The sequence below is a fragment of the Phyllostomus discolor genome, chromosome 6 (genome assembly GCF_004126475.2).
Source record: "Phyllostomus discolor isolate MPI-MPIP mPhyDis1 chromosome 6, mPhyDis1.pri.v3, whole genome shotgun sequence".
Taxonomy (NCBI): Eukaryota; Metazoa; Chordata; class Mammalia; order Chiroptera; family Phyllostomidae; genus Phyllostomus; species Phyllostomus discolor.
The window spans coordinates 105,373,130-105,445,218 of record NC_040908.2 but is presented as its reverse complement, the minus strand read 5'-3'; the positions used below and the strand labels follow the sequence as shown (position 1 = coordinate 105,445,218).

General features: G+C 36.6%; 1 pseudogene; it reads right to left on the bottom strand.

Moving 5' to 3' along the window:
• Positions 1-50,434: 50,434 nt before the first annotated feature.
• Positions 50,435-50,530, bottom strand: LOC114501051 (annotated as a pseudogene).
• Between the last annotated feature and the right edge of the window lie 21,559 nt (positions 50,531-72,089).

The following is a 72,089-nucleotide window of genomic DNA, read 5'->3' as shown; positions in this document are numbered from 1 at the left end:
CAATAATTTGTGGGTGGAGAGACTATCCCATTTTATTTTCATGTAGAGTGTTGCCTTAAAAATCTAAATCAATATCTATGTTAATTACAATGAGTTTGGGGGATAGGAGTGAGGGTCATCAATGACCTTTAGTATCTAGAGACCCGGAGACCAGAAAACCACAATTACTCCCCACTTCATAAAATATTTTCTCAGTGAAGTTCAAACCTTCATTCTTTGCACTCTAGGAAGAAATGTCATTAGCAATAGGTTCCTTTAGATTTATAATTCTCCAGGCTTAAGAATTTGAAAAGGGAGAGTTAAAGAAGAAATTGCCCAGATCAATTATTTGCCAATAGCTTTTCTCACCTCCTCACACACAGAGTACCCTGAGCTACCTGATTTCACTATTGGGGACACTTGCACAAGAGGCCTGATTCAGCAGGTGTAGAGGCAGGCATTGTTTATTTTAAGGAAAACAGCAAGAGGGGAAAGTTGGTAGGAAGAAGTAAAAACAGAATTCCAACATTTTTCCTCCCTAGTCTAACTAGACTGCTCCCTGGTCCACCACCTCTCCCCACCACAGACACCCACCAGTTTGCAGTACCATCTCCTCACAAATCTTGCTGTTGTTGTCTTCATTTTGTTTCATTTTCTGTCTAGTTCTGTCTTAGCATCTTCATTGTAACTGGAATCAGATGATCTGAGTTGAAATTTTAATGCTTACCCTGACTCTTAGGTGGAGACTATTAGGGCCTGGCAACTGAAGAGGATAGCAGCTGCAGCCATGACGATGGTAGTGGAAATAGAGAGAAGTGAGTGTGATGCATTTTGGAAAATATTTTATTAATCCAGACAAGGTAACAATAATAACTACTAACCCAAACATTGTAATGTATTAATGAATGGCAAGTTAGAGTATTTTTTCAATAGAAGGCGCCTATGAAGAAAGGATATTTGAGCTGAGGCCTCCTTGTTGAGAAGATATCACCCACACAGTAAACATGGAGAAAGCAAATTCCAACAAAAGAGAATAGCAAATGCAAATAACCTGGAGGTAGGAGGAACCTGATGGTATCATTGACTAGGATGGTCATTATGAAATTATAGAAAATACAAATTCAGAATATGCTTGGGAAATACCACTGACATGACTTACTGGTGGATTTAAATTGACAAAAAAGGAAAAAGGAAGAGTAATGGACAACTCTAGATTTTTGTTCTAAAGAATATTTATTTCCCTGATTTTTTATATTTATTTAATTATTTACTATTTACTATTTACTTCCTTGCCTGTTTTTCTTTCAGTCTTATTGAGGTATAATTGACAAACAGCATTGTATGTTTAATGTGTACAACATAATGACTTGACTTACATATATTGTGAAACAATTATCATAAGTTTAGTTAACATCCATCACCTCATAAGCTACAGAGAGAGAAAGAGAAAGCAGACAGAGAGAGAGAACAAAATTGTCTTTTCCTTATGGTGAGAACTTTTAGGATTTACTCTCTTAGCAACTTTCAAGTATATAATAAAGAAGCACTGCTATCTATAGTAATCATGTTGTACATTACATCCCCAGGACTTATAATTGAAAATTTGTACATTTTGACTACAAACATACATACACACATACTATTTGGCTATATACTTTATTCATTCATCTGTCAATGTTCCCATCTCTTGGCCACTATAAATAATACTACAGTTAATATGAGGATGCAAATATCTCTTTGACCTAGTGGATTTCATTTCCTTCTGATATATAGTACACAAGACTGGAGTTTCTGGATCACATAGTAGTTTTATTTTTAATTATTTTGAGGAAACTTCATACTGTTTTCCATAATGGCTGTACTAATTTACAGTCCCACCAACAGTGCATAAAGATTCCCTTTTCACCACATCTTGGCCAACACCTGTTTTCTGGGGTTTTTTTTTGTTTTTGTTTTTGTTTTTATGACAACCATTCTAGGAGGTATGAAGTGATAGCTCATTGTGGTTTTGGTCTGCATTTCCCCAAAGACTGGTGATGTTGAGGGCCTTTACATGCACCTGTTAGCCATTAGTATGTCTTATTTGAAAAAAAATGTCCATGTAGGTCCTTTGCCCATTTTTAAATTGGATTATTGGGGTTTTTTGCTATTGAGTTGTATGAATTCTTTATGTATTTTGGATAGCAACCCCTTATGAGATATATTATTTGCTGTTTTTTTTTCCATTCCATAGGTTGCCTTTTCATTTTGTTGATGGTTTCCTTTGCTGTTGCAAAGACTTTGAATCTGACTTAGTCCCACTTGTTTATTAATTATTTCACTGCTTGTGCTTTAGGTGTCATCTAAAAAAATTATTGTGAAGACCCACATCAAGGAGCATTTTGCTTCTGCTTTCTTCTGGGAGTTTTATTTTTTCAGGTCTTACATCTAAGTTTTTAATCTGTTTCAAGTTAAATTTTCTGAGTGATATAAATAGTGATGTAGTTTTATTCTTCTACATGTGAATATTCAATTTTCCTAACATCATTTATTAAAGACACTGTGTTTTCTGCCTTGGGTGTTCTTGTCTCCCTTGGAAAACATTTCCTTATTATTTATTTATTTACTTGTTTACTTACTTACTTACTTACTTTTTTTGAAAAGAACAAAAGCTCTTTAAGAACAAGGCCCTTGATTTGATTTTCACTATTATACCCTCAGCATCAATGTATTTGAAACAAAGAAAGAGCTTAATCATATTTCTCCAATGAAAGAATTCGTAATGAATGAATGATCTAATCAACCCCTAGATGTCTTCCCAGAAAACACAAATCAAACTAGCCCTGCCTTCATAACACACTTTCTTTTTAATTACCTAACATCACATTTGCTAAATTATGCTGATACTATCTGTTGCTGTAAATATATATCTTAGTAGACTGTAACATAGTGTCAAGTCTTAGTCACCCTTATCTCCATAGTACCTATTCATTCATTAATTATTTAATAAATACTTCTTGGGTGCCTATCATGTGCCCAACAATTCTCATGGCAAAAAAAAAATGCAACCATGAAGAAACCTAATTGCCAAAATGCAATTTACAAGTATTTTCCAAAGGTTAAAACAACACTACTAAGTAGGAAATTACAAAAACCACAATAAGAATCTGTGTTTTACCTCATTAATGTAATTTAGGAAACACTAAATATAAGATTTGTCAAACTTCTTAAACCCTAAAGAACTGGGCAGTAAGTAATTGGCCAAAGCTATGGCAGTCATCAACTGACCAGACAAAGGGAGGTAAGATTATCCAAGACTAGGAATGAGACTGTGTAAGAACTAAAAAAATACAAGATAAATAAAAACCTCAGTCAAAATGCATAATAGAATGTGATCTTTTCAGAGGACCCAGAGATTAGGAATACATCCTGGCTTTAAGTGGCACTGCTGTTAAAAGTAGATGAATGAGTAAGTCAAACAATAAAGTCTAGTCAGAAGACAAGGCTGGATGCTCTGAACCTGGCGAAGATGACTCTAGAAGACAGGGGAAAGAAATACATAGAAAATAAAGGCAGATAAAAGAAAATATATGGGAGGTTAGGAGCAGTGCTAGTACACAACATAAGTCTGTCACTTTGAGAATTCTGCTGGGAACTCAAGTGAAGAATAAAGGTGGTTTCGGTGCCTTTTCTGAGATGGCATCTGGAACATATTGCCAAAGGACAAAGATAAAGCAAGTAAAATATTGTTAATCAGCATAAAACCACACTACAGAGTAAATTTCCAGTCTGTCACTAATTTATCACAATACTATAACAACCAAAGTCTTCTTTAACTCTGAAATTCTACCACCAAAGTGTAATGACCACTGTTATCACCATGCAACTGGGAAAGTTCAGGTAATCTGTTAGTGATTATTCATCAATTCAGTCTTTTCCAGAATAATTGTTCATTTATTGGTGACTGTTTCTGTATCTTCTGCCCACTTGAAAAACACAATATGGTTTCACATTAAGTACAGTTTATAACATAATCAAGTAATTAAATTAAAAGGAAAATACAAAATTAAGAACTTATAGAAAAATTAAAATAAATATTAGTTCAGAAAACCTAGACTAAGGGAAGCTACTGAAAATTAGTGTTGGTTGGGGTGAGAGAGATAAGGGGGTTCTAAAATGCACCTTAAGAAGAAAAAATATGAAGTTAAAATTACTACTGAAAATACCTTAAACTATTCCTAGATTACTAGAATCTGGATTCTTGGAAGCTCAAATACAACATATATTTTTCTCTTCCTTAGCCTCTGATTTCATTGACCATCTTAACTCAAAATGTATTTCTTGTACTCCACTTAAGCCATCTACTAACATCAATAGTCACAGAAAGGCCAAAATCTCCTTTATGTATGCCCCTCTCTAGCCACTTCTCTAACACCCACTTCCTGACCCTTTCATTTACACCTTCACTTCCATCCTCATACAATTAGATTCCACAATTCATTTTATAATCATTTCCTGAGAAAATAAATATTTATTCTGTCCATACATATTCAACTTCACATCTATGTGCATGTGGGTATGTTTGCTTTAGAATATAGAATGTGGGACATACATGTTAATGTTGCCACTCTGACCAACTATAGTACATAAACTGACCATTTGCCTCCCTGAGTACTGCTCATAATTTCTAAGTAACTTTCACAGTTAACATCAAGTGCTTCTTTGAATTCCTAATCATTATAGTTTCTTTTTTCTCTTAAAGAACTAGGTATCTTTATATCATTTATTTTTAAGTTTTTTTTTATTGATTATGCTATTACAGTTGTCCCATTTTTTCCTCTTTGCCTCATTGGGCCTGGTGCCCCCATTACTTCCAGCAATCCCCCCTTAATTCATGTCCATGGGTAATACATCTAAGTTCTTTGGCCTCTCCATTTCCTATAATATTCTTAACAGGCCCCTGTCTATTTTTTACCTACCAATTGCTTCATATTCCCTGTACATTTTCCTCCATTCTTTCCCTTCTCCTTCTCTGCTGATAACGTACCATGTAACCTCCATTTCTGTGATTCTGATCCTGTTCTAGCTGTTTGCTTAGTTTTTGTTTTTGCTTGTTAGATTCCATTGTTGATAGCTGTGGGTTTGTTGTCATTTTACTGTTCATAGTTTTGATCTTCTTCCTTTTTTTTTTTAGGTAAGTCCCTTTAACATTTCATATAATAAGGGTTTGGTGATGCTGAACTCCTTTAGCCTTACCCTGTCTGAGAAGCATTTTATCTGCCCTTTCATTCTAAAAGATAGCTTTATTGGACAGAGTAATATCTTTACATCTTTTAGACATACCCCTTTTCCTTTGTGAGACAAATAATATTCAAAATTGAATACTTAAACAAATTTATTAAACCCCAAAATGAAGAGGGAAGGGAGGGGTATGATTGAAAAACATTAGAATTTAAGGAAGTAAATAGAAAAATATACAGAAGCATGAGGTCTGTGTAACAATGAGGACATTAACAGCACAGTGATGTAGTGGGCACACCAACTCCTTTATGTGGAAATCTACATCCTCTGGTCCCATTGAGAGCCTAACATTAAGTCACACAGATTCTTCTTATCTCATAAAATAGACTTTAGAACTAACTTATCATTATTATAAATTAACTTTAATTTTACTCAATACCAGGAAAGCAATTAAAATACTTGCTTAACAAACAATGCATCCTATTAAGTGTCAAAAGTGTCTGCCTGACATGCTCCCTTAATATATCCTTAATAATGTAAGGGAAAGAGTATCAAGAAAACAGAAACAAGAAAGAGATGATTAGGAGGATAAAATGAGCTATAAGAATCAATTTTCCTTCACTAGAGTTGTGAATTCTTTAACTATCATTCACATTCAGTGCTATTTAATTGTGTTCAGATCAAATAATATATTGGCAAAATCAAAGTTCTATTTAATTAGTTTTCCCTCTGGCTTTAATTTCAGCTAAAAAATTGAACATTTAATTGTTTATTATACCTAATCATTGAGGTCTCAGTGACTCACCAAAGTTAATGCAGAAGTATGAAAACATAATCCAAGGAGCTATGAATAGGTCTCTCTCAGTAAGTGAGTTTGGAATCTAAAAAACAGAGGTTGACTCACAAATCAAGCATATTTTCACATGTATGCTATCAGTGCTATTTAAGAAAGATTGTAACTCCTTCAGCAATTATTTCAGCATCATTCACCAAAAAACTATACCAAGTTCTTTCTTCTATAAAAATACTTTTGGTAAAGGCAAATCAGTAAACTACAAACCATTCATCCTTCTAATTAAATCATGACATATTCAAGCATTTTCTTTTTCAAGTTGCATACTTGGTGTCAATGGCTAATGCCTCTGTCAGTCATTTCCACCAGCTCTCACCTTTATTTCAGAAATCCCTCCTCCTCATCTAAGTCTTAGTAACGGCTCTTTTATAGTATATATTTCTTGAACTATTGGATTTTCTGGCTAAGTTTTTGGTATGTAGCTAACTCCAATGGACCATATATTTTCATTGATTATATGTTTCAACCTCATGTTTTGAAATCCTCGTGTTTTAGATTTCAACTATTAAAATTCCTAATAAATAAACTGGAACAATAGAAAGAAACAGAACAAATTTTCTCTACTGCTCCTTCCCTAATCCTTCTAACACAGAGGATTTGATGGTCTTTAAAGAAATGCTCCTAAATTTAAAAATCAGCAATAATAATAAAATTTCAAGTGTTTTAAAAATTCTTCAAGAATGTGTACACATAACATATTTTAAGAGTATAGTTTTTCTTGATATAGATAACCAAAATTTTAGTTAAGTTGACTCAAATTATTTTGAGTTATGTTGAATTTTTCTTAGAAGGAATATAGAAATATATATATGTACAGAATATACTAGAGTGAACTTAAATAGCAAATTATTTATGTGGTTAAAGCAAACATATTTTGTAAAATCCTAACCTTGTGTCTTGGTCTTAAGAGGTTCATATCTTCTCTTTGCTTTCTGTATATGTATGATCTAGAGATTAACTTCAATGTACCTTACTTAGTGGTTTGTTTGAATAAATTACAAGCAATTCTCTATCAAGACTTTTTGCATAAAATATGGATTTTATTTTTTTAAAAATCATAAAATTTGACCACATTGGATCTGCATTCCTATGCAGTAACATCTGCAGGTTCCAAGAGGCAGCTGTTACCCTTGCTCCCAAGTACTGTGCAGAACTTACTTTGTCCACATACCTGACACTTTCACTTACTTAACTTGCCACCATAGGCATTCACACTGTGACCCTGTAATAAGAATTTTAGTTCTCATAGAAATACTCCCTACTTTCCTTTCTCTCCTAAGGTTAAGTGGCTTTGGGAAATGTCTGTCTGCCTTAGAAAGAATTGGCATGGGCAAATTAGGGACAACTCAATAGATTTTAGAGATAGAATCAATTTTAGTCTCTCTCTGTCTCCCTCTCTCTCTCTCCATTTCAAGAGATTTTCCTTTAGATTCGCCATTAGTTGCAAGTGAAATCAGAAATAGCTGCAGTCTCGGGGAGAAAGAAATCTAAGCAAAATCTGGTTCAATATAACTCATACCAGGTTTTGAAAAAACTTTCATTAAAGGTAGTGTCCTTTTTTTTTCTAGTTTTGATCTCTATATGTGCATATCTCTTCCAGGATGGCAGGTAGATGATAGCAGAACAAGATTTAAATTCTATGTCCAAGTCATATAGCACCAGTGTAATTTAGTTCAGGTAATTTATGTAGATATATGCAAGTAATTATTATACATGTGATTTGTGGTAATTAAAGATTGTTCATTATTAATATCCACTCCTTTATCAGAATACTGAAAAAGAGACTTTGTTCATTCAATCTTGCTGAAAAGAATAGTAAGTTGGTACACAAATACCGTAAGTGCTGATTAAGAATAGAACAGCATTTACATCTGAAACAATGAATAAATAACCAAGATTTCTACTAAAACAAAAAATGTCCTGGGGCAGAACATTTGAGAAAGTAATAGCAAGAAAAAGTTAATTTCAAGAGGGGAAGAGAGCTGGTATATGACATGCTGAGCAGTTCCCAAGGATCCTCATTTCATTGCCACACTATACCTAAGAGGAACATATGGTCTCCACTGTAGAGATGCACAGAAAGATTAATTGATTAATCCATGGTCATATAGCCAGTAAGTCAAAAAATGAAATGCAAACATGATTACCTGACTCAACTGTGCTGTTTTCCCATTAAACTTATAAGTGGCATTATCAAGAGAGGTTTTTCTTACAAATGAGTGAACTTAGGAATTGTTACATTACTCACTTTACTCAAGTTTTCTCTAATTTATGTGATAATAGACATTATTTTTAATTTTAAAAATTCATTGAATAAACTTGAGAAAATGCTTATATACTCTAATATACCTGAAAATATTGGTCTATTTCTGCTTACTTGACACTGAGAAAAGAAGACCAGCATAATATTAGTAGAACAGAAACAGGAATTTACGTTCTTAGATTTACTTTGAAAAGTACTTTTCATTAAATTGTTATCTTCAAAATCATAAGCACATTTTATATCTTGATTAGAAACTACTGAATATACCAGAAAGACCAGACTAGGCATCATTAGCATGTAGACTGTCCACAAAAAAGGAGTTTTTACAACGACTCAAAAGTGTTTTCTGTAATTAAACATATAAATATTGGAACAGTTTATTTTGATTGTTTTATAATTCTGAATGATGTTACCCTTTTAAAAAACTTATTTGAAATCTGAGAGCTTTTGTTTACAGAAGAAAAAGCTACGATTATATGGGTGGCTAAAGATTATTAATTGAAATCTAAATTACTAACCTAAGTTGTCAGTACAATTTGCAATTTTTAAAATCAAACTAAATATTTTAGATGGGGGAAATGTTAAATAATAAAATAAAGTGTTTATGTAGGCAAAGGGGAGATGTGATGTATTACTCATGGATAGGTTCATGAATAGTGACTCCTGGTAGTAGGAAATTAAAGGAAAGATAAGACTAACTCATCAATATACCTTAGTACTTTTTTCACTTATATAATTTACTGACATTGTCTTTTAATTGGTGTTGTGACATTATCTTTAAATTTTTAATTTGCTCAACTATCCTCTAGTCCCATCCATAAGTCTTATCTCTTAAATTTATCCTTACTTCTGTGTCAGGCAAAATCATGAATACGAATGGGAAGATATGGCATGATATATTTCATATTGAATTAGAGAAAGCAGGCTTTGTAATGTCACCTCAGACTGGAAAGGGGGTCAAAATCATGCTATTATAGGGGGCATGAAGTTAATAATGTAGGCAAGATGAAACCGAGTGGCCAGAAGATAATTTTTTTTTAAAGGTACAGTAAATTGCCCTGGCTGGCATAGCTCAGTGGATTGAGCGCGGGCTGCGATCCAGGCATCGCAGGTTTGATTCCCAGTCAGGGCATGTGCCTAGGTTGCAGGCCACGACCCCCAGCAACTGCACATTGATGTATCTCTCTCTCTCTCTCTCTTTTCTCTCTCTCCACCCCTCTTCCCTCTCTAAAAATAAATAAATAAAAATCTTAAAAAAAAGAAGCCATGATTTTAAAAAAAAGAAAATATTAAAAGATACAGTAAATTTAAAGAAGAAAAGAACCAGCACTGCAAGAGATGCTAAAGGGACTGCTTTAAGGAAAGGAAGAAAAAGATAGAGACAGAGATAAACACAGGTATGAAAATGGCAATGAATAAGTACCTATCAATAACTTTAAATATAAATGGATTAAATTCTCCAATCAAAAGATATAGAGTGCTGAATGGATAAGAAAGCATGACCCACACATATGCCGCCTACAAGAGACCCACCTACACAGTCTGAAAGTGAAGAGCTGGAAATAAATTTTCCAAGCAAACGGACAGGGGAAAAAGCCAGGGTAGCAATACTAATATCAGACAAAATAGACTTCCAAAAAAGGGCCATAAGAGAGACCCAGAAGGTCACTACATAATACTCAACAGAAGAATCCACCAAGAAGACATAAACATTGTAAATATATATGCACCCAACATAGGAGCATGCAAATACATAAAGAAAGTCTCAGAGGACTTCAAGAAAGATATTGACAGCAACACAATTATAGTAGGGGATTTTAACACCCCAATGTTAAATGGACAGATCTTCCAAACAAAATATCAGCAAAGATATTGTGGCATTGAATAATGCCCTAGATGAAATGAACTTAACTGATATATATATAGAGAGAGAGCCTTTCATCCCAAAGAAGCTAAGTACACATTCTTTTCAAATGCACATGGAACATTTTCAAAGATAGACTACATGATAGGACACAAAATAAGCCTCAACAAATTCATGAAAATGGAAATCATACCAACCATTTTCTCGGATCACAAGAGACTGAAACTAGAAACCAATCCCAAGGGAAAAAACCCCAAACACTCAAAATCATGGAGACTGAATAGCATGCTATTAAACAATGAATGCGTCAAGAATGAAATTAGGGAAGAAATCAAAAAGTTTCTGAAAACCAACAAAAATGAACTCACAACAACCCAAAACTTATGGGACACAGTGAAGGCAGTCCTGAGAGGGAAGTTCATAGTGATACAGGACTACCTAAAAAAAGATAAAAACATTTCAAACAAACAACCTAACCCTATGCCTACAAGAACTCGAGGAACAACAACAAAGACAGCCCAGAGCAAGTAGAAAGAAGGAAATAATCAAGATCAGAGCAGAAGTAAATGACATAGAGACTAAAAGCACAATTCTAAGAATCAACAAATCCAGGAGCTGGTTCTTTGAAAAGACAAACAAAATCAACAAACCTTTAAGTAGGCTCATCAAGAAAAAAAGAGAAAGGACCCAAATAAACATAATCAGAAATCAAAGAGGAGAGATTACCACTAACACCACAAAAACACAAAGGATTGTAAGAAATTACTACAAAGAACTGTATGCCAAGAAATTTGAACCTAGATGAAATGGACAAATTTCTAGAAAAAATATGATCTTCCAAAACTCAGTGAAGAAGCAGAAAGCCTGAACAGACCAATAACAGCAGATGACATTGAAGATGTAATAAAAAAACCTTCCAACACAAAAGCCCTGGATCTCACAGTTTCATAGGAGAATTCTACAAAACATTTAAGGAAGACCTAACCCCTATCCTTTACAGACTATTCCAAAAAAATCCAAAATGATGGAAGACTCCCTAATTCTATTTATGAAGCCAGCATCATCCTAATCCCAAAACTAGATAAAGACACAACAAAAAAAGAAAACTTCAGGCCAATATCATTGATGAACATAGACGCTAAAGTCCTCAACAAAATATTGACAAACTGCATCCAACAATACATTAAAAAGATCATACACCATGACCAAGTGGGATTCATCCCAGGGATGCAAGGATGGTTCAAAATTCACAAATCAGTAAATGTAATACATCACATAAACTAAAGCCAAGAAAAAAGTCACATGATCATATCATACATGGGGAAAAGGCATTTGATAAGGTACAGCTCCCATTTATGATAAAAACATTCAGCAAAGTGGGAATAGAGGGAGCATTCCTCACCCTAATAAAGGCTATATACGAGAAACCTACAGCCAATATCATACTCAATGGGCAAAAACTAAAATCTTTTCCACTAAGATCTAAGAACAAGACAAGGTTGTCCACTTTCACCACTTCTATTTGATATAGTACTGGAAGTTTTAGCCACAAAAATCAGAAAAAAAAAAAAAAGAAAAGAAAAGGCATCCAAATTGGAAAGGAAAAAAAATTGTCATTGTTTGCAGAGGACATGATAGTGTACATAGAAATTCCTATAGAGTCTATCAAAAAAATGCTCGACATAATAAATCAATTTGGCAAAACAGCGGGAGACAAAGTCAATATCCAGAAATCAAAGGCATTTTTCTATACCAACAATGCAACAGCAGAAGCAGAAATCAAGAAAACAATCCCATTCAATATAGCAAAAAGAAAAATAAGATACCTAGGAATAAACCTAACCAAGGAGGTAAAAGACCTGTATGCAGAAAACTACACAACACTGAAGAAAAAAATTAAGGAAGACACAAACAAATGGAAACATGTATCATGTTCATGGATTGGAAGAATTAACATCATCAAAATGTCCATACTACCCAAAGCAATTTACAGATTCAATGCAATACATGTTAAACTACCAATGGCATATTTCACAAACATAGAACAAACACTTCAGAAATTTATATGGAACCATAACCGACCCCGAATAGCTGCTGCAATTTTGAGAAAGAAGAGCAAAGTAGGAGGCATCACAATACCTGATACCAAACTGTATTAGAAGGCCACTGTAATCAAAACAGCCTGGTACTGGCATAAAAACAAGCACATGGACCAATGGGACAGAACAGAGAGCCCAGAAATAAACCCAAGTCTCTACAATCAATTAATATTTGACAAAGGGGGCAGCAACATAAAATGGAGTGACAATAGCCTCTTCAACAAATGGTGTTGGGAGAACTGGACAGCTACATGCAAAAAAAATGAAACCTGAGCACCAACACAAAAATACACAACACCATACACAAAACTAAATTCAAGGTGGATAAAAGATTTATATATAAGCCATGACACCATTAAAATCCTAGAGGAGAACATAGGCAGAAAATCTCAGACATTTCATGCAGAAACATTTTTACTGATACATCCCCTACAGCAAGCGACATAAAGGAAAGAATAAACAAATGAGACCCCATGAAAATAAGAAGCTTCTGCACAGCTAAAGAAAACAGTATTAAAATAAAAAGAGAACCAACTATATGGGAAAACATATTTGCCAATGATACCTCAGAGAAGGGCTTAATTTCCAAAATATATAAAGAACTTACATGACTCCACTCTAAGAAGATAAGCAACCCAATTAAAAATGGGCAAAGGACTTGAACAGACACTTCTCCAAGAAGTACATACAGAGGATCCAGAGACACATGAAAAGATGCTCAGTATTGTTAGCTATCACAGAGATGCAAATTAAAACCACAATGAGATACCACTTCACACCAGTCAGAATGGCCATCATAAACAAAGCAACAAACAAATGTTGCAGAGGTTGTGGAGAAAAGGGGACCCTAGTGCATTGTTGGTGGGATTGCAGACTGGTACAACCACTATGGAAAACAGTATGGAATTTTCTCAGAAAACTAAAAATGGATCTGCCTTTTGACCCAGCAATTCCACTGCTGGGATTATATCCTAAGAACCCTGAAACACCAATCCAAAAGAACCTATGCACCCCAATGTTCCTAGCAGCACAATTTACAATAGCCAAGTGTTGGAAGCAACCTAGGTGCCCATCAGTAAATGAATGGAACAAAAAACTATGGTACATTTACACAATGGGATTCTATGCAGCAGAAAGAAAGAAGGAGCTCCTACCCTTTGCAATAGCATGGATGGAACTGGAAAGCATTATGCTAAGTGAAATAAGCCAGGTGGTGAAAGACAAATACCATGTGATCTCACCTTTAACAAGAACCTAAACAACAAAACAAACAATCAAAATATAAGCAAAGACACTGAAATGAAGAAGAGGCTGACAGTGACCAGAGGGGAGAGGAGAAGGAATTTCAGGAGAAAAGGGGAAGGGTTTACAGGAACAAGTATAAAAGACACATGGACAATAACTAGGGGGGAGTGGAAATGGGAGGGAGGGAGGAAGGGCTGGGAGGTGTGGGCTGGGATGGGAGTAAAAGACAGAAACCCTACTTGAACAACAATTAAGATAAAAAAATAAAATTAAAGAAAAAGAAGAAAAGAGAGGAAAGCTGCCATCCCAAATTAGAAAATAAATTTGATATTTTCCCCTTTTTTATATTGTTAAAACACAAATTTTCTGCTCATGAAGCAATGAAAACATGAAAGTGGTTCTGCCATTAAAAAAATTAACCAATATTTGGAAATAGTGCAAAAACATTAAAATGCACCTTCTCAGTGTCATACTAGAGTACCGTCTGAATCTCTCCAAGAATCGCAGTGCACTGTAGAAAAAGGTAACTTTACTTGACTTACTATGTACTATTTATTAAGGCCCAGATTACATAGCATAAGATATTAACTTTTAGAAGATTGGTTAATTGTAAATAATTTTTACTTGATACTGATATAAATTATTTATATCTGGTATATATACTGCCCTGGATTACATTGATCTAATGCCCTTGTATTGGAAGTATCTTCAACTTCCTTCTAGCACTGTCCTTTCCTTGAAAACTTATGTTAAAAAATGCAAAACCCTATCTTATTTAGACCAAAGAATCTTTATTTTTTTATTATTAAGAAATCCTATCTGCAATATTTAAAGTAGGCAGGTGTTGCTTCTCACAGATGTTGGACTCTATGCAAGACGATAGGACTGTGAGATGAGATGAGTTTCCAGACTTCAAGGAGAAGGCTCACTGAGAGATCCAGTAAGATAGAGACTCAGCTATCCTAATAAGAAAAAATCTGCAGCAAGCACAGGAAAGGGAATATCAATGAAGCTTGATTATTCCAAAGTGCCAATATGTTATTTGTTTATTGAAAAAGGAGTAGAAATTAGCCAAGAGTTAGAATTCTAGGCTGTGGAAAGAGTGTGAAGAAAAATATAGCACCTGTAGTGCTTACCTTATTTTTCAGACTATAAGGTGCACTCCTCCCACTCACCCCCGCCAAATTTGGGGAGAATAATGGTTGTTAATGGTGCTATTGAGTTCTGTTTATATTTACATTAGTGAAATATTATGTTATTTATGTTATTAGATATTTTACCACATTTTTTGCTTCAAATTTTTTTTTCCTATTTTCCTACTCTAAAACCTAGATGTGTCTTATGGTCCAAAATATGGTACTTGTTCAGAGAACAGAAGATAGAAAAGAATGCCAAGAAAATGTATGAAGTAGCTCAGATCAGAAAGACAGCCCAGCACCAAATTCTAAAGAGCTGACATTACAGTAAAAACAAGCAAACAAAAATAAATAAATAAATAAAATTCAACTACAAAGTTTATAAAGGATCTCATGTGGCAACTACTGTGAACAGATCTGTATTTCAAAATGTGCAGTTGGAAAGCCCAGACATGATAATAAAGTATTACATGAAAGTGAGACTAGAGGTAGGCAGACAAATTAGGAGACAACCACGGTATTTCAGGAGAAATAACAGAATCTGACCAAAAAGATTGTAAACACCTGCTTCAAAGATATTTATGAAATAAAAACAAGAGTTCTCACTGACATTTTGATCAAGAAATGAAGGGAACTAGAATCTGACCCATATGCTTCTGTGAACAGATGCACCTTATCAGGATAGAAAGTGTACAGGGTAGAGAATGCTTGGTGTGTTAATTCTCTATTGCTGTGTAACAAATGAGTACAATATATTGCCTTAACACAACACAAATCTCACAGTTTCCATGGGTAAGGAATCTGGCCTATTTACCTGGGTCCTCTACTTAGGACCTCACAAGGCCAGACTTAAGGTGCCTACTAGCTGTATCCTTATCTTGAGGCATGGCTAGGAAAAAAAATCCACTTACAAGCTCCCTCAAGTTGTTGGTAGAAGTCATTTTCCTGTAGCCATATGACTGAGGTCTCATTTTCTTGCTAGCCGTCAGCCGAAGAGGGTTGCTCTGAAGCAAGTGAGCAGTTTACTGCTTCAAAGTCAGGAGTGTGTCTGCTGCTATGGTACCTTCGAATTCCTCACTTCTTCTAACATTACAATTAAGTCAGACTCACCCAGAATAATCTCCTTTGTATTAACTTGACTGATTAGGGAACTTAATCATATCTGCAAAATGCCTTCTACTGTAAAAAGTAACACAATTACAGGGACGATATTTTATAATATTCACATGTTCCTCTCACTCTGAAAGGGAATGGGTTGAGCAGGATGTGAACACTGAAAGGCAGGGATCTTGGAAGCCATCTCAGAATTCTGCCTTTCCCATTGGGGAGGAAGATTATGAGTGGGAATCAAAGGATGCAATTGCACAGGAAGAAAGAAAATGAGAAATCAGTTATGGGCAAGATTGAACATAGGGATAGAAAATTAATGTTAGGTGGAGAGACATAATGTAATCAGCTGTAAGGCACTTAAAGTTTCAAGGATTCATTGTCTAAAGTTCACATCCATAAAAACTTCCTATTCTATGTAACTTTGTAAATAAATGTTAGTATGAAGGGAGCTATCTAACAAAGACAACATTAAAAAAATAAAGCGATTTCCTCATTTCAAATTGCATTGCCCTCTTTTCACTTTAAAGGATGTTCTTTGCTAACAACACTCTTATTGTTGTTTTTACAATTTTGCTGGAACTCCTTCAGGCTTCCCTCATTTAGCTGAAGTTGTGAAACCCACAACTGTCATAAAAGGACAATAAAAGCTTGATGGCTGCTAAGTATAGGGATGGTCTCACGGTTTCTACAGACAATTCTATTTATACAGCCTGGAATCTCAATCTCATTTTAAACAACAGTAACAAATGGTATTTGTTAACCTGCCTGACTGCTTTTCTAAATGTTTCATCACCATTATTTTGATACTATTTCCGTTGCTTCAATCAGCATTTCCATTGCTGAAAACATTTATTGAAGCAGTGGCTACTGAAATCATACTTCACAGAGGTCAACTCCGTATGGGATCATTGGACTAAAAAGACCTCAAAGAGATCATACAGATAGATCATCCTCTTGGCTCCATGCAACCCCCCCAAAAGATAACCAACCTACTCCAGAAATCTCTCCCCAGAAGGAAATTCCAGTCATTCTTTCAGCAGCTTCTTTCTGTGTCTTATTACCCTTGAGTTAGGGACTCCTTGTTCTAGTCTCTGGATAAGTAGAACAGCTGGTAACCATACTCCTGACAATGGCTGTTCATAAATCTCCCAACTTTTCATAAATTTCCCAACTAAGTCACCTTCATCATCTCTCTTCCAAACCAACTACATTTTATATTTAGAGTCAGTTTCAGGTATCTTTGACATTCAATGGCCAATGGATTTTAGCAAATCCATAAATGATGCCAGATTTCCTAACATCCTATACATTTAAAGGAAAGAAATACAGATTTAAGACAAACTAAGATGGCACTAGTACCTTGCAAGCCAATTGTTTTCCTAATTATCTGTCTTTCTAGCAGCTCAAGTACCTAAGATCATGTTCACAAACCATACAAGAAAAGCAATAACTAGGTTATTACTGTTCCCATCAGCTCCTTATCTATATCTAAGTGGAGGAGTTCCCATTAGCTCCTCCTCTTAACTATATTCAGTTAGTTTTTAGAGTCCTCCACCTTCAAAGGATCTGGGTTGCAGACAAATATAGTCAACGGGACACTGGGACTCAGCAATTCTCCTCTGCTCCCTTTGGTCCCCTGATTGAATAAGTAATTGGTAAGGTGAAATGCCATACTTTTGTTCCAATATTATCTCAAACTGCTCTTGAAAATATATTTAAGGTTAACTATACTTCCACATCACTTCTCCATATGATATTAATTTCCATCATTTTTTATGCTCTCAAATTCTGTCAATATTGCAAAATTTCCCACACAATAAATGTTATAGCCTATTACACCAGTTCTCCTTAGAAGCTGTTAAATTGGTAGCAACATCTGAGTATGAACTTCTTAAAAACTATTTTTTGGTTTGGCATCAACACTGTCCAATTGATTTTTTTCTCTTTCTACTAATTCTGAACAAGACAGTGAACTACTAAAATTCAGGCCCAAATTACTCTGCTTAATTATCTAATCAGAGACTCACTGTTTTCATCAATATTGAGTTAGAGAACAAAGCTAAATGTAAACAATATTGTGCTTTGATATAGGTACTGGACTAGAAACAGGATTCTAAGTTTCAAATCCTTTAAAAACAGAAAGTTGTATAAGTTGTATATTTTAAAGAAATCTATACATTTATTTATTGGGGAAGATTCTTTATTTTTTCTTTTTTAAATATTTTATTGTTTATGCTGTTACAGTTGTCCCACTTTTCTTCCTTTACCCCCCTCCAACTAGTCCACCTTCACTTCCATAATCAGTTCCCTCACTGTTGTCCATGTCTAATGGGTCCTTCATATATGTTCTTTCACTAATCTCCTCACCTTCTTTCAATTAGTTTCCACCTCTTTCCTCCCCTCATACAACCATCAGTTTGTTCCATGATTCTATGCCTCTGGTTCTATGTAGCTCAGTAGTTTATTTTGTTCCTTAGATTCCTCTTATAAGTGATATCATATGGTATTTGTCTTTCAAAGACTGGCTTATTTCACTTAGCATAATAGTCTCCAGTTCCATCCATGCTGTCACAAAAGGTAGGAATTCATTTTCTTCCTGCTGTGTATTATTGCATTGTGTAATGTACCAGTTTTTTTTTATCCACTCATCTACTGATGGATAATTGTGCTACTTCCAAATATTGGCTATTGTAAATAACACTGCAATTAACATCATTAAATGTCCATGCTGCCCAAAGCAATCTGTAGATTTAATGCAATTCCTATCAACATACCAATGGAGTATTTCACAGTACAAGAATAAATATTCCAAAAATTTATATGGAACCACAAAAGACCCCAAATAACAACAGCAATCTCGAGAAAAAAGAATAAATGTAGAGGAATCATACTACCTGATATCAAATTATTGTTTTTCAATAAAAGTACTTGATTTCCTTCCTGTATCTTTCTCATTTCATTTATCCTTAAAATTATGTAGTCTTTGTTATTATTATGAATAATTTTTTCCAAGTCTTTTGTCTTGGTTTTTACTTAATTGAAAAATAGCTTTAATTTTTGTATATTCTTATTATGCCTAGTCAGATTGGAAATTTCCTTATTAACTCAAATTATTTTAAATTGACTCTTGAGTTTTCTAGGTATAAAATATATCTGTAAAAATAGATCACTTTACTTTGTCTCAGGTTTTTTCTTCCTTAAAATGGGGATAATGATAGTACTTATTTTATAAAATTTCCATAAGGAGTAAATAAATTAAAATACATAGAACATTTGAAAACCGCCTAGTATGTTAGTATTAATAAATTGTAGCTACTAATGGTAATACTAGGCATTCCTTCCTCCATCATTCCTCAATTTTAGTTTAAAATGGCTTAAGTATATTTCCATATACAAGGATATTTCTAGTGCCATTTGCTTTTTTCCTTTTTGGCTAGTTGTAGAAAACTTGTACCCTTTTAAGCTTCCTCTGAATGAAAAAAGAAGGAAAGAGGTCATCTCGAGTCAAGATAGTTTCTTTTTTTTTTTTAATATATTTTATTGATTATGCTATTACAGTTGTCCCATTTCCCCCTTCACTCCCCTCCCCCCGGTGCCCCCTCTCCCACCCACCTTCCCCCCCTTTAGTCCATGTCCATATGTAATACTTATGAGTTCTTTACCTTCTACATTTCCCGTACTATTCTTGCCCTCCCCCTATCTATTTTCAACCTACATTCTACGCTACTTATTCTCTATACCTTTTCCCCCCTCTCTCCTCCTCCCACCCCTACTGCTAGCCCCCCCCCCTTGTGCCCTCTATTTCTGTGGTTCTGTTCCTATTCTAGTTGTTTACTTAGTTTCTTTTGGTTTTGCTTTAGGTGTGGTTGTTAATAATTGTGAGTTTGCTGTCCTTTTACTATACATGTCTTTTCTTTATCTTCTTTTCTTAGATAAGTCCCTTTAGCATTTCATAAAGTAAGGGCTTGGTGATGATGAACTCCTTTAATTTGACCTTATCTGAAAAGCACTTTATCTTCTCTTCCATTCTAAATGAGAGCTTTGCTGGATAGAGCAATCTGGGATGTAGGTCCTTGTCTTTCATGACTTGGAATATTTCTTTCCAGCCCCTTCTTGCCTGTAAGGTCTCTTTGGAGAAATCAGCTGACAGTCTGATGGGAACTCCTTTGTAGGTGACTATCCCCTTATCTCTTGCTGCTTCTAGGATTCTCTCCTTCATTTTTACCTTGCCTAATGTAATTATGATGTGCCTTGGTGTGTTTCTTCTTGGGTCCAACTTCTTTGGGGCTCTCTGCGCTCCTTGGATTTCTTGGAAGACTGTTCCCTTTGCCAGTTTGGGGAAGTTCTCCTTTATTATTTGTTCAAATAACTTTTCCACTTGTTGGTCTTCCCCTTCTGGTACCCCTATAATTTGGATGTTGGAACGTTTAAAGGTGTCCTCGATGGTCTTAAGCTTTTCTTCGATTTTTTGAATTCTTATTTCATCATGCTCTCCTGCTTGGTTGATTCTATCTTCCTTCTGGTCCACTGTGTTGTTTTGAGATTCAGATTCCTTCCTTTCACAATTGGCTCTTCTCCGTGTGTCTTCCTGCATCCCTTTTATGGTAATCTGCATTTTTTCATGTAATTTGGATCCAAAATCCACCAGTTCCGTGAGCTTCCTGATCACCAGTGTTTTGAACTGTGCATCTGATAGATTGGCTATTTCTTGGTCACTCAAAAGGATGAGTCCTGGGGGTCTGATCTGTTCTGCTGGAAACATATCTTACGTCTTTCCCTGTCTCTCCTATTATTTTACTTATTTATGTATTTTTTCTCCGGTCTGGTCGCTCTTGTTACAGTGGGGGGCGGAGCCTTAGGTGTTCACCGGTGCTGGGCACCCCAGTCGCTAGCTTGTGACGTTATATGTGGGGGCAGGGGCGGGAGCGGGGACAGGAGGGATCAATGGCGACCCTTCCGTTCTCCTGGAGTCAGACACTTCCCTGGGCTTCTGGGCTGTGAGCTCTGTCCTGATCCCCAGTCGCTGCCCCACTGATTCCCCCAGCCACTGCTTGCGTACTCAGGGATCACCGCTACACCGCTGCGCTTGCTCCTGCGTCCCGGATTGCTGTCGCGCCGATTCTGTGCCAAATTTCCCCCGACCTACACGCGCCTGCGACCTGCGCCAGCCCCACGCCTGCTCGCTCGGCTCGTAGTCCCCTACCAGTCTGGATGTACGGGTCTACTTCAACTTCTAGGCTGTCCGACTTCCATTTAGATAAATCCTCTGACAGTTCTGATATTATGACTGCAAATCATTGTTGTAAATTATTGTGGTTCTGTTCTTGGTTGTGCGAGGAGGTACGGTGCGCCCACCTATTCCTCCATCTTCCCGGAAGTCCGAGTCAAGATAGTTTCAAATAAGAATTTAACAGGCCTATAATTTTGTGCAACTTAAGCTCCAAATCCCAAACTTCTCTTTCATGTGCACAGAATGGGGCTAATTGCACCTCCTAACCCTGAACCTTGTGCAGATTAAAAGAGATCATGGCCAAAAAGTAGTAAGCACCGTTCTTGATAGAAAGTAGATGTTCAGTGTGTGCCAAGCCTTCCTTTTTCCCTCATTTGGACATTCCCACCATCTCAAAACAGTCTTTTATAATGAACTTCAAATGACCAATAGAAATACTGAGTTACTTTTTATTACCATCACTTGGCTATCACTATCAGCTTTCAGATGACTGATTGAAAACACACAAGAGCCTTCCTTGTATTGTGTTACCCAAACATGCCCCTGTATGTGGTCCCTGCAATGGACAAGTCAGATCCATATACTTCTAAGAACCCACACTGAAAAAATGGCAGGTCACAGAAGTACAAATTTTTTGACATATCATTTAGAATGAAAAAAATATCTACTCAAAAATATATTAGAATCTAAAAATAAAGACAAGCCATGGAATAGGAGAAATATTTGCCAGTATATCTGAGAAGGGGTTAATATCCAAAATTTATAAAGAACTTTATAAACTCAACACCAAAAAACAGCCCAATTAAAAAATGGGCAAAGGACTTCAATAGACACTCCTCCAAAGAGGACATACAGGTGGTCAATAGACGTATGGCAAGATGCTCAACATCACTCATCATCAGAGAAATGCAAATTAACACCATAATTAGATATCTTCTCACACATGTGAGAACGGCTATCATCAATAAATTAACAAACAACAAGTGTTGGTGAAGATGTGGAGAAAGGGGAACCCTAGTACACTGTTGGTGGAAATGCAGATTGGTACAGGCATTATGGAAAGCAGTATGGAAATGCCTCAAAAATTTTAAAATGGATCTGCCTTTTGACCCAGTGATCTTGGAATATATCTGAAGGAATCCAAAACACTAATGCAAAAGAACATAAGCACCCCATTGCAGTGTTATTTACCATGGTCAAGATATGGAAGCAGCCCAAGTGTCCATCAATGGATGAGTGGATGAAGCAAGTAGGAGACATTGCCCTGGCTGGTGTGGCTCAGTGGATTGAGTGCCAGTTTGTGAATCAAAAGGTCACTGGTTCAATTCCCAGTCAGGGTTGCAGGCCAGGTCCCTAGTGGGGGGTGTGTGTGACAGACAACAATACATTAATTTTTCTCTCCCTCTCTTTCTCCCTCCCTTCCCCCTTCTCTCAAAATAAATAAATAAAATCCTTTTTAAAAAGCTATGGGGCATTTACACAATGGAATACTCCTCGGCTTTAAAAATAAGAAACTTTTATCTTTTGCAACAATATGGCTGGACCTGGAGAACAATATGGTAAGTGAAATAAGCCAGTCAGAGAAAGACAAATACCATATGATTTCACTCATATGTGGAACCTAATGAACAAACTGAACTAATAAAGAAAATAGAGACAGGTTTATAGGCAGAGAGCAGGATGACAAGTGAGTGGGGGGGAGATGAAGGGGGTGAAGGATCAAACAAAAATGAAAAAGGACTCATGGACATGGACAAACAGTATGGTAATTGCCAGGACTAGGGGCATATAAGCAGACTAAATAATAATAAAAATGCAATAAAGATTAAATCACTAAAATAAAAAATAAAATAAAATAAAATACATATTATAATCTAGCACTGATGATGGTACCAATATTTTAGTAATTGGATGGTTTCAGCATTCAATAACCAAATTTTCCAAAATCTTATGTTTGTATATTTAGGATTAATGCTTACATAATTTATTATTTTAAAATTATGTATATACATGTAAAATTGTTCACTCAACTTAAGCTCAAGGGCAACTGAAAACCAGAGTACTAGTGTTAACATTTTTTAAATAAGCATCTTTATCCCATACACTGAGAGTAGGATTACAATTACTATATCACCCTGTCTCTGAAACATGTATGAACTGTAAACTAATGAGGTAAGCAATTTTGGTTTCAATAGTGTCACCCTTTAAGCAAACAATATTGATTGCATGATACAGAGGGCAGCCTTTTGAAATATATGTTCTTATATAATAAGTATTTATGTGAAAAAAATATGTCAGGGGGCAAACTTACTTTGACAGAAGCTACCCCTTTCTATTCCTGCCAATATAACAGCATTTTACATTCTGAAGTCAGAACTGAAGAGACTTCCAAACATGAGCTATATGACTTCTGATACCATGATATGTGTGATTAAAGTTTCTTTTAAACTGACACAGAATCGTCTTTATGGGAAGAGAAAAATAACATTGGTAGTCATGAAGGGCTTTAATTATTCTGTCTGAAACTGAAAACTATGAAGATAATCAATTATTTCATAACTCAATATTTTTAATAAAATTTTTCTTCAATTATCTCACAATTTTATGTAAAAGTATTATTTCCATCAGAATGCCCCACTATGTTGTATGTCCCGACATATAGGAACTGGGGACTATCTTGCTCACTATGGTTTACTTTTTGCTGAACACATGCTTCATACAAACAGCACACAACAAATATCAGAGAACTACCAACTGTCCCATCTGACCCATGGGGACAGCCGCAGGAATCAAGAACCATGGGCCAACCAAAATGCTTCATGTTCTGTTACCCATGCCCACATTTTGCTTGACTACATGACTTTATAAGAGCCACTCTTGTCATTGAACACCTGCTTCATTATCACCCTCATTCTATCAATCTACTTTTTTCCCATTCTCACTTTCATGAAATCTTTTCTTATGTGTAATCCAAATATCTCATGGTATAGTTTTAAGCTTGTCCTCCTTTGTTCTGTTGGCAATGGGAATGGAAAATAACTGGGCATTAAACCTATATCTATTTGAAGACCATTAACATAAAGCCACCTTAGAGGAAGATGTTACTAATATGTCCTCAATATATTACATGTCTTTGAATTAAATGAGAAATTATGATTGTATAATAAAACAAATATCAGAACATTTTAAGAGCACATGTTCTTTTTAGTGGATAAAATTATTCCAGATCCTCAATCATTTTCCCATAGGCTTTATGTTGCAACTGTTTGAAATAAGTCTTCAACGAATACTGTTTGATTAATTGTAACTGAAGGCCAGTTTTGAATTGGCTCTGGAAGATGTAGTCTGGGGAAATTCAGAGAAATAGAAGATAAGTAGCAAAGTCTAGCAGTTACAGGCATGGGGATTTCAGGGTCAAAGAAACCCAGACACCCAACAAGCTTTGCTATGTGCAAAGCATATGACTTTGGGCAAGACATTTGACTTCACCAAGGTTCATATTTTTCTTTTATAAAATGAGAGCATATACCTTATTGGTCTATTGTAAGGATCAATTGGAATATTGTATTAAAAGTGCTTAGCACAATGCAAATACGTTATAAAGCTGAGCTACTTTTTATTAGCTATGCTTCTCCTTGAAAAGCTTATTTGAGAACAGAACCCAGATATACTATTCCTCAGATTGTTGCTGTTTCTATTATACATCTCAGGTTGTATTCATTACATTCTACTCTATAAATCCACCAACAATTCTTTTGGACTATAGCTTATTGTATACTAGCAGGGAAACGACATATGTGTGTTTTTTTTGCCACTATAAGTTAAAGTTAGCAGTTCACTACCTAAGTAAGTATCATGTAGCTAGGAATTTTGACTCTCCAAGGCCTGGAGTTCTGATAGGCAAGAGGCTGGCTAATGAATGCAGCACAAACAAAATTGCTTACCTAGGTTGTCTGGGCCCTCAGCTGGCTTCAGAGGGCCAGGAGCACAGATGGCAGTACCATGAGATATCCTTTACCCTCAAACTTAACTAATGAGAAAGTAATGTTTATACATCATCCCTTAATACTAAGGTACTTGGGTAAGAAAACAGGGTATGGTAAGTGCAGGAGTTTATGAGGCACCCTGCTAAGGTCTTTGCTGGAACTGGGACTACAAACCAAATTATTTGATTTAAATTACTTAACAAAGGTCCCTAATTCCAAGATACAATAGCCCCATTAATCCCATCTGCTATTTAGGAAGAAGGACTGTGTCTTTGGTTACTCCCCTAATGTTAGCTACTCAACATATTGTTCAGCATCATCAGGAGCTGAGCAGAGCTATTCAGTGGTACCAGAAGGCATTGGACCACACCCTGCTGCAACACAAGACAAGGGGTATAGTAGGACTTCATCTGTTATTTGCAGCAGAAATCAGGGCTCCTTTAAGATTACTCTGGTGAAACTGTGTGTTTTTAATCCAAGAGAGACACCCCTGCCACTTTATGAGGAAGAAAGAATGCAGCAGAAAACTTGCACTCCACCACAACTTCAAGTTTACTCATAAAAACATGTTTTTCTTGCCCAGAAAGAAGAATAATATCTAACATTGCAGTATTCAAAAGCCAAATCATATCTCAGATCAATAAATTGAGATTTCAAGATCCCAGATTTTATTTCTGAGATCTTCCCACTAGATAAGTTTCTGTCTTCATTTTGGTGTCTATACTAATAATAGTTTTAGTAAGCTGAAATTTATGATCACAAAAGAAGAGGTTAAAATGCTAATGACGAAAGTTTTCTGATTTTAATTGATGTATATTGATATATGCTTAAAATATATTGAGAATGTTTTATGATTTGCAGTATCTGATTTTTATTGGGATCTCTAGAACAGGCAATGCTCACAGAAGGAGGTTCAGCTCACATAACACTGAGCTTATATAACACATTCATAGCAAACTCCACCTTTCATACAACTCAGGAATGAAAGCCAGTTCCAAAAACCTCACAGAAAGCATCCTTCCCTTCTGTCACTGGCAGTCCTGTTTCAGATCTATTGATGGCAAGTTCTCACCGTTACAGATAACACAGCAGGGGTAAATCATTGGTGTCCACAGTCTCATACCCTTTTCATCACTGACATTTATGCCATTTTAGATGCCAAAGAGAAAAAGCTCTGAACTCTTGTTATTGCAAAAGAAACCAAAAAGCTACTGAATGATATTCAAAGCTAAAGTGTTTTATTAATTATCTCTCAAAGACCGTAAATCTTTCTGAGAAGCAGATCTATATAACAGTCAATGGTGAGCATCTCAGGAAAACTAAAGAAAAAACATGATCAGTAGTAATCTCTACTAAATGACCCATTCTGCATCTGGTTGAAGGCCTGCCATCCTGGAGATCAAGGTTTTTGCCTTCATTTGCAGGGGATGTATGATATTGTTCAAGAAATGTTTCTTGTTTACTCTATGCAAGGCATCGTTCGAGTTGCTGTGGAGATATGGAGGAGGTCTTGCAAAAATGAACTGTAAATAATTAGACTAAGGTTGTTACCAATTGAAGGTCAATCTATTTAGGAAGTACTTATTTGGGCTCAGTATATTAGCATGTGCAATCATGAGGTATATACAAAGATAACACTTTAGAGCAAGGTGAGTTGACAGAGGTCCTGAGAATATTTTCATTTTGTAGAGCAAAGGATCTCCAAACAAATGCTTCCTTTTAATGGTAATTTACTTCCTCAGTCAAAGGTTACCAAAAGTTTCTTAATATGTTACATTTCTTTGGAAGTGAATAGGCAATTGTGGATATATAAATAGGATAAAACAATATGAAAATATTTTAAGAGCAGGTCTTCTCTTAGTAGACAAAATTATCCTAAAACCTTTATTATGCTCTGATAGGCTTAATTTTGCAATTATGTAAAATGAGTCTTCAACAGATGCAGTTCAGTGGATAGTAACTGGATGCTAGCTTTGAACTGGTTCTAAGTCATGTACTGTGAGGAAATCCAAAGTAATGGAATAAAAGCAGCAAAGTCTAGCAAGTTACTAGGGTAGGAGATTAGTTTCCTAAGAGATGACGATTGTTTTACCATCATCAATAACTGAGATGCTGCACCTTCATTAGAGTGCAGTTGCTGGAATGTAGACACAACTACCATATTTTAATTTTTAGAAAGTAATAGGCTCTTAGGAATGTCCTTTAGAAAGATTGATGGGCTACAAATGCCTAGGGAAGAGGGAGAGTCCATAACTGCTGACAGTTCCCCAAAGTTATAACTCCATTAAATTTTTCCCAGGGTCCCTGGGGTATGTTGAAGTTATCAGGCATGCACTTCTTTTCCTTGAATGGACAAGGTAGAAGATCTCACCACCAGGACAACAGCGCACCCCTTCTCCATGCACAGTGCTTCACCAGGAGCAGAATGTCTATACACCAAACTGTGCCTGGGCTAGGGGCACCCTCCTTCCCCCTGGCTGGATGGGAGGCCATTGGTTACTTTTACAAAAAACTACTTATGTGAGTAGAGAGGGGGGCATTTTTCTTCTAGACCTAATTCTAGAACTCTAAGTGATCGCTCTGTTATTTGGATAAATTAAATGATTAACTAAATTGGAAACAATATAAAATGAAAATAAACTACTGGTTTTATAATGCTATGTTTTATGGCTGTCAAGTGAAAAAAACTGTGTTTCTATAAATGAGGTCCATTGTCTTCTCTATCTCACTGAAACATCTGCAGTGTCTTCATGAATCAAGGGAACAATGAAATAAGTACATTATTTGATGATTAAATTACAAATGTTTCTTCAGAGAACAGGAAACATACACATGCATGTGTACGTGGAGCTGTATAAAACATAAGTATGTAATTACTTTATATTTTATCTGGGAATAAAACACCATTTGTTCACTGGCCATCTTCTCTGAGCTTTAAATCCTTTTCCCTTTAGCACATACTAAAGGATTCTGCAAAAATGTTCTGCCTGACTTCAAACCAACTTGTCTCACATTGCAAACTAATCGTAAAAGGACACTGAGTTCCAATATCACTCACCATTTTTTGAGCACCAACCAATACTAATAAAATGTAGGCTAAAGACAATATGTAGACCATTCAGTTTTTAATGTTTTGAAAATTTAATGATAATATTAAAAACATACACCAAAGAGCTGGAGGTGAGGTCTGGATTTCTCACTGGTTATATCTGTCATGACTGTACTATAATTTTCACATTGTTGTTGCTGTTGTATCCATAGTACAAACTATACTGTAAGGGCAGTATACTCAGAGCAGCCCTGGCACCTGATACAGTATGTCTCATGTAGAAGGTGCTCTGAAATGGCTCTATGGTAAACATTGTTTATAATACATTTGAGGATTTTAAAGTTAGTTTCAGGTAATTAGAATGTAGACTTCAGCCTCATTAATATGAAAATAAATATTGTGAAGATGGATATGAATACTATACGTTATATAAGCATTTAAATTATGAGTCAACCCCAAAGTCCAATATTTCAGACAAATAAGAACCATGAACATTTCTGTTTCCATTAAGTGCACAGGTACCCTTATTTTCATTAAGAGTGCATGCATTGATTAAATCTGCTCATAGCAAACAGCAAATTAAAATCTTTGGCTTTCTACAAGTTTATGTGAATTTCATTTGGCACGAACCCAACCATATAGTCTTCTCCTTTTTTCCCTTTTTGTCTGGAACACATAACTGAAGAACAAGGCCCTTCATAAGAAATTATAATCATAATCATGCTTAAACTACTAATTATCCTTTCCTGAAACAAACAGCTAGAATTCAGTATTCATCTGAACTGGACTCATTTACATGTACAATTTTCAACATCCTCTCAAGGGCAAACCACTGTCATCAGAGTTGTGGGAGACTAAACAGTGAGCTAAGAAAAGAATGATCCCGGGAGTTTACTACCTATAAACTTTTACACACACATGCACACAGATACATAAGATGAATGCATGTTGATATCGGGTTATGAGTAAAATATAGGGTTTGACCACTGTTCTAAAAGTAAGGGGAGGGAACCCATCCACTTATATTTGACATTCAATAGGTGAAATGTTTATGTCTCACAGAAAAGATGCTTAAAATATGCTATTTACTGTAATATTTAAATCCCAGTTATTCTTTCCTTCAGTTTTGTGCTCCCTTGCTCTTGTTCTCAATGTTACTCCATCTTTTTCAAACTTAGCTGTCTTTCACACAGTGGCAAGACTGAGAAGACACTTCATGAGTATGAATATTAATATAGAGAGGCAGAGCCACCGGTTAAGAAGCCTCAGGGGAAAGTGATTGAAGACTGGAGCAAAACAATAGAGGTGCATGTGATATGGAACTGTTTTGTCTGACTCCTCACTTTCTGTTACTTTGTTTCTGAGTTGTCTTTTACTGAGCATGCTTTTTTTTTTCTCATTGTGCTAAGCTGAGGGAACTTTTTTGTGCAAGTTAAGCAACAACTTTCCTGAAATATGCACCTTGCATTAAAATTTTCAGAATACTTCTTAATTTCAGAAAATGTGTAGCGTTTACAGTTTTACGAAAGAATTTGCTAAATGAACTGACATGCATTCAGTTTCATAATTATGTTCATGGAGAAATGGCTTGTAAATTAGATAATTTTCCATTGGGTTCATTTTGTGAGGGGTCTCTTGAAAACAGAGTATTTTTATTATTACTCTATATCTTCATTATACATTTCTCTGCCTCACTTCCCGTAATCTCCATCATAAAAAAGCAGTTGTGCAACTTTTAGCATTAGAGACCCTACAGAGTTCATCCAGTCCCAAAACTGTTTGTCTGTTCACCAGCAAAAACTCCTCTCCATGACTGACCTATGAAATCACTTCTGAAACAGTTTTCCCCACCAAGAAATAAATTAATAACTTTTGGATTTTATTAACAACATCAGAAATAAAGAACAAGTACAGTGTACATAAACTGATGACTATCATGCCACACAGCAATAAATAAATTTAATGCTTTGGGTTAGCCTGTGTAGTATCAAAAGTGTCCATGTGTGATTTCTATTAGGTCTTTCAAAGCACTGTTAATATTTCACATTCCTTCATTTATTTTCCAAAGGCAATTCTTGGCATATAGGAAGCCTTGGTTGTGGAATCTCTGGTCCTGCTAGCCAGCTTCTCTGACTATAAATGAGAAGTTAAACATAACCTGGCAACTCCAGTAAATGACATGTTGTAGAGAATGCTCTTGCAAGGCAGAGTATTGTTAACTTTTGAAATTATTTAAGTCTAACACACGTACAGAAAATTTTAAAAACATGAAAATATAAGTCCATGAACATCTTTGTAACCACCAACTATCATCAAGAAACAAAATATTTCCAATAGTACTCCTTTTGTACCCTGTGTACTCACTACCCCCACCCGTAAACAAAAGACATGTGTATCTAAACTTTACTAGATAATGCAAAACTCTTTTGTAAAATTATAGCACCCATTTAAACTCCCACAATTTATGCACAAAATCTTCTCTCACATGGTATTGTGGGTCTTTTTAATTTTAATATTGAGTAAGAGCTCATTATAATTCAATTTTCATTTCTCTCATACAAATAAAGTTTGTAACTTTTCACATGTTCAGTGGGCAGTTGAAATTCCACTACTATATATATACCCCATAGAAGTGTGTTTACCAGTGCAAGAAAAGATATGGAGAAGAATGTCAATATAAATATTATCCAAACAGTGAAAATTACTTAAATATCCACCAACATTAGAATGGACAAATTATGGTGAATACATACAACTGAAAATTATAGAGAAATAAGATGAATAAACTTAAGTTAGCAAAAGAGGACAGTTTCTGGCTCCTTTTGCATTGGATTGATCTTTTGCTTATTGATTTCTGAGTATTCTTTATGTATTGTGAATGGGAGTCCTTTGTCAGTTTATATTTTATAAATATATTTTCCCATTGTGTGGCTTTCCTTTGCAAACATTAGTGATATCTTTTGATGATCATAAACTCCTAATTTTAATATAGTCCAACAAATCAATCTTTTCTTTGGGGCTATGATGTCCTCAGTTTAATTTTAAAATTCCCTCTATCCCCAGATATCCTATGTATCTCAAAGTTTTATTATTTTGCTCCATCCTGCCAACCTTTGTTCTCATTAGCTACCTACAGCAAAGTTACTGACAGCTCCCCCATTGTAAGGTCAGGGCACCACACCTGTATTCTAATGCTGACGAATGCATGTGGTACATTAGGTGATCATTCAGATGATCTCAGAATTGTATGCTGTCAAGCCCAGCAACAGATGTATCTGTTATAAATTGTCCTCTCACTGCAACCTATTCCTTGGCAGCAGTGTTAAGCCGATACCATTTCTTTTTATACCTTTGCACATGCTATTTCCTCCACTTTATAATTCTTTGTTTTCTATTAACCAATTGGAAATATTAATAATTCTTAGTGGTAGCTCCTTCTACATCCTCCCTCAGTCCAGTAGCCCTAAATAAATATACCTGTGTTCAGTTGTCCCTTAGATATTATAACAGCATATAATATATTTTACCGACAGGACATTATTTTAAAATCATGTCATTCCTCTGCTCGAAACCTCTCCATTTAAAAACTCAAAAACAATGCACAAATTAGAATGGTCTCCTATTTGGTCCATAGCCATTACACTGACTTAGAGTTGGCCGCTGTGCCCTTCATTATCCCCACCCTAGCTCTACTGCCCTTCTTCCTGTTTTCCAAACATGTCAAATGCACTCTCATCTCTGGTTTGTTTGTTTGTTTCTTTCTCCCTGGAATGTTCCCTTAATCCAAATTGACACAATTTGCTTAATTAAAAATCACCTTAAAGCTAATTCCTTCTAGCATCTTCCCATGATCATGCCAGCCTCATCCTCACAAGGCTACAACAGATCCCCTATCCTACCTTCTCACAAGACCCTGTGCTTCCATTCTTATTGCACTCTCTAATTATGTCATTAGTTGTTAAATATCCATGGTCCCTAATTATCTGAGCCTCATTAATTTGTGGTAGTAATACCACTATTAATAAAGTCAAGTCATGAATATAATGAAATAATGTATATTAAAAGTGAGTTGTAATCTGCAAAAATTGTTCTACAAATGTTATGAGACTATTCCCTATTACCAGCTACATTAAGTCCTCAACAATAGGAACTGTCTTATGCTTTTGTTTGATCCCCCTCAGTGCTTAACATAGTAAACATTCAATAAGAAATTGTTAATGGACTGATTTTTCAAATGGCGATATTAAATGGTTAACTGGCAAGTCTCCAAATGGAAGGCACATCCTCCATCCTATCCCATAATACCTATTAAAAGGAAGGAAGGACAGAAAGGGAGGAGGGAACACTGCAACTATAGCCTATTAGCTTTCTTCAGTCACTTTTTGCAGACATCGCAAGAGCCAGGCAAAAACAGAAAACAGCATTTTGAATAAGTATGCTGTCTGTTGTCTGGTTCACAAGCATTAAAATAGATGGCCTGGTCATCATATTCTTGTGCCTCCATTTACATTTTAAAAATGTCTTTTTAAATCAGTGTCTTTTAGTTAAGCCATTAGAGAGACCCTGGTACTCACAGAGTATAGGAAGTAGAGTCTGCAGGTCAGGGCTTATGTAGGCAGGAATGTGGCTCTTTTTCTCAGACTTGAAAGCAGACTCCATGACCAAGTGACTGTCTTCCCCCTTCAGCTTTATCTAAATATGAATCATAATAATCTTCTTACTGCAATAGGATATCCACACCTAAATATGATCTCTGAGCACTACAATATCCAGGGAGGAGGTAAAGTGTAATTATCTTCATCTTATAAAAATGAGGCTCAGAGAAGTTATTTAAATAGCCAAGAATACATAGCTAATAAATGATAAGATAATCTTGATTGATTTTAAATTCACTATGTGCTGCAGAATATCATGACCATAATTTGGGGTTGCTACTGCTTTATTCATCCACTGATTTGTCTCTAATGTTATTTAATTATCTTTATAAGACCATGAAAACTACTCCTCCTATGTTCAACAGATACTACCAAAAGCATAAAAAATAATTTAAAAATATTTTCTAAGCAGTCAGATGAAAGCAAAGATTGGTAATATACAGCCAACGCTCAGTCAGTACCTGGTTATCATTCTAAGTAACAGAGATGTACTATCGCTTTGATCATTCCTAACCCTATGATAGGTGCTATTACAACTCCTACTTTGCACATAAGCCCAGTTTTGTGCAGACATGTCTGAATCTTTCCAGAGATTTGACAACCTCACCTAAGTCACATGTTGAATAATTGATAAAACCAGAATATAAACCCAGGCCAAAGTAGTTACCTCTCCCCCGAGAAAGTCTACCACAACCCAAATACATCTGGCTCCAGACACACAGTCAGAAGAGAGTTGACAGTCATATAAAGAATTACTTTTCAAGAACCTTTGTAAGTTATTATGTCTCCAAAGCCTGCATAACTATGCCACACAGTTTCAACATGAGGTCAACCCTTTGTCACTTCAATTTTATTAGATTTATTACCCATGGTTCTTTTTTTCTCAAGATGACAATGTGTCCTAACAAGAAAGATAGACAAGAAAATCAAATTGTGAGCAGAAAACAAATTGTTTTGGAATAAGTGAGTTTAAAGAAGTATTTCTGGTTTACTTTACCTTCTACAAAAGTATATCATGTTCAATAATATCTGCATTTTAGGGCTGTGAGAATTCAGTCTCCTCCCTCCATGCAAAGTAGCCATGTAGACAAATGGCAGCAGACAACAGCTCAGAGGAATGCAAGGAGCACTGGGCACTGAACAAAATGGCACCAATTAAAGTTTTCTCAGTTTCCTATCATTAAAAATGGAGATAAGGGCTACTCTATTTGCCTGACCCAGTTGTTGTGAGAATTAATTAAAGCACTATATAAACATAAGTTGGGTGTCATAGTATCTAAGGACTCAGATTCATAATTATGGACCAAGATAAGATCATAATATACTCAGCTTATGTAAAGTAAGCTAATTGATTGACAGCTAGACTCAGTGATCATAGGTGTTTCACACATCTGTGTTGAGTAGAAGGATCACATGCACCTCTGCACCTTAATATCTCTCTCTCTCTCTCTCTCTCTCTCTCTCTCTCTGTCCCCCGGCCCCCACCCCTTCCCCAGCACATACATCATTAGCAGTCATGGCTGAACAGAGTCAGAGATGGGAATGAGGAAAACTGCCAATAGAACACAGACATCAACACTCCAGGAGTAAATACTGAATGCATGGGGGAGCAGAGAAATAAAGAGGCTAAATCAGAATATTTCATTCCAAATTAATTCTGCTTATACAAAGGGGGCCCTCAAAAACAGAATTATCTTCCTGAGGGCTTGTCCTTTGTAGTACAGCCTTCCCCAGATAGGTGAGTGTTCTAGGAACACATCTGTGTCAGTGTACCAGTTGGCATTGTTGTGAGAGGCTGTGTTCAGCCTCAGTGAATTTTTTTGAAGATTGTTTCAACATGTTTGCCAATTTCATGATGGGTGATTAATGAACACACTTGCCCACGATGGGACTGAGTGTTTAGCAGTTTTTGACCAAGGATAGCTGACCCCCATACCCCACCCTCCCTATTCACCTGATCTCACCCCAAGTGACTTTTTTTTGTTTCCCTGGGTGAAAAAAGTCCTCAAAGGGAATTGTTTTGCTGACATGGAAGAGATGAAACAAAAACCAGCAGGAGCACTAAAAGGTATCAGAATTGACAAGTTCAGAACCTATAGTGAGCAGTGGAAAAAATATCTCAATAGGTGTATGCCATCAAATGGAAAGTACTTTGAAGGTGACTGAAGTTTAAACATGTAAGAGTAACTATACAATCCTTTATAAATAAATTCTGGGTTTTTGGGTCCCCCTTTGTATTGCAAAGTCTGGGTCTCTGATATCTGCTCTCTTCTGTGCCAGTCTGAGATCTTTCTGGAAAAACAAGCTGCACCAATGGCAATGCTTAGGCTTCCTAATCTGCAGCTGAGTCTTGATCAGGGACAGTGGCAGTGATCACAGCACCAGCAAAAGAACATAATTCATACTCAATAAAAAAGGAGAAGAACAATGCCTGTTTTAATTTCCCCAGTGTCTGCTGACTGCCAACTTATTTCTCTGCCTAAGAGAACATTAACTACACCAAGAGCTTGAAATTAGTCTCACCATCCCAAGAATGCAAATGCTACCACATGTTCTCCTGCCATCATTAGGAGCTCACAAAGTTCCAAAGCTTACCCAAGATCACTAATACCTTCCTTTTGGAACCCAGGTTAATGAACTCTAGAGAAAAAATGATTTTCAAAGATCAACTCCCCTCCTGGTCAGTAAAATCCCATTATAAAGGGAAAAACATATTTTTCTTCACAATTGTCATTCCCCTTATATATGCAAAATCGGTTCACTTTATGGCTTTATTATTTCCTGCTCCCACCTGCCTTTCAAACCTTAAGGGCTAGGTCTTGGTTATTTGGGCAGATAGCATCCCACTGAACATTACATGTGCATGGAGGCTCAGATGGCCCATCTCCTGCAGAGTAGAGCGATGACATTATGTACATTTCATTCATTCAACACCAAATTGAGATGCCTACTGCCTTTCTAACTCTAGCTATAACTAGAAGATTGTGAATACTCACCAGTGGATGTGAATATCTAGAGAAATACAGAAATAAAAGGGCAGGACATCAAGGAAGCCCATGTACTTTCAAAGGAAAACCCAGGAGAAGAAAATGATCAGCCTTGAGTTAAACCACTATTTCTTATTTTGGCCATCCTAACAGGAATGTTGTGATATCTCATTGTAGTTACAGTTTGCAGGTTCTTAATGGATAATGATGTTAACACATTCCATGAGCTTAGCTGTCACCATATATGTTCTTCATTAAATTGTCATTTCATGCTCTGCCCACTTTCTAAATGGATAGTTTGGTTTTATATTGTTGAATTTTAAAATACTTTATATATTCTAATATGAATTCTTTGTTGAATATATGTTTTGAAAAGCTTTTAGTTTCAAGTCTAAGCTTTCTTTGCTTAGCCCCAGGCCCTCACAAAGTTTCTTTACTTAAACATTATACTTTTATATTTTGTGTTCACACATTTAACACATTCATATGTTTTTGGTCCACGATTTATTTTGAGTTAACTTTTTATAAGGAGTGAAAATTAGGTTGAAGTTTTTTTTGTCCCTATTCAATTACTCTAGTATTATTGTTAAGAAGTCAATCTTTCGTCCATTGACTCCATCGGACGTATTTGTGTGAGTCCTCTATTCTATGTCATTGCTCTATGCAGGTATTCCTCCACCAAGACCATACAGTATTAATTATTACAGCTATATAATAAATATTGAAATTAGGTAAACTGATTCCTTCCATTTCACTCTTTTTCAAGACTTAATTCTAGTGTCTTTGCCTTTCCATATAAAAAGTTTAGATTAATTTTGTGTATAGAAAATCTTGCAGAGTTTAGGTAGGAATAATGTTAAATATGTATATCAAATTGGGGAGAATAGACATCTTGACATCTTTATTATAATGTTCAGTCTTTCAATCTGTGATCATGGAGCATTTCTCTAGGTACATCTTATTTGATTTCTTTCAGCAGCATTTTGTCCTGTACACAAGTTACATGTACACCTGTATATTTCTTTTACTTAGAAAATGTAAATGTTATTCTATTTTTTTAATTGGTGCTCAGAAATACAATTGATTTTTGCATGTTTACTTGCATTCTTCAACCTTGCTGAAAATTACTTAATGGTTTTAGGAGGGTTTTTTTGTTTGGTTGTTTCTTTTGCTTTGCTTTGTTTTGTTTTGTTTTATATAGATTCTATGGGATTTTCTACACAGACAATTATGTCATCCACAAATTAGGAAAAATATATTTCTTTATTTTTATCAACATTCCATTTATTTTCCATTTTTATTATTACGCTGGCTAGAACTTCCATGCCATGTTGAATAAGAATCATTAAAGTAAACATCTTTGTCTTATTCCTAGTAACTGAGGAAGCATATTCAGTGTTTTACCACTAAGCACAGTGTTAGCTAGATTTTGTTTTTAAAGACCTTCTTTATTGAGTTGAGAAAACCACCACTTTATTCCTACTTTTCTAAAACTTCTTATCATAAGCCAGTGGTGATTTTTGTTAAATGCTTTCTCTCACTGATTGATATAATCATCGATTTATTTTTCTTCAGCTTGTTAATACAATGAATTGCATCAATCGATTTTTTAATATTGAACCAGATTTGTATCAATGGAGTAAACTCCATTTGGTCATTTTGCATTTTTGTATATTTTGTTAAATTTCACTTACTAATTTTTTCTTAAAGAATTTTGTAGCCCTGGTTGGCGTAGCTCAGTGGATTGAGCGTGGCCTGCGAACCAAAGTGTCACAGGTTCGATTCCCAGTCAGGGTACATGCCTGGGTTGCTGGCCACAGCCACCAGTTGTTGCGTGTGGGTCACCGGCCAGCAGTGACCATGGAACGCTGTGGATGGCTCGTCGAAAAACACGTGAGAATAAAAACATGCACAGAGACAAACTAGTTTCTGTGGGGAAGTAGGAACAAAATGGCCACCCCCCCTAGTGGGGAACGCGCCGATTTACAGTCCATACCTGCTTTTATTGGGCTCATTTTGCATAATAATTGAGGTAAAGTACAGTACTCATGAGGGGGAAGTAAGGAATCATAGAAAAAAAGGAACTCTGCCAGTCGGGGTCAAAGAGCTGTAAGACTTTGAGGAACAAACTAACTTCCTCCTTGGACCCCTCTCATTCAACTGAGAGCATTCTAAACAAAGAAGGTTTCACAGTAATTTACATATTCTTTCTTAGGCCTGATCACCCGGGGAATCCACCCTTTTCAGCACAGAGCTAAACCACCCTGTCATTGTTTCAGGCTTAGCTGGAGCAAGGGAACTAAGGCAATAAGAAGATTTTCTCCCAGACAATGAGAACTCAGGCTATGTCAAAGCTGAGGAGCGAGGGTCCATCACCCCCTTTTGCTGCAGCCCCCCAAGTCCTTCTTTTGGGGGGCCTCCCAAAGTGATCGTGCCTGTCTTAGGTCATTCCCCCCCGTGGGGAATCTTACCTGTCTTTGGCTAACCGACCAAGGTTTTTGGGGTTCAGTTATGAATAAAGCAGCAGAAGCAGCATTCCTGCCAGGGAGATAAGCTTTTGTCTCCTTGCTGGCTTGTGGTTCCAAGGGCGTTCCCTTAGCCTTAGCCTAGGCAGGGGTTTCAGCATCAGAAGCTGAAACCAGTCAGGGCGGTTCCCAACAGCCAGCAACCGCAATTTGATGCGCTCTCTCTCTCCCTCTCTCTTTCTCTCTCTCTCTCTCTCTAAAAATAAATAAATAACATCTTTAAAAAAAAAGATATATTTAAAGAATTTTGTGCCTATATTTATAAATGGTACTGGTCTGTAGTTTTCTTATTTTGTACTGTTTTTGTCTGGTTTTCATATCAGTATAATACTAGTTTCATAAAATCAATTGGAAAATGTTTCTTTTTTCTCTGGAAGAAAAAGTGTAAAATTGTTATTTATTCTTCTTTAAATGCTTGACAGACTTCTCCAGGGAAACCATCTAGGCCCAGAGATTTCTTTTTGGAGAATATAATATAATTATAAATTCAATTTCATTAATATTTATAAGACAATTAAAATTATTTATTAGATGAGTTTTTCTGGTAGGTTTTGTTTTTTTTTTGTTTTGGAAGAGGTAAAAGAACTAGGCCATTTTCTATAAATTGTCAAATTTATTTCCATAGTTTTTTATAGGGTTCTCTTATTATCCTTCTGTTGTCTCTAGTATCTGTAGTGATATACCAATTTCATTTCTGATATTATTAATCATTTGTGTCTTATCTCTTTTTGCTTTTTCAGTCTTGGTAGAGGTTTGTCAAATTTATTGGTATTTTCAAAAGACCAGGTTTCTGTTTTATTAATTTTCTCTACTGTTTGTTTTCTAATTTCATTTGTTTCTCCTCTTACCTTTATTATCTCCTTGCTTCTGCTTACTATGGGTATTTTGTTCCATTTCTAGATTACAGAGGTGGGAGCATAGATTATTATTGGGTTTTTATTTTCTTCTTTTATAATAAATGCATTTAGTGTCATAAATCTCCCTCTCATCACTTCTTTAGCAGTTTCCCACCAATTATTTGTTATATTTTCATTTTTATTCTATTTAATGTATACTTTTTTATTCCCCTTGAGACTTCCTATTTGACTCATGGATTATTTAGAAGTGTGCTATTTAGTTTCTAAACATTTTGAGATTTACTTATCTCTCTGTTACTGAATTCTACTTAGATTTTACTGTAGTCAAAGACCACCTTGCACAAAATTTTCAGGCACGTAGTTTTTATTTATTGTTGAAGTATTAAAAGTACACATTTCCTGTTTGTGCAGCTCAATGAATTCCCATTAACAAAAACATTTGTGCTACTAGGAACTCACATTTTAAAAATCAGCCTTTCCTTAGCTATTCTCTTACTCTTTTCTATTTACTGCTTTCAAAGGGCAACTACATTCCTGACTTTAAATGCTATACGTATTTTGTAGATACCTTTTGTCTGCCTAAAGTAATACGTATCATTTTATTACTAGTTTTCTAGAGTTTCTTTTTTAACACAGTTAAAAAGGAAATAGAAATATAAATAGGGCAAATTTATCATTTAACAGTTATCTATAATTATAATTGTTTGAAATTGATTGAGTCTGAAATACAATTTATACTGTCAGTCTTGACACATGATCCATATACACTTGAAAGTAATATGTATTATGTTGTTATTAAGTGACATGTTCCCCATGTGTTTATGAAATCCTTTTAGTTGATGTTGCAAGTCCTACATCCTTGATGATCATGTCAGTTGTTCTATCAGTCCCTGAAGATGGGTTTTGCAAGTTTCAACTAGAGTCATTGATTTGTCTATTTCCCCTTTTAGCACTATCAATTTTCGTAGTATTCAGGCTTTAGCTCTGTGGCTTATTTCATGTATAAGATTGCTATGTCTTTTCAGTGGATTGACCTGCTTATAATATACATGTATGTAAGGTCACACTCCATCTCTGCTTTTTCTTTACTCTGATGTCTACTTTATCTGACACTGATATAGGTGCTCCTGCTTTCCTGTGACTAAAATGATATATCTTTATACTTTTTTTTATTTTCAACCTACCTAATCTTTACATCTGAAGAGAATTTTTTATATAGCATATAGTTTTGCCATGTTTTTCAACCCACTCTTCTAATCTCTGTCTCATAATTGGTTTATTTAGAAAGATTTACATTTAATATAATTATTGCTATATTTGGCAATAATTATGTTTTATGTTTTAATTTTTGTTCTGTTTTTGTTTCTCTGTTTTCTTTTGCTTGCCTTTGTCTGGGATACTTGAATAATATTGGGTTGGCCAAAAAATTCATTTGCTTTTTTCCATAAGATGGCTCCAGTAATGCTTAGTTGTCTTTACTTTCATTCGAAACAATTTTGTTAGATTGTTTGTAACAGATGTCATATCAGGGGTGCATTAAAAAGATATCAAAATGGGTGAATTTTTGTGTAGCCATTTTAATATTGAAAATGGAAGAAAATATGCAACATTTTTGACACATCATGTTTCATTATTTCAAGAAAGGTAAAAATGTAACTGGAATACACACAAAAAGTTGTACAGTGTATGGAGAAGCTGCTATGACTGATTGAACATGTCAAACTGGTTTGAAAAATTTTGTGCTGGAGATTTCTCACTGGGTGGTGCACTATGGTCAGGTAGACCAGTTGAAGTTTATAGGAGTCAAATTGGGACATTAATTGAGAACAATTAACATTATACCACATGGAAGATAGCCAACATACTCAAAATATCTAAATAAATGACGTTATTGGTGAAAATGAAAAAAATATGTCCTTTATTTTATGGAAAAACTAAATGGAGTTTTGGCTAACCCAATATTTACAATTTGATTTTGACTTATTGTGTTTTTATTTTTTTTAATTTTTATTGAATTTATCAGAGTAACATAGGTTAATAAAATTATACAGGCTTTTGGTACACAATTCCACAATACATCATCTGTATATTGTATTATCTGTTTACCACCCCAAGTCAAGTCACCAGTTATCAATAGTGTTTTGAATGTATTTCAGTGCCTAGTGTTTTAGTGGCTGCTCTGGGTATTACAGTATATATACATAGCAGGTCTACTGATGTACTCACCAGTTCAAGTGAAATATGAAAACCTTACTTCTCTTTATTTCCCTGTACTCTTCCTCATTGACATTACAATTTTGTTAGATATTTCCTTTGCATTCATTTAAAACCACATTACACTGTGTAATAATTTGTGCTTCAACTGCCAAGCAGAATTTAGAAAACACAACAGAAGGAAAGCCTGATGTATTTACCCATATTTTGGTATATCATATTCTTTCTTCTTTCTTAATGTTGCTAAGCTCATATTTCTTTCATTTCCTTTCTGGTTACAGAGCTTCCCTGAGCCATTCCTTAACAGCAGGACTGTCAGTGACAAGATCTCTTTGCATTTCTTTACCTGAAAGTGTCCCACTCTCCCTTTCAGACCCAAAGGCCCTTTTCAGTGAGTGTAAGAACTGGGTTGGCAGTTCTTGTCTTTTAGCTTTTGAAAAATATTGTGCCACTTCCTCTGGCCTGTAGTTTTTGATGATTAAAAATCCACTGTCACTCAAATTGCTTTCTCCTATAAATAAGATATTATTTTCCTCTGGCTGATCTAGCTATTTTTTTTTTTTTTGTCTATTTTCAGTATAAGTTTAAATACAATAGGTCTTGGCATAGACGCCAAAACCAATAGTGAAAAAAAAAAGGATATCTTTGAGTTTATATTGTTTGGGTTCACTCAAGTTTCTTTTCTTTAAATGTGATTATTTTAAGGTATACAATATGATGTTTTAATACACATATACATTGGAAAATGATGACCAAAATCAAGTTAATTAATACATCCATTACCTCACATAGCTAATGCTTTGTGTGATGAGAATATTTGTGCAGTATTACTAACTATATCCACCGTGATGTACATTACATTCCCAGAACTTCTTCATCTCATAAATCCATGTTTGTACCGTTGACTAGCTTCTCCCATTTTTCCCACCACCACCCCTACCCAGACACTGGCAAGCACCATTCTCCTTTCTGGTATGAGTTTGAATTTTTTTAAGTTCCACATACAAGTGAGCAAATATAATATGTGTCTTTCTCTGTCTGGCTTAAATACTCAGGTTCTTATATCTGAAGGTTTATATGTCTTGCCCAAATTTAGGAGGTTTTTGGGCACTTTTTTTCCAATCTCTCCTTCTGGGATTCTGATTACACAGAAATGAGACTGTTGCTATACTCCCCCAGGTTATTGTCCCTGAGGCTTTGTTTATGTTTCCCCTTTTGTTTCCTCTCTGTTGTTCAGACTGTACTATATCCCAGTTCATTGATTCCTTCCTCTGCCTCCACTCTTAGGCAGTGAGAACATCCACTGACCGTTTTATTTTTGGTTATTATATTTCCCAGTTCTAAAATGTTTTTTTGTTTTTCTTTACATCTTTTATTCCTTTGCTGAGAGTCTTCTAATGATTTTTTCAGGCTTTCAAGTCTTTTATTTGTTTTATTTGTTATTTTCCAAATAATTGTAATACTTCTGTCATGTCATCAATTGGCATGTGTTGGCATCAATTGGCTTTTATCACTCAGTTTGAAATCTTCCTGTTCTTGATATAACTGTTACAGGGTGCAGCCCAGAGGGGGGACCCCAAATGGGCATTTGAAATGCGGTCCAGAACTTAAGGTGTCCAGGAGATTTTAAGATGTCTCCATCCCCCACCCCAGGGTGTGGGTTGGGGGAAGGGACAAATGGAGCAGGGCCATTGAGAGCTGTTTTGCATAGCAACAGCCTTGCAGCTAACCTCTGGCTTGGTCATTTAACATATCTGTAGCCTTTGGCTGGTCACTTAGATATGTTAAATAGCTGTGATCAGCTCTAAGCCAGGGGAATGGAAGTAACTTCCCCACCCAGATGTAACTGGGGGGGGGGGGGGTCCCCTGAGTTACAGCACCTGCGTGGGAGCTCAGAGAGGATTGGCTCCAGGACATGGGGCCACACCTGCCCAGACTCATGATGGCAGCCCAGTAAAGCTGGAAGGACACGAGTTCTGGCTTGTGAAGCCGAGTGTGGGAGGAGTCGGAAATGAGGCTGCAGAGGAAGATTGGCCGCAGGGATTTAAAAACCCAGATTTGGCGGCCATTGAGGAGGAGAACCATGCTGCTTTAGGAGGGTGAACCATGCTGCTTTAGAAGGAGAGCTATGCGCAGCCCTGAAAAGGAAAACCATGCTGCTTTAGGAAGGTGAACCATGCGCAGCCCTGGGAGGAGAAGCACGCGGACTTGACGGAGTGTAGACTCCTGCAGCCCTGAGAAGAGAACCACGCAGCAGCCCTGAGGAGAGAACCACGCAGCCTGGCAGAGTGGGGACCCCCACAGCTTTAGAAGGGGGAACCACCACCTGGTTTTAGCAGAGATCCCGGTGACTCAGCGGAGGGTGCCGGGAACCCAGGGAGGTCTCCCAGTCGAGAGGGAGTACTAACTGGGAAGAACCAGAGGACTGCCTGAGCCATGGACTTCCATTTCCTTTCTTGAGATACGGTACTCTGGACTGGGCAAAGGGGGAAGGAAGGAGGACTGTGTCTGTTTGTGGGTGTTTTAAGGGACTTTGGGATTTTGGTGAAGACATTAGGTCACTACTTTAAGTTTGTATAGCATTAAATAAACGTTTCCTTTCCTTTTCACAAATCTCTGGCATTGAGAGACGTCTTTCCTCTGGCAGCGGACATAACGGACCCGGGGCCTTCTTTCAATAATAGTATATCATCCCAAGCCGCCCCCCCTTGTTGTGTTCTGTAACATAACCATCAATTTGCAGTGAAAACCTGGACATTTTCATATGAGGGTCTGAGACTAGATCTTATTTAAACTTATTGCTTTAACTGGCTTTCTCTGATGCTGCTCAATCAGGAGAAGGACGAGTGTGTTCTTGTTACAACCTGATGCACATAGCAGTGCAGGATTCCCAATCAGGCTCCATCAACACTTGACCACCAGGAAAAGGGGATTGGGGCTGTGTGGGAGTCCTGGCTCCCCTTGGGGGCTTCAGTAACATTGAACCGGCACTGGCCTAGTTATCTCTGGGAAATGTTAAAAATTCTGACGCCTGCTGGACCTCTTCTGACACCACCCCAGCAGGGTGGAGGAGGAATGCCTCATTACTGCAAAGTAGGGGTAGAAATTTAAGCTCTCTAGGTGAACTCCACTGACACCATGCAGGGGAGAAAAGGGAGCTTGTTACAGGCTAGCAAGGATGAAAGTCCTGTCTCCCTATTTGGTCTCCTCTGACAACATCCAGTCCGGTTGATTAGGACCTTGTTAAGCCTCACTAGAATAGAAGTCGAGGTTCCCCACTGCCTTTGCTGACAGGGGTGGGGCCACTGGGTTTTCTGTGCTGTTTGACTAAAGAGAAGCAGTTGTTACCTAAATATTTTCTGTCTTGTTAGGTTGTCCCTTTCCTGATCCTGGGACTAAAAATAAATGGTTTTATTGGGCTTTTTAAATTTGTACCTGTTGAATTTTTCATGTGGCTGGCTCCCTCAGCTCCAAGAAAGGGATGGATATAATATATATATATATATTATATATATATATATATTATATATATATTTGTTATATATAATAATATAATTATATAATAATTATATATAATATATTATATATATATATATATATATATATAAAACAAACCTCAGGGGCAGTACTTGTCATGTCCTTAGTCCCAAGATCCCTAGTGGGTCTGATACTTTACTCCACTCTTCAAACGCTTCCTATGTTTGTTTTATGTACAACATCCAAAGTATTTAGGTATACTTGGAAGGAAAAATAGGGAAAAGCACCTCTACTCCTATTTCCCAGAAGTGAAATTCCTGTTTTATCAGAATGGTGTTTAATAAATAGATACACTTTATTAGTATTTGAATTTCCTTATTCATCTTTATTTCCTTTTGTACTTTAATAGCATCACTTAATAAAATAGTTAATATAGTCTAATAATATTGTTTTGTCATTATATTTCCCTGTTTTTCTCTGTATAGTTACCATCTCTTTCCAGCAAAATACTGATTTTTAATTAATGACAATACTGTAATGGGAGTTGTTAATTTAACAATAATAAAAATAGAGGAAATTTCTTAGGAACACATTTGATGTGTAAGTACTTTATAAGAATATAGCAAAAATCATGGAGCTATAATTTTAATTACAGACTTTAAAAAACAGTGAACTCCTTGAAAACCCTTTCCTCTCCTGAACACATCAAGGGTTTAATTGTCTGGGTGTCAGTAGGTATGTCATACCACTTGGACAGTGCTCCCCTGTTTTAGGGCTCAGTATAATAGGCACTGATTCTGCCACTTTAGCCTCAACATGCAGAAACCTACGTAATGGGCCAGAGTTTCTTTGGTTGCTGGATACCCCACGATCAGAGGAGGAATGCTTTTCATGTTACTGTCAACAATGCCAGCACATGCCGTGTCCCCTGATAATATTTTGTGCACAGTTTCTGATTTTCACTCTCTGGGGGTGTCTGCAGTTCTGAAACAATTAACTTCTACCTGGCATATAACCTGAAAGATGTCTTGCAAACATGAAGTGCATGTGCTGATCACAGTAAAACTACACACTGATTTCTGACCTAAGGCCCTCTGAGGAGTGTTCCTAATCTCCCAAGAGTGATTTTGTGAGGGAATCTTTGATTAAACTGTAAGATTAAAGAAAATTTAAGTGGCTGGACAGCTCCCTATTCACTGCATGTTTGAGACGTCTTGAAAACATGTGTTACTCTTTTCAAAGTTGGTTGTAAATCAAACTCTCTAAATTGCTTCCAGATCAGCCTTTTCAGGCAAAGCATTAAAATGATGATTCTATCAGCCAAAACACTAATTTCTGCCCTGATCACACATACTATTATAAATTCCCCTTACCTAATATAGAAGAAGAAGGAGATGCCAACCCAACCAGTCATTCTTTCTCTAGACCCCCAGATGTGCTGTCTGGATCAGAAGCTGCTCTCAGCAGTTTGGTCCCACAATTTAGCTCAGATATTTTGAGAGATCAGATGTGTGCCTCTGTGAAAACACTTTGGCTTAAATTCCAAGAATATTCATCTTCAGAAAAGAGTACCGAATGAAAGTAGAATATTTAGTTGAACAGAAGTATGCTCTCTGACAGAAAATTATTTTATAGTTTTCAGAAACTTCAAAAATAAAGTGTTTAATTGTTCTTTTTCAATATGAGTATATGCAATACTCATTCTTTCCTTCCCTTTCATCTTCTTCTAGTCAAAACTTCAATTTTAAATAGCCTTTACTGACTATTCAAAAGTAATGAGTATGTATTTTGTTGAGGATTTTAGCATCTATGTTAGAGATACTGCCCTGTAGTTTTCTTTCTTTCTTGTGTCTTTATATGGTTTTGGAATTAGGATGATGTGGGCCTCATAAAAAGAGTTTGGGAGTCTTCCTTCTTCTTGAATTTTTTGGAATAGATTGAGAAGGATAGGAGTTGACCCACAGACATGAACAACCATGTGGAAATTGAATGTGGGAGTGGGGCTTGGGATGGGCGGAGGAAGGCAAAGGGGGGAAAACTGAGACAACCATAAGAGAATAACAACAAAAAAAGATTTAAAAACAATAATGAGTATGTAAATCATAGATTTTTAACTAATCTCCACATATGAACTCCAGTCCACCTGTGAAGTCCCTAAATTTCTGAGCTTTTTTTTCTGGAAAAAGGAGTCTACAGTTTATATTCAACTTTCAAAGATGTATATTGATTCCAATTCTATAATTATTTTTACCTATTAGTAAGCCCATTGCTTTAAATTATCTAAAGAAAGATAAAAATTAGGTGTGGACCAACATTTATCAAATATAAATATAAATAAATATATATATACACACATATATATACATATACATATGTACATATGTATATACACATATACATCTATATATATCTTCAAATTTATAAAGAGAAAAAACAACTTATATTTTACAACTAAAATAACAAATACACCATTATTACCAAGTCAAACTTGAGTATTAGCTTAATTTTATAACACTGATTATTTGTGCCATTTGGGAATAATTTAAGACAGTACAGAAGAAACTGTGGCTTCCAGTTGGCTGAAATCAGGCCTCACTCAAGGCCCTTTCAAGGAGTCTTCTATTGACAGATGGTATCCCTGATTATATAAATATTCCTGTAGCCATGGGGAGTTCTCCATAATGTCCCCAAGGAGAAGTGTAAGCCTGGTAAATGATAACAGATATTGTAAAATATCATATGAGATTTCAAACTTGGGCAAGCTGGAATAGCACACTTCACTGTCTCTCCCACTGAATACAGCTATAAAACCTGGATGTAATACATGGAACAGATCTTTGAGTTCTTTGGAAAGTAATAGCAGGCAGCTTGGGATGAAGAACAGAATTGAAAGGACCACTAAACCATTTTCTACTAGGGTGTCTTTCCAGCACTCCAAACCTGCATGCAGTGCCATCTCTAACCTGGAAATGGGCACAGAGTGCATGCTAGGAGACCCCTCTAGTTCTGAGTTACAGAGCAGAAAAGGGAACAATTACTGTTCAGATACACTGAAGAAACCCCCTTTTTGTATTTTTCCCTTTTTTCTCCATTCTCTTACACTGCTGGCCCCAAAAAATACTTCAGAGGGGGCAACTGGAGTTGTCATAGGAACACCCAGGAACCAAAACTTTGAAGGAAATAAATCTTCAGCCCTATCAGTGGAGCTGTGGTCACCAAGAAGGTGAGGTAATCTTTTGTTGCTTTTTTCTTCTTCTTACTTTGTCCTTTCTCATCTTTGTCCTAGTGATGGGTATATTTGTGAAAGGGCACAGAAGAAAGGAGCAACTAAAGCCCTTGCTTTATGGCCATGGAACCCAAAAGCGGAGCTCTGAGGATACAGGAACCCCCACAGATGGCAAAAAGGAAGACTGTAGGGAAAGTAGTTCCTTAGAATAATTTATGAACTTCTGAGCTCATTCTCAAGCTGCATATGTGTGGGTCTGATAGTGCTAAAAATATGAATTTGAGAACTAAACTAACAGACAGGTCACCCTTCAGGTGGGAGACAGAGCCAATCAGTACCACAAAGTTTGAAAACCAAACCAACTATGGAATAACACCTGATAGAAGACAGGCTAGAACTTGCCATCTTAACTAGCTATGTAGATTGACTGGTAAAACAGAATAAATTCTCCACATGATTTAAACAATACTTATGCGTTCATAATGCAAATATCATATATTTAAATGTTCAGAATATAATTAAAAATTACACAGCATGCAAAGAACTTCAACTCTCATGAGGAAAGCCAATCAATGAATGTAAATACCAAGGTGACACAGATCTTAAAATTACCTAAGACTTTAGAGTAGCTACTATAAAATAATTCCAGCAAGTAATCATACAGATTATTGAAATGAATAGAAAAATAGAAGTCATGGCCAATGAAGGATGATGGGAGCAAACAAAAAAGAACAAAACAGAAATTTTATAACTGAAAATAAAATAACTTAAACTGCAAAATCATTGAATGGAGAAAACAGAGAAAAGAGTCAGTAAAACTGAAGCAAGATCAATAGACGTTATCCAACATATACTTACCACATGTCTCATCAATCTTTAAACTATTACGTTAGAGAAATAAAAATGTATGTTCACCCATAGAAACCTGTACATGAATATTTATATCACCGCCTCCAAAATTTATATTTATATTCATCATCTCCCAAAACTGAAAACAATCCAAGTGTCTTTCAACAGGTAAGTGGACAGGGAAACAGAGAGATCCATACAAAAGAGTGCTACTCAGGAATAAAAAAGGGACAAATTGCTCATGTGTATGAGAACTTGGATGAATGTTGAATGCACTATACTGAATAAAGGAGCCACCAGTCTCCAACGTTTGCATACTTGGTGATTCAATTTAGATGATGGTTTCAAAAACAGAACACCACAGTGATGCAGAAGAGATCAGTGGTTTCCAGAGGTCAGGAGATAAGGAGAATGAGATTATATGACAAAGCAGGTTTTGAGGGTGATAGATTTGTTCTATATAATCACTAACCTGGTGGTTGCATTGATCTAATCAGGTCAAAATTGGTTGAACAATACACCAAAATGTCTGTCTTACTATATGTCAAAATAAAAATAGTAACCTAAAATTATGCAGGATAATTTGACAAAGAAAAAAATGAATAAAGTATTTGTTCAATATAAAAGACACACTTGTCCAGTACTACACATTTGGTGCTTCCAGGGTAGTTTGTGTTATTGGGAACTTAATTGAGATTAATTTTCACACCATAAAAGTTATGCCATGTCTACCTGATGATCTGCAAAGCTGTTGAGACCCAGTGAATGCATTGGCTCCACCCCAAAGCTTCTCATGAAGCTCAGGCAAATTTGTCCAAAGCCTTTTCTAGATCACCTCTTTGCCCTCTACATTTTTTATTATATCATCCATACCAATAATTCCTTATTAAACTATAAATCCCACAAAAAAGGCATATTTCACTGTTAAGCCTCATTTTTTAGCAAAGAATTTGCCATGCACTAGACACAAAATAAATGTTTCTTGAATGAAGTGTCTAGAACTATGCATTATTTAAGATGCAACCTAGAAGGGACTCTATCACACCTTTGTTAAGGTTGTATTCTCTATTTATTTTCAGACAAAAAAATACATCTTAGTGAAATAAACCACTGGTCCTGGTTTATCACCTGTTCCTATAAATGAGCTCCTCTATACTTGTCAAACATGTGTGAAATTCATTTATGTTCTGTGCTCCCACACCTCCCTCATGAAAACATCTTCCTTTAAGTCTCTTAAATACCAATTAGCATGCAAGAGAAACTTCAGACAAGTGTGCACATGATCAGAACCACTATATCTCATTGTTCTGAGGTGGAGGCCAGGGAAACATTTACTCTGTGGGCACGTAGAATATGTTGTTTACGACAATGAAACTGCTGTGCCTGGAGTTTAAATGTTCTTGCTTTGTAATATATAATGGAAAGGCGCAGTCTGGGCATGAGCACACATTCAGGCAGTCAGTGTTTCTACAATCACATAGTGATATGTGGTCTGCATCAATTGGGGATGAAAATAGAAACCAGAAATGTGAGTGGTATTAAGCTTTGGGATTGATAGTCCATGATTTAATAATAGAAGTTAATTACTACACTAGAACAAAAGCTCATCACCCATCTGAACAGTCCCATCACTCTATGGATATGGGCGGGTATATATAAACATTCTAGTAACAAACTATAGAAATGATCCCCAAAAGTATAGTCTTGTATAAACATGCTAAATGTGACTGATCCCTCTGACCTTGAACATCTTCAAATCCGTAAAGGTGGAAATTCAAGTTAATGGTATGATTTCATGGACCTGCTGTGGACAAATAATTAGTAAGAGCCTTATCTCTCACAGAATCCAGTAAAGTACTGCCTGTTTCCCAAATAATAAAAATACTTAAGTTCTCATCTGTGAAGAGGAAACGATGATGGATGAGGAGAGAGAGAAGCACTGAAATGAACTGCAGCAAGGAAATTAACAACGAGACCATTCCAGTGCATTGCAATAGAGCCTAGGTTGTCCCTGGCACTGAGGTAATGTTCAGAGCAGGATAACTGGGCTGTGACTACACAAGAGTATCTGGAGATAATGATCACTTTGTCCCCGATCATGACCTGGATAGAAAGACAACACAATATGATGACATTCACTGACAGCTTTCTTCTGCTCTCTGAGAAAGAGGCAAACAGAGTAAATGATTTCCAAAATGTTAACCAGGCCATTTCTAATGATGTCCCTATACAGAAATTTCAGAGAACCAAATGTATTTTTAGTCTGGTGTCCACTCTTAGAGGTGCGAAGAGGGCAGATGATCCCATGGGTTATTAAACAAAGCCCTGATACTGCAAAGATTAAAGTGACATTGACTGACAAGCTTGGGAATTCATTCCCCTCTATTTCCACTCTCCTCCATTATATGAATTACATCTCATCAGCATTTGGATTATTTGTATCCCACTCTGATGCACAGTCCTTTATATTTTTTAAATAATACATTTTATTGTGGTAAAATATACATAATACAAAACTTACCATTTTAACCATTATCAACTTATGGTTCATTAGTTGAGGCACATTCACATTGTGTGTTTCATGCTACCTAACTGAATATATTTTTTAAAGTATAATAAGGCAATGCCTTGCACATAAGTTTGTGCACTCAACTTGCACTCAAATATTTGTTTGAATGAATAAAAAGATGAGTGAATTTTCTCCTTAAGATCATGTGCCACAGAAGATAGACCCAGCAGAGCCAGGTCAGAGAGAACACCCAAAACCACAAAATACTCATGAAGGCTAATCCCCGGGGGTTCATTTACTACAACTCCCTCATTATACAGACATTGAATGAAAGTTCAGACAGGATCAGTTTTCTGGTCCAATATCCCAGAACTAGTGAGTGATAAAGACCAAGACTTGAACATAAGTTCCTACTCTTTCTAAACCTATAGCTACACTCTCATACTTTTAACACCTTGTACAAGGTATTGCAGGTTTGCTTTTTTTCCAGGAGAAAACTCCAAAACTTCAAACTAAAGGGATTTCCTTTCCAAGTCAGCCCACAGCCAGAAAATGACTGCTTACAATGAAGGGAATGCTGCTCTCTAGGGAAGAGTTGGTGGAAGCCACCCTGAGCGTGGAGTTTCTAAGGGATACGAAGTAGACACAAAAAAAGAAAAGGCAGCATTTCCTACACTGACCTTTCTGTTCTGAATAATCCCTGAAATACTTCCTAGATTATCTGAGGATGGGAGGGTAGATACTAACATCGAAGTGCCAATCCCCTTTCTGGTAAATGTGCACGCCTTCCCCTCAAGCTTCTCTTCCCTGTGCCATCCATGCATCTCATCTTTCTACTTAGGTCAAGCCATAATCTCTACCCAAACTTTATTCTACTTACAACTTCCTGAAGCCACTTTCTCAATAATTTTAGGAATTCTAAAGCTAACAATAGCTTTATTTTTGCCAGCTGGAAAAACCAAAACAAGAAAATATTTTTGTTTTGCTTACAATTATCTCACAAATTATCATTTTAGAAGGAAGTGATATCCTTGGCAGGTGTCTTTTCACTGATACAGTAGAAACTTCATTGCAGGCTGAAAAACAAAACACACTGGAGAAATAAAAACCCGAGACTGAAAGTCAATTTGCAGTTTGAAAGGAGTATGATTTGTGACCATGTCTGATGAGGTAGACCCAATAATATTAAAAACAGGAGAATAAAACACAGTTGACTGTAATGGCAGTTCTGTGCCTGAGAAGAAATGAAACAGAAGGGGAGGAGATCGCACAGCATAAATGAGGAAACAAAATAGCCTATGAAGGAGCAGAGACGACCATGACACAGAGAATGCTACTTCATGCCCCAGGGGAACTTTAAGGGTAAAGAGTAGACACACGAGGAAGCACAGCTCAGGTATAACTTCAAACTCAACTCCACTCCAACTATTCGACCAGAGTGTACATCTATTACCATAGAAAAGACAAATGTGGTCAGTAAATACTGACCACAGGGATCCTAAGGGATCTGCATTGCTTAGAATATCTTCAAACCCAGGCACCTTTAATATCTTACATTAAAACAGGCTTGAGAAATAAAAAAGGATTTATTGTATTGAAGAATGTCGATTCATCAGCAGTCATTAACTGGGATCCTACTAAATAAGGGGCACTTGTCTATTGGTAACTGGAAATTGAGTGCTTTACAGGAATGTCAATAGAATTCATTATGGATTGATGGAACATAATTCTTAGTTTGTTTTTCCAGTAGGCTATAATACAGTGCATATCCACAGCTGATATTCCTGCTGTGTGGATTCAGCTATTCTGGGTAAGGACTGAGTAGGGCACAACTGACGGGCTAACTGATGGAGCTGGGAAGCACCTGATAATATGATTTGCCCATGAAGAATTATCATAAAATCATAAATATTATATAAAATCTGGAGCAAGAGCTGGCCTCTTTCATGTTGGTTACAGGAAATAGTAACTTTAACATATAATATCACCTAAATTATCTGACTGCCTACTATGTGCTAGAACACATTTATTCATTTGATGTTTTTTTAAAGGTACAACAAAAAACTAGGGAATGATTTTTTCATTCATGCAGATGCTGAGACCTAGGCACTGGAATAGACATAGTTGATACCTTCAGTAGAGATTAGGTCAGTTCTAAGTAGGGATTCTAGCATGTTAGGGTTGGTCTGTCTGGCTACCTGGTTGGATCTCCCAAGAACTGATTCCTAGATGTGCATGGCAAAGGACCGATAAGAGAAAGGGTTTCAAATACAGCACCACCACGAGTTCAGATGTGAGACCAGATCATCTCTAGCTGCCCACAGTGAGTAATCCTTGAAATGGAGCCACATAGGAAAAAAGGCAGTCCTGGAGCAGCAATTTTGGTGGAGAACCCTGTGCTTCCAGTGGCATTACTAATAAATGTATTATCTATCTTAAGAGATGAAGCATACAAATAGGTACAGAAATGTTGATCAAAGATCAAGAACTTGATCCCTATGAGCTGAATTTATTTGCAGATGTTTATTAACTCTTTCGCATATTTACAAAAAGAGAGAGAGAATTGCAATGATTCCCAAAGAATTTACATGCTTTATTTAGTTTGTCAGAGTTCCCACCTCCTTCTACTGCTTTACACCTAATCTGATGCCCTCATTTAAGTTACCTGACAGTCCTGAATAATCACCTCAATCTTTCAGAACACTGTAACCTCTGGTTTAGACAAATTAATGAAGGATGTGGTTTTAATGGATAAAACCAGCAATTAAAAAATTGCAACCACAACTCTCTCAACCCTCCCTTCTTCACTTTCCCTGTTTGTCTGCTTTAACTCTGCATCCACTCCCCCTAATCCCCCACTAACACGCACCCATTTCTCCAGCTGCAGTCAGTGTCGCCCACTCCGGTGCCATCCAACACTCTGCCAACCAAGCTGTGGTTCTTCTGAATGAGGACTGAACAAATCTCTTTTTCTCATAGACCAGCAAGGGACAGACAGTAATCTTTTGATAAAATTTACTAAGAAATTGTTATAAAACAAAGGGAAACATATAGACCAAAAGAAACAGTGGCAACAAAGAACAAATTCCCTAGCAGAAAATATTTCCTTATTAAAAATTTTGTTCATTCCACATCCTTTATTGAACAAGAAGTCTTAGCACTATGTGTTATCCTGGGAGTTTTTTAAATAGTTGAGGAAGAAGATACATAAGTAATCTAGCAGTGTAGTGTGACATACTAGAGGTCACCAGAGTCTGGATACAATTTGTGTCGACCACCCACCTTTGCCTTTGCACAGTCAGGATTTCTACTTTAGCATCAGCTCTGCCTGAAGAATTCACTCTGAAGCCCTTTGACCCCTCTGCTCCCTACTTCCTGGAGAGACTAAGTCTGTCATCTTCAGGTTCCCCTGTTAAGATGGCCTATATGTAGTAGATGGGAAAGGAAAAGAAGAACTATACTTTTCATGAATTTAGGAGCATAGCCATAAACACAGAGAAAGCATCTGGTTTCCCACCCTTTCAAGCATAGCAATGTCTCTCCAAGAACAAAGTGTTTTATCTCATGGTAGTCTTTAAGGAAAGTTGTGAACAACCAAAATGCATTCTTAATTTCTGAACATTTATGTTCTGTCTTTTGTTTGACAGTGTGTCACCTACTGTGTGCCTGAGAGTTTCCCAGGTGCTGGAGATACATAAAAGACAGTTCTCAGCTCTTGAGAGTCTTACAATTCAATATCTAAGAGCAGTAAACCAACAAATGTTATCATAAAGATAACCATTATTTGCTCTAGGCACTCAAAGGAGGGGTGCCCACACAAGACTGAGGACAATAAATGGGCTACTAGAAGAGTGGCACCTGATCTGGGTCTCAGAATGAGGCGGGTTAACACAGTAGAGAGGTGAATAGGCTTTGGGAGACTTTCCCACTCATTATTCCATGGTACCAATGGCAGGAACAGAACGTTAACTAGGTGATGGTTGGGGTTATAGAGCAGCACCTGTAACTTTTCAGGTATGCCAAGTTAAAAAATCAATGATAAAGCAGTTTGATATACCATTAAATTGGTGTATTTCAAACAATCAGCTCCCACATGTCAACTGTCTTAATATAAATCGCACATCTGAATCCTGAATTTTGGAGGCAGCCTTAAGTTGCCTAAGAATCATCTAAGAAGTTGTATGTGCTTAAAAAACAATCAAGATGCACACACACACAGATATCTCTTATTTATTTAATTTTGTTTTAGTCTTGGAGTGCCACCATTGACAGTTACTGCTCACAGAGACATGTCATCACTGTTAGCAAAAGGCACATGAGACCTCTATTTAAATATGCATGTAGCTGCATGCATATGTAATGGTGTACACAGGACAGGAGATACACGTTTATAATGAGAGTGATTTTAATGGGCTATTTCTAAAGCTTGAAGACATTGATGTAGGCCTGCCCATGGCCAGGAGAGTTGGAACAGATGCTGAGTCTCCTATCTCCAGTTCTGTGCATTATTTCCCCTCAGATTGTTGGAAAATATTGTGTATCTGGTAGAACTCAGCTAACCAAACAACTGGTTCTGCCAGAAATATTGGTGGTGGGTAATCTGATTATAATACAAAATATCAATCTAATAAAATATCCCTGTGGCCAAAATGAAATGAAGCAAACACTAATAACAATGAGGATGAATTCTGAGGGAAAGTCTCCTAGAATCTCCAAGAAAGATCTTCAGTGAGATGCTATGTCTGTCCCTCATTTAGAACATAATTTTAATACCTATCACTTTTTAGGCACTTTTGTGGATAAAAGATGTAATAGTCATGAATCCTCAAGGTAGGATTCATGCAAGCTCCTTGAGGTAGGCCTCAAGGAGCTTACAGGCTAACATGGGAGACATACTACATATACATATATATATGTGTGTGTATATATATATATAATTAATTTAAATATGTGTACATAGTACATGGTAGTAAAAGAAAAAACAGACTAGCATTTTTATTCAAAGGCGTCTCTGTGGGTTTTTTTTTAAATTTTCTTTGTTTATCTTTTAGGTAAGTCAGATACTCCACTATATTTTTATATAGAATTATATCTCCAAAATCTAAGGTGGAAGATCAAAAGTCAGGAATAATTGTTTAGAGCAGCCAATTTTATACTTTGCTACATTGAAAGTCAGGCAGTGGTACAATGAGGAACTAACTCAGGAGGATGCCACATCCATCTGCTACCAAACTTGGACCTTGGCCTCAAAGAACTGCAGTCCTAATCATTTTGCGTACCGAGATTATTACACCTCTAGAAAAAATTCACTGAAAAAAATGTGTTTGAAATATCACTGCTAAACAAATCAATTTCCCCTGTTTCTTCTTCTTTTCTCAAAGGTTCAAGGCAGGGGAAGAGATATCTCCAATTGAACATACGTATAATAGGAAACCACTTTAAATACATGTTATTCATAGAACCATTACAAATACTTGGTCAGATAATTAATGTAATTGATTGGTCTCTCAGAATAATGATATGTTATCTCTACTAGTCAGTAGTACTTTTGAACCCTTGCCTTTCCATCACTTCTAAAGTAGACAAGACTCTGGAAACTGCTGCTTATCCTATAGATACTCCAATAGCCTTTCAAATGACTACTGTCTGGGTTGTGACCAGAAAATAGAGCTTTCCCCAGCAGACCATTTGTCCTCCGCTAAAATTGCAAAGAAGTCTTTTCCATTCACCTATGTACTTATTTAAGGCAACATGTCAGAAGAAAGTAAAAAATGTTGACATAGTTTGTGGTTAAGTTTTGGGTATACTAATGTTTTTTCCTTTTTAACCTTTACCTCTTTTATTCTTGTTAAAATAATATTTTCACATTTACACAATTAAATTGTCCTTAGAGATTCATAATAAAAAAAAAGAAGTCCCTTGATATGAACCTGACCCTCTTCAGTAGCCGTACAGCTCACCAGTAAAAATTGTTTAGGCTCTTCTGGTATTTACCTTCTCTTTTCTAAGAAACGTACCCATTTTTTGTTTTTCATTAATTATAGAAATTATTGGTAATCTCTTTTATGAAGGGTGAGGATTTCTTTTACATGCCATATACTAAATATAATTAGATTACTATTTTTAAAGACATCAATAGTCAATGTTTATATGATTATTATAAGGTATTATTCACAGAAATGCCATGTGATAATAAATATCCATATAACTTAATTCAGTCTGGCCTATGCTCAATCAGATACCATTGGCCTCTGCTCTGATCTCCTTTTGTAACTAAACATTCTTTCACAGTGATTTTCAAGAAGTGTGCCACAATACTTTTTGAAACATGCAATACCTAACTATTTAGTCAGGGGCACTGACCTCGTTTCTCTTAGACTGTCAAATTAAAAAATGACAACAGGCAACACAACAACAGCCATCTGGTGTGAATGCCGTGTTGTGAACCATAAACAAATAGGTCGTATGATAGAGTTGCATCTTACTGGTCACATTGTATAATAGGATGGCATCTGATTGTTCGATTATTGGTACCAGAAATCCTTACTTACAAGCATAGAAACCTGATTTTTTTTAAAAGGAGTCACTTTGAAGAAACAAGTGTAGGTAATTACTGTTATTGTTGTTTTTGTAAGCTAATAATATACCTATATTTTTCTAAGATTAACAAAAATATACATTTTTTGTGTGTGCCACAGAATTTTGAACTTAGTTTATATGTGCCAAGAGATAAAAAAGGTTGAAAATCACTGCTGTATCATATCAAGTTGTTTATTATGTCCCCTTTTTCCTCTTGGAAACTTTCCCCAGAACTTTGTATCTACCTGCACCCTAGGTCTTCTGGGAGCTCCATCCAACGACTTCTCTTTCATTCTCTCCCGAGATGGTTTCACTACATCTCAGACAACACATACTTTCTTTCTTCACTCCCTACTCTACTTGATAGTTCTGCTGAGGCATTTATAAGAAAAGGTGCATAAAAACTAAACTTTTGGTGACCTTAGATAAATATGACATCGTTTTCTTGCTTATTTCTGGCTGATGGCTCTTCTGAGTATGGAATCCTAAGTTAAAGATAGTTTTCCCTCAGAATTTTAAAGGTATGTTGCTTTTATCTTCCATTCTCTTTCTGTACATCTCATGTTAATACATTATTGAACCTTCTGGGTAGATCTTCCAGGACCACTCTTTGTCTTTTATTTTCTCCAACATTGGTCTTTGGGTCTATACTTTAAGTGATTTCTTCGATTGCATCTTCCAAGCATTCCATTGGTATTTTTTCACAGGTGTATTTTTATACTCCAGGAGCTATTTTCCTTCTTTACCCTCTTCTGGTTCTTTTCTACATGTGGGTTATTGTTTCCATGCAATAGTCTTCTCACTGTCTCTCAGGATACCCATTAAAACAGGGATTTTCACTGGTGAGCTTGAGGGTGTCCTGAAGAGGAGTAGGCCATTTTCTAAGGAAACCCTAAATAAGCTGTACATGGCCATATTTTGCCCAGCACTGTTTAGCTCCTCCAGAGAAATAAATCCTATTTTTGCCTGAGGAGTTACTGCCCAGCTGCCTGTGTTGTACACACAATTTGGAAAAGCTGACTTCCCAACTAACATATCCCTGTTCAGTACCCATGCTCCAGTCTGGTGGGGGTAGAGCGAATATATCACCTTAAATGGAGAAAGGGTTCTAGCAATTTACAAAGGTAAACCAGTTATCCTCTATCTTGGTGGGCATTCCTGGAACAATCTCAACTGGGGACTTAGTGACTCTACTTTTTATGAGACTTTCTTTGGATACCAACATGTTCCTTTAATTAGAAAAGCTTATAACCTGGCTGGTGCAATGAAATCACAGTGAAGCACTTTGCTTTTAGAGTCTGTTGCTGTATTTGAAATGTACACATGTGATGGGCTTTAAACTACCATCTGTGCCCGGACATCCCAGTCATCACGTGCACCCAGTCGTCTCTATGGACAGAAAGCACCTCATAACCATCCTTTGGAGACAGTCTGAGGCAACTGGGTCTACACACAGCCCGTGCTGCTTGTATTATCCAGCTAAAGCCCTGTGGGAAGTATTGTTCCTTTCCTGACTGTGAAAGAAACTACCCACTTCTTTGGGGCCCAGCAAGCCACCTGAACAAACCCATTCCCCTTCTCTCTGTTATCAGCAGGTACCTCATCCCACCTGGCATATTGAAAAGCAGTAGGACTTTACTCTTCCCTTTGGCTAGGGGTCATTCTCTTTTCCCCCCATTGTGTTTAATAAGAATGGCATGTAGTACTAAAATGTATTTTAATTCATTATGTCAGTGAGTGTTCAATTATGAAACAGGGACAAAAACAGATACATTAATAATAACACAAATCATAATATAGAGAATTGTTCAAATAAGTACTGAAGGATTAAAAGACAAAAGGTGGACACTGGGGTAAGAGAGAAATAGTAACTAGAGGGAGCTGCTCTCATCTCTAAAGCTGGTAAAACAACAGGGTGAGGTTGCTAGGATTTAGAGTCATGGACGAGAAGTCCCTGTTGAGCTGGGATGTGGATTTCTGAGGAGAGAACACAGACTCAGGAGCTCTGGGAAGCACCCTTTTCCCAAGGCAGGATTCAGTCTTCTGAGGAGAGAGTACTTCCTGGCTCTAGCTAGTGTCTGTTAGGTGGCCTGATTAAAGTGTTCTGAAAGTGTGGGGAGGAAACCTCTGAAAATTGGAACCAACTGCTGCTGATGGAGTCAGTAGCTACAGCCAGAGTGGAAAGTAATGGCTGGAGTAATACAGACGGACAAAGGAATCAAACAAACAAACAAAAATGTCCATTCTCTCTCCTCTTTTTTTCTAGTCTCCTTTTGGAATTCCCATCAGTGAAACTTAATAGGGAGCAAGCTGGCCTAGGATAAATGTGGTCTGCCGAGTTTCCATCACAAAGCAAAGTCTAGAAGGGCAAGTTCTGAAAAGAGGCAAGAGCTTACTTGCCATCATATCAAAACTTTATGCACAAGCTCATTGCTTCAAGGGAGAGATAACTGAACTTCTAATTCCAGTGTTATGATAAGGTAACATAATGTATAAGTATCTCTATTTGTCTGTTGACCCAGCTCCTGGCACAAAGCTCCTAACATCTTTGTAATTTCCTAAGTGATGAGAGCACTAGAAGCATCTTTTGTTCCAGTATTTGGTCTTTGACCCCAGTTCCTGATGCAAAGCTCCTAAATTTGTTGAAATTTCCTGGGTGATGGCAGTGTCTTTTGTCCTAATGAGGTGACTGGGTAGGCACCTAGATGGCTCCTGGATGGCGGCTGGTCACCAAAGAGACCAAGCCATGACTGAGTAGGACAAGGAAAAAAAACAAATAACAAACAAACAAAAAACAACGATCCTCAACCCTTCAAGGTTTGTTTGGCTGGTCTAATAATTAAATCTACATGAAGTAGATTAACAAGAGAAAATAACCAAATGTATTTATATATGTACATATAGAATCCCTATACATCAAAGAGACAGAGATCCCACATACATGAGATGTGCAGAGACAGAAAGGGAAGATGAGGTACCTATGACATTCTGAGATAAGCATGAAGTAAGATACCTTGGAGTTTCAGAGGGGAGGAAGGTCACTAGCAGGCAATAAGAAGAGCAGATATACAGTAGTTAGAAATTTGCGTTGCCCTATAAATAGGTCATAAAATGTGATTTCTCATCGCAACTCTTAATATACACAAGACCACTAATTCAAATTTTTAAAGGGAGAGGTAAATGTTTCTCATGAAGCTGTAAGGTCTCGATTGCCTTCAGCTCAAAATAATTAACATGCCAAAGTGGCACATCTTAGGGAGGCCTGTTCTGAACCCCTTCATTTGAAACCTTGGATAGGGGCTGAAAATGGAGTTAAGATCATACCTTCATAATGAAGGTATGGAACTCATATTGGACTCCTATTGGGACTTTGTAAAGTCCCAAAGCACAGGGTTTGGACAGCTTCCGGGTTGATGAACACATCCATGTACAAGGAAGGTAATGAGTCCCATCTCCATGAAGATAGAAGCTCCTGTTATCAGATCCTCCCAGATCTCACCCTGTGTATCTCTCGTCTGGCTGATCCTCTGTATTCTTTAGCTTACCCTTTAATAAATGGGTAAATATGTTTCCCTGAGTTATATGAGAAGCTCTAGCACATTAATCAAATTCAAGGAGAGGGTCATGGGAATCTCAGATTTATAACTGATTAGGTGACAACCTGGATTTGCAATTGCCATCTGAAATGTAGGGGTGATGGGGGGACTCACGAGTTGGAAAATTTTAGTTTTAAGTTATGGTCAATAAACTTAGTAGTTAATGCATGTAAAACACTCTTGTCCCAGGAACTGAAGGCATGACCCACCATGACTCCAGGAGACCACAAGCAGTTCCACCTTCTTGCCCTGGGAGGACTGCAAACAATCAAGTTGGTATCCGAGCCACGGTGCTCCAGGGAGAGATGCCCATCGCCCAGAACACAGATAAAGAATCACCAGCCAACAGATGAAAGAATGCTGCAACTTTTTAATCTTATTGACCTTTTCCCTGAATTCCAAAACCTATATACACTTTTCTTCTTATAAAAAGGGTTGGTTTAAAATGGAAGGCAAGATGGTCTGTTAGGGTATATAACCTGCCCTCTTCTCAGGTCGCTGACCATCTGAATAAAGTGCCCATAAAGATTTGATCCCCATCTCTGCTCATTGGATCTGGTAGAACAAGTAGCATGAACACTGGCTTTTCCCATTTCAGTGGGGAAGCCATTTGGACTGAGCCCTAAACTATAGGATCTAGTGCTTTTTCCAGGATAGACAGTGTCAGAATTTAAATTATAAGCCACTCAGTTGATATCCCAGAAAATTCCTTAGTGGGGGAAATGCCCACACACCTGGTGACCCAAAGTGTCAGAACTGAAGAGTTTTGTGTCATTAGTAAAGGAGGCACATGGGATGGTACCCTGTGTTATTTCAGTTTAGTTACAAACACTATGGTTAATGCCATCCAAATTTAGGAAACTGAGACATTCTCTTTACTTCATTATACAAATATCCAGGATAATGCTCCATTGTCAGACATTATTAAACAATGATTATGGTCCCCTCCACACCTTTTCAGGTCAGGAGAGCCACAGTTCTACCTCTCTGAGGGCCACTCAGTTACCACGGGCTGCTGCTACTTGACTTCCTTCCCTTTAGACTGAGTTTCATCCAGCACAGGTATCCTCAAAACATTACCTGAGATCTTCAAAGAGAGAATGTTTTAGTTTCCTTAAAGAGCTCAAAGCAAAACCACTCTACTTTATACTCCATTTGGCTCAAATCTTTTCTTTCTATTCCTGAAAGACTTTGCAATTTGCCTACCAACATTCACTTTTATGTTCTACTTTATTAACAGAATCCTGGTTTTGCTCAAAATGGTGATGTGTCAGGGTAAAAGCAAACAAACTGTATTTGTTACCTTTTTCAAATAAAAATGAGTACATGCTGAAGGGGAGCAGAATATGCCACCCCAAAGTGTGCCTCTTTGGTGCAGGATTATTTAGGCTGATTATTTTGAACAATGGTGAACAAAGAAAAAGATCTGAATACTGAATAAAAGTTACCCTTTTGTAAGATGCATTTACACTTATGAGGGAAATCATTGTCAAGGTGTTTCCTTCTCTAAACCAGGAAGATAAGGATGATTCTAAATATTCAGAAACTGTTCTCCATGGAGAAGAGTAAGACTTAAATCTGTATAACAACCTAGTCCTTGTTTACTGTGCTTTTTCTGGTAACTTCACATGCCTGGCTTCCCCAGACCCCAATATCTTCTTTCCTCTTTAGCTGGTGATGTATTGAAGGTGGCAGTCTGGGCCACTTGGGGGAGTTACCCAGTTTTCCGGGGTATCTCCCATGTACGTAGGAGAATGCATGTTGTTAAACTTCTGTTTGTTTTTCTCCTGTTAATCTGTCTTTTACAATGCGGGCAGGGGTGAGTCTCAGTCAAGAACCTAGAAGAGTAGAGAGAAAATTATGTTTCCTCCCCCACAGTGTTATGTTAAAGCAAGTGAGGTAAAGCAGAAATCTGCTTCCCTGTGGTGTTCCAAGAAAGGTTGTTACATTCTTTCTTGTTAGGCTGCTTCCTGGAACATGAAGGGGAGACTGGAGCCACCTTATAATAGTGAGAGAATCATGAAGAAGAAAATGGTCAAAAAGAACTAAAAAGCAGCAAGAGCATCTCTGCCCTGGAGTCCCTGGGCTTCCATATTTGTTTTATAGAACACTTCAACTTTCATTGATACATAATTGATCACCACTTAATTGATACAATATTGCATCAGTATTATTCCATCTTAATTCAGGCATTTTTATGGAACTCCTGTTATGTGTAGTGCACTATCCTGATCAGCGTAGGGAATAAATGATAAATAATAATTGACAGACTATGCTGACTTCAAGGACCTTACAAGATAGGGGAGGAGACAGACATATAAAACAGACATATACAAACTCGATTATGATAAAAGGCCTTTCAGTAGCATTTATTACTGAACACTCACAACTTTTTGTAGCTTTGATCCCTAGAAATTCTGAGGGATCAGATTTTTCTAGGTCTTAGGAGGTTTTAATGATATCATGTGCCTGCCACACTGGAAGAGGGACATACATTTCTTTTGTGGCCAATTCTAATTCACAAACATGCAAAAGAGGAACCACTTCCAATGTCTTTTCAACTTACAGAAGTTGATGCAGCACAAAACCATCACACCCAGTTAGTGAGTAATAGATCTGGGATTCAGCACCCTCTGTCTTCAAAGCTGTAACTACACCACATTGCTTCTCACACATCACAAGAAAGGAAACTTCCCCTAATTTGAGAGTTGAGGTATCATCTTATTTTTCGTATGACCTCTCAATATTCTATGTGCATCTGTTCATGAACGTGGCAAAGTTTGCTAATGGAAAAGCTTTTATTCTGTGTTCTTACTCCCAGGATGTAACTTAGGTTCTCTCCCATGTCCAACACAAGCAGATCACATGAATAGCAAATTCACCAAAACTCAAATGCATTGATGGGGGAAAGATGAAGGTAACGCATTCTAAGATAAGCGCGAGTGAGCACAGATTATCACCCTGATAAATAGATAATGAAGTACAGGAGTGTAGAGAGCTAACACAAGGCGTAATGTCAGAGACTAAAATATTCAATAAACCCTATTTGACTTCAAACTCTTGCTAGTTCCTCATAATTTCCAGAATAGTTTCCTAAACTCGGGTTGAGGACTCCCTTAACACGAAATGGAAACTAAATGTTTGCTATAATCAAGATACAAGCTGTGGGGCATGTAAATGAAAGTAATTTATCCCTAACAGGGGGTCAGCTTCTAGGAGAAAAGGCATAGCACTGATGACTAGTAAGGTTTAAATAGAAAAGAAGTGTGTGGCAAGGCAGTCGAAAGACACAATGGCCCTGAGGCATTCAGTAAAATATTTATACTTTTTATGTGCCCTTCACTGTGCTGGGAATAAGATTAGTGTTGTAAAAAAGGCAAGACCAGTTCACAAAACAAATTTTAATTTGATATATCTGGAATGTAGGGAGGGTAGTATGAAATAGAAGCAGATGAGTTTGCAAAGGTAGGACAGATTACGGTCAATGGAATTTCTATTCAAAGTAAACATTTTCCCTTTTGTGGATAGAATTCAAAAGATACAATGTATAAAGGTTTTTGAAAGTTCACTATAAGCAAAATAACACTATAAAAGAAGAAAATTGCCACAGCCCAGTTCTTTCTCTCTTTAGAAATGTATTTGAATGTGTTTATAATATAAACCATTTCTATTTCCTTTGAGATGAGGAGAGAAGAGCCACCTTTTATGAAATTTATGGAGTTTAAAATTCAATAAGCACAATGTTTACAGTGTTACACATTCTTTCTTAGCCAAAGTACAGTGTCATTCAAAGTGCTCTCTGCAAGATTGACTTGTATTTTATTTATTGCAAAACACAGAGACTTCTCCCATTCACAAACTTCTATGGTGCCTGAACACTATTCAACTATTGCAACATAGTACTAATTATGTTCTGTAAGCCACAGACTGGGGCATGGCTCACAGAAGGAATGAACCAACTGTCAGTGTAAATAAAGCATTTGGGAGAAACCCTTAGCTACATCAATTAATGGCTTGTGTTGCCTGTTTCATTGATACAGAGAGAAAAATAGGGTTTCAGCAATAAATAGAGGCAAACATACTTACTTTACTTGAACCCTCATGAACCCTCTTGGCCCAAAAGGAGAAAGGTAGAGAAAAGATAGAGGCACAGAAAAGGGAAATGGGTCAGGAATTATATATCCTTCTCACACATGCCATAACAAATAAGGTTGTAGAAATTAGCAGAGATATCATGTCAGTGGGAAGTTTCATATTTAGAGTGAATCTTCTGAATAAAAACAGTATGCATAGTATGCAAATATGTTATATAGTCAGGGTAACACTTGTATTTATTAGAACATGGGCCTTTATTCAACTGAAAAAGTAGGGACTTAAGAAGATGACAAATATTAGAAGTTCTGATCAGGGCATGGGAGATGGTAAGGAGAGATGGTGTCTGTTTAGAGCATGGAGTCTAAATGAAAAGGAGTCAAAGTTGAGACCCTCCACCAAAAGGATGTGTAGGAATTGTGGGAACCTCAGCATGGTCAAAGAAATAAATGTGGAGTTAATGTTTCCCTGATTTTTATAGTCTGATGGTACAAGGGTAAATGTCATAATTTTGGAGTCATAATTAGTTCAGTGTCTAGTTTCTGGAATCCACTAATAGCTGTGTGGCTGGTGGACAGACCCCAAAATATTCCCTTCCTGGTATCTATGTCCTATCTAACCCCTGCCTTTTTACTGTGGAAGGGGACTGAGGCTTGCTTCCAATCAATGTAATGTAAAAGGCAATAGCATTCAAAAGATTATAACCCACCTGCTAGGAGAATAGCTCTTTGTGCTTTTAAGGAACTAAGTGACCATGTTCAGAAGGCCTATGTGACGAGGAACTAAGGGTGGCCTCTAGCTGATAGCCAGCAAGAAACTGAGTCCCATCATCTACCTTCCCACAAGGGACTAACCGAATGCTGCTTAATGTGAACTTAGAAGTGGATCCTTCCTGAGTTGAGCTTCTCATGAGACTGCAGCACCAGCTGACGCTTTGATTCCAGACTGCGTGAGCCCTGAAGCAGAGGATCCACTAAGCCATGCCCTAAATTTTGACCCACAGAAATTGTAAGACAATAATGCAGGTTTGTTTCAACTGCTAAGTATGTGATAATTTTTAAATGAAGTCATAAAAAACTAATATACTGAGCTGGGGACACCTTACTTCACTTCTCTAGACCTAAACTTTTTAAAATCTCTTTCTTATATTATCCTTTTCTGTAGGCTAACTGCATAATATCAAAGTAAGGTCCATTAAAACGTTTTCCACAGAGCAGGATGCCATGAGATCCAGGTGTGCAGATGTCTGAAAACTTCACAAGACAATGAGTACCATATTCAGACCACTGTTTCTCCAAGTATTTCTCAGAATACTAATTTTACCAGGTGATACTGGTATGTAAAAAGCGTGACCAGTGGAAAAAACAAGTCTGAGAAAAGTGAGTAAGCTGAAGTGAATCAGATTGCCCTAGTCCAACTTTTCAGATGCTCGAATGCACATCGAGAATCTCTGAAAAGGGATGAAAACTAAGGAGTTAGACCAGAACTATCACTAGACAGTACCTGAGGAAAAGGTGAGAGCTCCTCGGAAAACCATTTGGGATCCACCTCAAAAGAAAGACAGATGGGTGACTTAGGTCCCCTAAGGCCTACAACATAGAACATACTTATAGAAAGGTCAGCCTGGATTTTTTTTCTTCATTATTACCAAATATCCAAATGAGCAATTAAAACAAATTAAGAACCTACCAGACTTCATCACATTTTAAGCTCTCCCGGATCACAAAGTCATTCTCTTCCACAATTTGGGACATTTGGGTAGAAAAGTCTCAGAAATGTAACTTTATGGCGCTTTGAGCAATGCTGTAAACTTGGTTACCGCTGGTGGTCCAGCTCAGCCGGGAGCTGGAGTCAAGGACAGAGACTGGGGTGTGACAGTGGAGCCAGGGGGCACAAACAGAAGGAAAGAAGGCCAGCAGGATTCCAGTAATTCACAACCTATCCTGCTTGCAGACCCCAGTTAGTCCCCACTGTGTCTAGCCCAGTGCTAAAGGCTCCTTCCTGCAAATAGTGACCTAGGAAGGAATTGCTGTTTTAAAAGAAAACATTTAAGGAAAATGCGTTTCCAGGCACAACAGCTGACTTTCCAGCGGAGGAATAGCAGCTTCTTGGGGCACGCTGCCAATCTCAAATGAAGTGCCTGCTTGAAAAAAACACTTTTCCCCCCTAAAAAATTTTCATCCCCCAAACAGACATTCTGGACTTTGGAATGCTCCTTTTATTTATTTTCACCTTTGGCTGCACAAACACAAGAGGTAAAGATGGTCCAAGCAATTTTCCTGACCTAACAAAGTCACCTTTACAGAAAAAAAATTAGATAATTGAAAGCAAAACCAGATTCTTTGGTTTTATTTTGCTTTAGTTATCAGCATAACTAAAATTATTATAGGAAAAATTTATTATGAGGAATAGAATTGCTAAGATAAAATTTCTCTGTAAATCTGACAGTACATATTTAAGGAAATTCTTTGTAGAAAGAATATTAACCTTTCCTGTATTTGATTTTTATTTTTTTTTTAAGATTTTATTTATTTATTTTTAGAGAAAAGGGAAAGGAGGGAGAAAGAGAGGGAGAGAAACATCAATATGTGGTTGCCTCTCACACACCCCACAACTGGAGACCTGGCCTGCAACCCAGATATATGCCCTGCCTGGGAATCTAACTGGCAACCCTTTCGCTCACAGCCCACACTCAACCCACTGTACCACACCAGCCAGGGCTGTGTTTGATTTTTAAAAGGAGGTTAATGATGATGATTTCACAATCATGATCCAGAAGACACAAGTTGTCCTTTGCACATCATCAGCACTTAAATGGGAAATTGATTTGTATCCAGTGTCTCTGCTGACTTTTCAAGTATACAGGCCATAAAGACAGTGGGGCACAGGCCTTCTGAACTGTATATAGAATTACTAAATGAATACTAACAGAATGCCAAAGTGGGGCAAAATAGTTTTGATTATTTTTTCTATTTTTAATTAGTAGTTTAAAAAAGAGAACTTAATGTTTTATAATGTTTCTCAAAAATTTACTTAACCAAGTTAATGTGTATTGATAAATATATAGACTTACTTATTCTCCTTTTATTAGACATTTAAATTTTAATGAACTTTTATTATTCTTATTTAGTTATGATAAACTTCCTTATGTATTTATCTCTGTACCCATCTCTGAATATTCTCCTAAATCACTTCCTAGACATAAAATTAACAGAGCAATACTAGACAACATTATTAAAATGCTTGGTACTGTTTACATATTAATGTCCAGAAAAGTTGACTCAATTTAGGTTCTCATCAGTAATAGACTAATGATTTATTTCAGTGCAATGTTGGCATCACTGTTTTTTATTAGTTGGAGTTGGCTTATAACATTTGTTTTCAAATTTGTAATTCTCATTGAGATATAGCAATGAAAACTTAGGCTATTTGGTATGCAAATCTCAAGCTAAAATATATACTAAGTAAAATTAATATGTAGATAAAACTTTAAATATGTATAGATGTAGCAATGTATAAAGACAGGTACAATATATAAATCATTTTTAATGTCTTTTGCAGGCTTAAAATTCTATGCCACACGATCTAGTAAGGAAAAAGAATAAACTATTTATATGTGGTAAACATCTATGCAACATTAATTCTTGACAAAGCCCAAGATTTAGGTGTAGCTAGGCAGAGTCAGATCATTTGTTTTAAAGAAAGATGAACTCTCCATGAAGAAAGGTGATTCCTTAGCAAACCTTAATGGATTTAGTTTTATTTATCTTCCTCAGAGGAAAACACAGCACTTGAAATATTGGCAGAAACCAGATGATGTGAGGAAATAGCCATGCATGTTCCTGAAGATATCAGAGGTAGCTAAAGGATTTGGGATTTTATCCATCCAAGTTAGAAAAATAAAGGCATGGGAGAAAGAACATATTTTGTTGGAGAATTCATTTTAACAATGCCAACATTATTATTATTATTATTTTATTATCATCATCATCATCAGTATTATTACTAGTCCTAAAAGCCTTAGCAATTCTCACCCTTTCTAGTCTTCCAAGCCCTCATCAAATCAGTGACTGTGATGACCGTGAGGTGCTGTCACTTCCTGCACATATGTGCTTCCCTCTGCTGATTAGAGTAATCTGTCTTTTCTTGCTTCCAGATGACTCAGTCACACATATCAACATCCTTCCACATCAGAACAGTATCCATTATTGTACCAAAGCCTACATTTTCCCTATTCTTCACAGCTTATTTTTTTAGTATGATCATTCTATTTTATTTTTAGTTATTCTCATTAATCTCTTACTGTGCCCAATTATAAATTAAATTGTATCTTATTTCTTTTTTATGGTTGTTCTAAACATTGTCCCAATTTTTCCCCCATTGCTCTTACCCCACCCAGTCCTGCTCCCACTCCCACAGTCAATCCCACCCTTGTGGGATTGTCTATGTGTAAAGGACTCACAGCTTATCTCTAATGAACAATTCTTTTTAAAAGGCTATCATTTAATGAGAGCTTACTATGTAATAAATGTATAAAAAGGGCTCAGTAAGCGCACAATCATAAATAGTTTGTGGTTATCATTATTATCCCCATTTGATACATAAGCTATCTGAGAATTTAATAAAACATTATATATGAGTTTTAATAAATTGTAGGGTAGGATGCAGTCATAACATAGAAGTCAAATTACATGTTCATGGTCACATAGCTAGCAGAACTATATAGTTGTTTCCAGAGACACCTGATTCCCCCACACTTAGCACTGATTTTCACAGGTAAGCCAAAGGCCCTCTGGAGCAGTGACAGACTGGCCTTTCCTCTTCCCCTCTGTCTTCCACCAGCACATAGGGGTATACAATGCATATCTATTTCAGGGTTAATAGATGAGCTCCCACTAAATTATCCACTTTGTCAGTTCCAAGGCTTATAGGGTTTCAAATTTGGCAATTCAAATAAAGAAATTTAGAAACTGTTTCCGGATAAGAAGCAGAAATTATAAATTTTAGGAGGAAAGTAGTGCCTACACTTAATTAACTAAAAAAGCTCATTTGGTTTGGGAGTGTACCTCCATTTAATCTTGTCACTGTCAAATTTTATCATTTTTTTGTGTTTTGAATTTGAAAAAGGTACCTGATTTTCTGAAAATTATGTAAATCCAAGAGTCATTAAATCAGGCACATCATTTATTCACAGGTGTATACAAGAATATTAGACCATGAGTAAATGCAATGATATTGAAGACAAAGTGCCAGGTACAATAGAAATTACACTTAAAAATATAAACACTGTTCTCATAGAATTTGGCAGAGATAAAACCTTTAGAAAATAACAGGATCTAAAATAAATATACATATATATGTGTGTATGTGTGTGTGTATGTGTATGTAAAAATTGATAGTTCAGCCCTGTCCAGGAGGCTCAGCTGGTTGGAGAGTCATCCCACATACCAAAGGCTGCAGGTTTCCAACCCCCAGTTGGGGAGCGTACAGGAGGCAACCAATCAGTGTTTCTCCCTCTAAAATCAATAGACGTATCCTCAGGTAAGGATTTAAAAAATTGATACTTGGAAGAGTTATGGTTTCCATTAGAGGGAGAAAATATGGAAGGTATGATATGATAGCAATTGAATGGAGAAGAAATGAAAAGGAACAATTTCTTTGATCATCTAAAATATATCAGGAACTGTGCATAGAGTTTTAACATTAAAAACATATATATGTAATCTTCTAGAAATTCTTTCAAGTATATATTACAAGAGTCATACAGAGGAAGAGAGGCCAGAACAGGGAAAGTTTGATGCCATGTCGATGCTGCCAGTGCTTAGCGTTTTCCCTTAAGGCACTACAGTTTCTGACTGTCCTGATGACTTCCTATTGCCAGCCTGTGTATCTGTGTTCCTGGGGGCTTTCCCTGAAACTGCTGATGGCAACTCTACCCTAATCTGTGACAGATCTGAAGCACTAGGAAACCTGTAGCTGATGGGATTGGTGTACCCCTCAGCTTGTTCACTATTTGACTGGAATAAGAGTTTTCCTGTCAAGTAGAGTTTGATATGTACATAGGAAAAATATTGAATAAAAGTGGTGAAAGCAGGCATCCTTGTCTTGTTCCTGATCTTAGTGAAAAAGCTCTAAGTTTTTGCTCACTGAGTATGATGTTGGCTGTAAGTCTCTCATATATGGCTTTTATTAGGTTGAGGAATGCTCCCTCTACTTCCACTTTGTTGAGGGTTTTTATCGCAAATGGGTGCTGTACCTTATCAAATGCTTTTTCCACATCTATTGATATGCTCATGTGATTTTTGTCTTTGCTTCTGTTTATATGATGTATTACATTTATTGATTTGTGAATATTTTGCCATCCTTGCATCCCTGGGATGAATCCCACTTGGTCATGGTGTATGATCTTTTTAGTGTGTTGCTGGATGCAGTTTGCCAATATTTTGTCGAGGATTTTAGCATCTATGTTCATTAGCAATATTGGCCTGT